The 71864-nt window shown below is 43.7% G+C and overlaps 3 protein-coding genes across 4 annotated transcripts in view; 1 reads left to right on the forward strand and 2 right to left on the reverse strand.

The window, feature by feature from the left end:
- LOC121171490 (antigen-presenting glycoprotein CD1d-like) overlaps positions 1-1480 on the reverse strand; it is a 4899-nt gene extending 3419 nt beyond the window's left edge. The window contains exons 1-3 of one of the 2 annotated variants that reach the window (XM_041003197.1): positions 1420-1480; positions 411-677; positions 1-7 (exon numbers count right to left, since the gene is read on the reverse strand). The exon at positions 1-7 is cut by the window's left edge and continues 272 nt beyond it. In XM_041003197.1, the coding sequence (XP_040859131.1) occupies positions 1-7; positions 411-677; positions 1420-1480 (335 nt within the window). Of the gene's footprint in view, positions 8-410; positions 760-1419 lie in introns of those variants that run through there. The other variant, XM_041003196.1, reaches the window with a different exon arrangement.
- Positions 1481-18265: 16785 nt separating this feature from the next.
- On the forward strand, positions 18266-22245 carry LOC121171491 (antigen-presenting glycoprotein CD1d-like). The gene is made up of 6 exons (XM_041003198.1): positions 18266-18364; positions 19151-19417; positions 20162-20440; positions 20897-21172; positions 21932-22046; positions 22148-22245. The coding sequence occupies exons 1-6, from the start codon at positions 18304-18306 to the stop codon at positions 22167-22169; spliced, it is 1020 nt and encodes a 339-aa protein (XP_040859132.1). The 5' UTR covers positions 18266-18303; the 3' UTR covers positions 22170-22245.
- A 6268-nt stretch (positions 22246-28513) lies between these two features.
- LOC121171608 (antigen-presenting glycoprotein CD1d-like) lies at positions 28514-33148 on the reverse strand. The gene is made up of 6 exons (XM_041003357.1): positions 33042-33148; positions 32068-32334; positions 31326-31604; positions 30095-30370; positions 29221-29335; positions 28514-29119 (listed from the first exon to the last, which is right to left on the reverse strand). Exons 1-6 carry the CDS (start codon positions 33100-33102, stop codon positions 29098-29100), a joined length of 1020 nt encoding a protein of 339 aa, XP_040859291.1. The 5' UTR covers positions 33103-33148; the 3' UTR covers positions 28514-29097.
- Between the last annotated feature and the right edge of the window lie 38716 nt (positions 33149-71864).

The raw sequence follows: 71864 nt of genomic DNA on the forward strand, positions 1-71864 counted from the left end.
ATAGGGTCTGCAGAGAGAAAAGGTCACAGATCAAAGAAAGGTTTAAAAACTGGAAAACTGCTTTTGAATGACTATATCATTGTAATAATTTCTGGGAAAGCAGTATGAGGGATTCCGGACCCTTGAAACTGATCATAAAATTTAAAAATTCATTAATTGTTTAAAATTAATTTTTAAATAAATCTCAAAGTGGTAAAGGAGAAGATATTTACTTGGATTTTTTATTACCTCTCAGAGTTCAAGGTTATGACAATGTGGAGCAAGCAGGACCAAAAAGGACATCAGCTGGCAGAAGCAGCAAGCAGAAGAGGTAGAGTGTCTCTCAACAGGCAGAGCCATAGTCCCTTAACTGGACTAACTCATCCACCCTTCCCCTTGGTGGATACCCAGAATCCCATGCCTCAACTCACAGGTTAACTTGAGCAGTTTGGAAAATTTCTGGACATCATCGAAGACACTGAGTCGATAAACCAAAAACTCCTGTTGCAGCTGCTTCACCTGCTGCTGGCTGAATCTGCCCATTGACCAGGGCTTCAGGAACTGCATAGTGTCCGACTCATTCCTCCAACGGTGTGTCTGCAGCTCCCCCAGCCATGCCAAGAAGTCTGTGCGTGCATAGCTGCTGTTAGGGAAGGACGAGATCTGGAGTATGTGAAAGGGAAAAGCTCTTTGTAGCACTGCAAAGAAAAACGGAAAAAAAATGATTGGATAGTGCTGGTATTGTGGTGCAGGGGTGTGAGCCATGACCTGCTACCCAGGTTCCCCTCTGAGTTCCAGTTGGAGTCCAGGCTGCTCTGCTCAGGATCCAGCTCCCTGATGTGCCTGGGAAAGGGACAGCATGGAGGTCCCCAGAGGAAAACAGGGACCGAGTTCTTGACTTCTGGTTTGGGCAAAGCCCAGACCTGGCCTTACCACAATTGGGTGAGTGCCTCACTTAAGGAATGATTCTCTCTCTCTCTTTCTCTCTTCGTCTGAATGTGAGAGAGAGAGAGACAGAGAATTAGAGAGACAAAGAAAAATAGACACACAGAGAAAAAGAAAAAGACAGAGCAATTACATCTCTAATATGTTAAGTCTGGGAAAAAGAGGATAATAAGGGAAAAAGAAGAAGAGAGGAAGTCAAAGAGAAGGACATTAGGGGAGCACGCCAAAAGCTGAGCACCTGCTGCAGTATAAGGAACGGAAAGCAAACATTGCAGAAGTTTGGGATGCAAGGTTAGGGTTCAGAAACTATAGGCAGCATGGAGCCTCACAGGGAGCCAGGAGCTCTCTACCCTCACCACGCAATGCACTCCCCTATGGCACTCAGACTGTGAGTCCCTTTTGCCCCTTGGTCTCATCCTCACTCAAAACGTGCTCTGTTTCACCCTACTTCCTCCCATCTATCAGTGTGTACCCAAGTGCCCTCCTCTTACTTACCATCAGATCTTCCCCCAACTTTGTGCAGCCCCCAGAGCAGCAAGAACAGCAGGTGGCCCATGCTGCTGAGGAGCTCTGGGCTTGTAGTGGCCTCTGACTTTTATCTACAAACCCCAAACCCACTAGTCCCCAAAGACCTGCCTGCAGGATTCCAATGCCTCCACCCACTTCCTCTGCCCTCCCCCAAAGTGTCTTCTGCTCTCAAGCTGACACAGTCAAACCACTCCCACTCTGGGCTTGTTGCTCTCATCTGGTCTACCTACCTCTAAGCCCTGATTCCAGTCTAAGACAACCTGCTGCCAAGCTTCCTTCCTTGTCACAATCCACTAGTCTTCAACCTGCCTTGTCCCTGTAGAATTTGGGAGCTGCAATAGGGAGATTCGTAACTGCAGTTTCCCTTTGAAAGGAAGACAGGAAGCTGTACCCCTTTTCTGACTCCCATTGGCTTAAGAATGCAAAACATCCATGCAGAAGGAAAACTGCTTGCTTCATCCATGGCTGTCTGCAGATGAAAAACCTGGTTGCTTTCTATTTGCATTACACACTTAGGCTTTCCTGCATTACTTCAAGTGTGAGTATCACTGTTATGACACACCTGACATTTTAAAATGAATTGCTTCAGTCATGTGTTGAGAGGATTGCAACCCCTACAGCTGGGATTCCTCTCCATCAGTGTCCCCTACCTCCCCTTGCATCTCTCAGGGGCCTTTCTTGATGCTCCCTGTCCACTTTCTTCACTAACCCCCGCCCCCCCCTTTCTCTTCTCACCCCTGCTGCCTGGTCTCCTTCCTACTAACTCACTCCCTAAATAGGAACCTGTGTGGTGAAGCATATGCCTGGAGAGCCAGCTCTTCCCTTCCCGTGCTGAAAATGAGAGTGCCAGAAAAGGGAAGGGAACCAGAATGTCGGATGTCATAAAGGTCTGTCCCCTGGCTCACTTCCCAAGTGCCTGAAACAGCTTATACTGGGTAGTATCAAAACAATCTAGTTTTCCAGTTTGGTGACAGGAACCCAATCACTGGAGTCATCATCATTAAGGCTTCCTGAATTAGTAGGAAACTGGAGTCAGGAGGCAGAGCTGAGAAATGAACCCAGGACCTCCATGCCTGCTCTCAAATACATACTTCTAAATCATTTATGACAGAAGAGAGGAGAGGGAAGATTGGGAGGGAAGGGCAGAGTAGAGGAGAAAAGAGAAAGGAGAGAGAGAATGAAGGGGAGAGGGGAAGTGAAAAGAAGGGAGGAGAGGAAAAGAGAGAAGAGAGGATGAGAAGAAAGAAGGGAGCAGAAGGGAGAGGTTCAGAATAGAGGACAGGAGTTCAGAAGAGAAGAAAAAGGGAGGAAAGGCAGGGAGGAAAGGAAAGAGTGAGGAGTATAGAGGATAGAAGAGGTGAAGAGTGGAGAGGAGGGAATGGAGAGGGGGAAAAGAGAGGAAAAGAGAGGACAAAGAAGAAGAGAGAGGAGGGGAGAAGAGAGGAGATGAGAAAAGGGAAAAGAGGGGAGAAGGGAACAGAGGAAGGGAAAAAATGAAGGAAGGAGGAGGAAGGAGATACAAGGAGGAAAGAGGAAGGAATTATTTTTTCTTCTTTGCTATTATTATTATTATCATTTAATAATGCATTTCCATAGTTCCTGGGATTTCCATTACACCTCCCCAATTCTCTCCACCCTCACTGAGTTCCCCTATGTCATTACTACAGTTAAGTGTCTCATAAACTATCTTTATGGACATTGACAATGCAGGGTCCCGCATCCTATGGTCAAGATATGCATATCAGTGTCATTTGGAGTTCATCCTTGATCTGGAAATAGAGATGCAGACTGCATTGTACCCTCACATCTCGATATGATAGACTCCATTATACAGTTACTATACATCCCCTTAAATGAAAATCAACAACAAGAGGAAAAGAAGAAATTAAAAATGCCATGAAGAGAATCAAGTTGGAGGCAAAGGGTACAGACATGTTCGAGATTATGAAGAATTATTAAACAGGGTAAAGAACAGAGAGCAGATTACAGAAAAAGATAGGGGTCAGGTAGTCAACAGGGAAATACCTCAAGAACCCCCGGACACAGGGAAGAGGCAATGACTGTAGAGTTGTGTAACAGAGAAGAGGAACCTTGCCAGCCAGCAGCGAGCTGGATCCAGAATTCTGCAACAACCAGGGATCCAGTGACTGCCACAGATCAGCTCTGGCAGCAGCCAGTGGGAGCTCCCAAGCATGGGGAGCTCAGGAGGTGAAGGCAGGCTGGGATTGGCCAATTCTGCTGAATACTTTGGAGCAGCAATGAACGGAAAGGAAGCTGTGGGCTCCATAGCTCAGATTGGCAGAGGTTCAGAGCTAACAGCAAAGGGATAAAAAGTCAGAGTGAGCACATTTCCACCTAGTCACACCAGACTGATCCCAGGGAGAGACAGCACCAGTTTCAGGTCCTGCAGCATCTTTGTGGCCCACAGATAGGAATGCCAACAGACCAGCTCTCTGGCAGTGCCCTGCAGGATGCCATTTTTCATGTGTGTTTGGACACAATCAGCTTTACCAATAAACCAGCTCTCTGGGATAGTTGGCATCTTCCTAACTCAGGACACTGATTGAACATAAAAATTGACTTGTAGACCTGCAGGTAATACAGCTTAGATATCTGCACTAAGGAGAAAAACCCACCAAATATGATTGCAATGTCAAAACTTAAAAGACAGAGGCACAATGAATGTTACTGGAGACACACCAGGAAAGGAACAAAAGCCCCTACCACCCACACAGTTAAATGAGGAAGACACTGAAAAATAGGGAAAACGGAATTCAGAAACATATTATAAAGCTTCCAAAAAACAATGAAAACCACATAATACTGGAGTTCAAACAACTTAAAGAATTTGTCACACAGGAAAAGCATCAAATGAAAGCTGACATTTTAGAAGTTAAGAATACAGTGGATCGGGTTGCGCCAAGATGGCCAACATAGGAGGAAGGCTGTGAGGTTAGCGCAGTGAGAGAAGGATAAAACGCTACACAAGCAGCAAAGAGGAACAGCAAAGAGCTGCAGGGAGAGATGCGTGAAGTTCCCTGGACATTGTGGAACCAAAAAGATCCACACAACTCGGAAGAACAATGAGAACAAACAAAACAAAAGGCAGAGAAGACGGTGTCCTGCTCCAGACCTGCTGAGTCACCTTTAAGGGCAGCTGACAGGAGATGCAGCCGACCCAGAGACAAGGAAACCTGGAGGTATCACCACTGGCAAAGTTCTTCAACAGCAGCAGAGGCAGACTGCAAGAGCCTGAGGTTTGGGTGAGCTCGGGAGGGACTGCAGTGGGTCAGTTGCTCCTGGAGCTTGCCCTCCAGGGGCAAGCACAAAGCCCGAGCCTCTTTGGTGCTCCACTCCCCACCCCTTCCCACGGAGTTTCCAGCTTCTGAGGACACATGGCAAGTGCCTTGAAATTGCTGAAACTGTGTCTTGGAGGTGGCGCACAGAGGTCCTGTGTGCTGAGGAGGCACAGAGAAAGTGCCCTGAATACTCCCGCGCTGTGTGGACTCATGCATCTCTAGTGCGCAGAAGGTCCCAGAGAGTGTCTGGAACACCGCCCCCCCCCCAAACACCCTGCTATCCTGTGGGTGAGAGACACACCAGGTGGGCTTTGAACACCGCCATGCTGGGCTGTGTAAACCCGCCACGCAGGAGCCACTTCCACAGGGTTCCTGGTTCACTCCTTGCCACACAGTCCTGTGCGCCGGGGGTGGGGGGGGGGGGTGGGGGGGGGGGGGGGGACTCACCCGGAGGGCTCTGAACACCCCGCACCATGCTGTGTGGAGCCGCCACAAAGGAATTGCCCACACAGGGTGCAAGTTTCACTCTTTGCCCCCACCCCACAGTTCGGAGCCTGGGCTCTGAAAACTCCTGTGATGCACTGTGCAGACCTGCCGGGCAGGAGTCACTCTCACAGGGTGCCTGAATGGTTCACTCCTTGCCCCGCAGTCCACTGCGAGGGGGTCACACCAGGAGGGTTCTGAACACCCCCACACCATGCTGTGTGGACCCACTGCACACGAGCCACTCCCAGAAAGTGTCTGGATCAATCCTCACCCACAATCCCATGCATGGGCGACACACCAGGTAGGCTCTGAAAAATCAGGCGCCACGTGCTGCTGTGCGGACCTATGCAGGAGAAGCTCCCAGAGAGCAAGAACCCTCCAGGCCCTGCAGTCCCTGGCACTGAGGATGCACAGGAAAAGCACCTAGAATCTTCCACGTCCTGTGGACCCCCGCGCAGGGTATACACTTAGACAGTGCCTTCATCATCCCACACTCTAGGGCTGTGTAGCTGTAGAGGAGGCGCCGAGAGTGTGCCTGGAATCCATGGGACCTCAGAGGTGGTGCCCTGCAGTCCTGTGCACTGAGGAAACACCAAAAGTGCCTTGAATATTCCTGCACCCTGCTACTCTACACCTGCAGGCTCTGATCTCTGCAGGATAGCGCTTGGAGACCCTTAGTACACGGGTGCCTTGGCCTCTCCAAAAGATACATCAGCGCAATGGGAAGAACTATCAGAAAAAGTAATGATCCAGATGAAAGAGCCAGCACCCCACCAAAAAAGGGCCAAAAGCCAATATCTATTTTGGAGATGTGAGATGAAGACATGGAAGCTTTACCAGACAAGGAATTAAAAAAATTAAAGATAAAATTAGTCAGAGACAATGAGAAGAACTGGGAAGACTTCAAGAACCACATAGTCACAGAAATACAACAAGTCAAAAACAAAATTGTTGACGTGGAATTCAAGGTTGAAAGTATGACCAACAGAATAAATACAGCAGAGGAAAGGATCTCTGAAACAGAAGACACACAAAATGAAGATACCCAGGTCATTAAACAGCTGGAGACAAGCCTCAGCAAAGCTAATAAAATGATACAAGAAATGAAAGATCACCTCAGAAAATTGAATATTCGGATCATGGGCCTTCCCGAAGGAGTGGAAAAAGAGTCAGGAATGCAAATGGTGCTGGATGAAATTATACAGGAAAACTTCCAAAACACTTGGAACATGAACCCAGCCCAAATCCAGGATGGTCAGAGAACTCCCAACAGACATGATCCAAAGAGATCTTCTCCCAGACACATGGTGCTCAAGTTCTACTCCAACGAAGACAAAGAAAGAATCCTGAGACAAGTACAAAGCAAAGAAAAGATCATATATAGGGAAAAACCAATCAGAATCACTGCTGACTTCTCTGGAGAGACTTTACAGGCAAGAAGAGAAAGGACAAAGATTTTCCAAATCCTGAATCAGAACAACTGTCAGCCAAGAATAATGTACCCAGAAAAGATCTCATTTGTATTTGAACACAAAATCAGATACTTCCATAGCAAAGAAAAACTAGAAGACTATGCCAACACAAAACCAGCTCTGCAAAATCTCCTTAGAAATGTGCTAAATCCAGAAAAAAGGAGGCAATCCAAAACAAAGATGGCAAACAGGAAGGTCTCCAAACTAAAGCCCACACAAAGAAGGGCAATTACACAGATTATAACACACACAAAACACACTCGCAAGGCAGGGCAAAATCACAACCTGTCAATTTTAACTCTTAACACAAATGGTCTAAATTCACCAATCAAAAGACAGAGATTAACGGAATGGATCATCAAATAAGACCCAATTATCTGTTGCCTACAAGAAACACATCTAACCAGAAAAGATGCAAAGAAGCTGAAAGTGAAGGGATGGAAAAAGATATTCCATGCCAGTGGATGAGAAAAAAGGCAGGGGTAGCTGTCCTAATTTCAGATGATATAGACTTCAATGTAACTAACATCAAAAGGGACAGGGAAGGCCATTTTATATTGGTGAAAGGAATGATCCATCAAGAAGCAATCACCATCGTTAATGTTTATGCACCAAATTCCAACGCGCCTAGCTACGTGAAGCAATTACTTACAAACTTAAGGGGAGACATAGATATGCACACAATAATTGTGGGTGATCTCAACACCCCATTAGCACTAATAGACAGGTCAACGAAACAAAAATACAACAAAGAAACAACAGAGCTCACATGAACAATAGAACAACTGGACTTGGTAGACATCTATAGAACTTTTTATTCTAAGGCCACAGACTATACATTTTTTTCAGCAATACATGGCACCTTCTCCAGGATCGACCATACGATAGGACACAAAGCAAATCTAAATAACTTCAAAAAGATTAGAATCATACCATGTACCCTCTCAGACCACCATGGAATGAAACTGGAAATCAACAACTCAAAACACCCCAGGAAATATAGACATTCTTGGAAGCTGAACAATATGCTATTAAATGAACAATGAGTCAGAGAAGAAATTAAAAATGAGATCAAAAAAATTATGGAAATGAATGAAAACTCGGATACAACATTCCAAAACATGTGGGAAACCGCCAAAGCAGTGCTAAGGGGTAAACTCATTGCAGTTGGAGCTCATGTCAAGGTCCAAGAAAGGCACCCAATACAGGAATTAAGCACACTCCTCCAAGAACTGGAAAAACAACAGCAGAAGAGCCCCACACACAATAGGAAACAAGAAATCATCAAAACAAAGTAGGAATAAACCAAATAGAAATTAAAAAAAAAAACTGTACACAAAACCAACAAATCAAAAAGCTGTTTTTTTGAGAAGATAAACAAAATAGACACTCCACTGGCCCGACTGACATAGAAAAAACAAGAGAAAGCAAGAATTAACAGCATCAAGAATGAAAAAGGCAACATAACCACAGACACTGCAACCATTAAGAAAATAATTAGAAAATAAATTTGAGGACCACCAAGAAATGGAAAAGTTCTTAGACTCCCACCACCTACCAAAACTTAGTCCAGAGGCAACAGAAGAATTAAATAAACCCATAACTGAGGCAGAGATTGAAGCAATCATCCAGGATCTCCCAACAAAGAAAATCCCAGGCCCAGACAGCTTCACCACAGAATTCTACAAAACATTCTGAACAGAACTAACCCCAATCCTCTACAAACTCTTCAAAACAATAGAAAAGGAAGCAACCCTTCCAAACTCATTCTAGGAAGCCAATATCACCTTAATCCCAAAAACGGATCGAGAACCAGCAGAGAAGGAAAACGATAGACCTATCTCTCTGATGAACATTGACGCTAAAATTTTCAACAAAATCCTAGCCAATAGAATTCAAAAAAACATCAGAAAGATCATTCATCCGGATCAAGTAGGATTCATCCCTGTTATGCAGGGATGGTTCAACATTTGGAAATCCATAAATGTGATACACTACATCCAAAAACTGAAAAACAAGAACCACATAATAGTTTCAATAGATGCAGAAAAAGCTTTCGATAAAATCCAACACCTCTTCATGCTAAAAACTCTAACCAAGGTAGGCACAGATGGAAAAATCCACAACATAATCAAAGCAATTTATGAAAAACCCAACGCCAGTATCATACTGAATGGTGAAAAGCTAGAACCCTTCCCACTGAGATCTGTAACAAGACAAGGATGCCCGCTATCTCCACTGCTATTCAACATAGTCCTAGAGGTACTTGCTGAGGCCGTAAGACAAGAAAAAGAAATCAAAGGCATACGAATGGGAAACGAAGAAGTCAAGCTTTCACTATACTCTGATGACATGATCCTGTACACAGAAAAACCAGGAGCCTCAATACAGAGATTGCTAGAACTTATACGAGAGTTTGGTAGAGTGGCAGGGTACAAAATTAATGAACAAAAATAAACAGCCATAGTGTACACAAACAGCCCCAAGATGGAAGAAGATCTAACCAGCAAGATACCATTCAAAATAACAGAGGCAAGTATGAAGTATTTGGGAAATAAATCTAACCAAAAGTGTAGGAGACCTATTCGAAGAAAACTACAAGCTATTCAAAAAAGAAATTGAACAAGACCTCAAAAGATGGAATAACATCCCATGCTCCTGGGTAGGTAAAATCAATATCATTAAAATGTCTATACTACCAAAAGCAATATATATTTTCAATACAATCCCAATCAAATTGCCCAAAACACTCTTCATGGAACTGGACACAATGATTCAAAAGTTCATCCTAAAGAACAAGAAGTTAGCAGGGGGAATCACAGTTTCAGACCTCTGGACATACTATAGAGCAGTGGTTATCAAAACGGCCTGGTACTGGCACAAAGAGAGGAAGATCAATGCAACACAATAGAAACACCAAAAGGGAACCCACATAGATACAGCCAAATAATCTTTGATGAAAAGACCAACGACAGTCCAAGCAAATGGGAAGGCCTCTTCAGAAAATCTTATTGGGACAACTGGCTGATAGCCTGCAGAAACAAAAAAATAGACCCGCATCTATCACCATACACCAAGATCCAATGTACATGGATAATAGACCTAAACCTACATCCAGAAACCTTCAAACTCTTGCAAGAAAATGTAGGAAATACCCTGCAAGACCTAGGAGTAGGTCCTGACTTTCTAAGCAACACACCAAAAGCAATAGCAGTTGAGAACAGAATAAACAAATGGGACTTCATCAAACTAAGCTTCTGTACAGCAAGGGAAACAATCAACAAAGTAAAAAAGCAACCCACAGAATGGGAGAAGATCTTTGCGCACTACATAGGTGATAGAGGGCTAATCTCCAGAATATACAAAGAACTTCAAAACAACCAAAACAAACAAGTCACTCAAGAAATGGGCATGGGAAATGGGCAAACATTTCACAAAGGAACAAGTCCAAATGGCAAACAAACATATGAAAGAATGCTCCAGCTCCCTGGCAATAAGGGAAATCCAAATTAAAACATCAATGAGGTACCACCTGATGCCAGCAAGTTTAGCCCACATAAAAAAGAACACCAACGATACTTGTTGGAGAAGATGTGGGGAAAAGAGAACCCTACTCCATTGCTGGTGGGGCTGCAGGTTGGTACAGCCTTTATGGAAATCAGTCTGGAGAACACTCAAACAACTCAAAATCTGCATACCATATGATCCAGCAATAGCACTCCTAGGAATATATCCAAAACACCTGTTTCATGACAAACCAACATGCACCCCCATGTTCATAGCAGCACAATCAGTAATTGCAAAAACATGGAAGCAACCGAAATGCCCATCAGCAGAAGATTGGATAAGAAAGCTATTGTTCATCTACTCCATGGAATACTACTCAGCTATTAAAAAAAAAACAAAATGCAGTTCTTTGTGGCCAAATGGGCCCAACTGGACACTATAATGCTAAGGGAAATGAGCACATCCCAAAAGGTTAGATACCACATGTTTGCCTTAATTTAACCTGTAATTTTTTTAAATTTTTTTCAATCCTGTCATTGATACTGTCTCAACCCATGTGTTTTGAAAAATTGAACTTGCATTATTTTTAACATATTGTTTACTCAATACTATGTCAATTAATTCCATAACGTTGTATATTGATGCTGATGTTTTGTTAGGGCTTTTAACTGACTGGGATTTTACTCTGTTAGCTCTGTCTTCAGACCAGAGAAGGTCTCCCCAAGAAGCCGTTAAAGTTATCAGGACAATAAGATGCTGGACTCTATGCTGGGTATGTGCTTGCAATGAAGGAATCTCAACTGAACTTGAACTGTGATTATGCAACAAGGTGGAGGAATCCACCATGGGTGGAGGGTAGTGGGGGGGTGGGGGGCAATCCCAGTGCCTATAAAATTATATCACATAATACAATGTTAATAACAATTTTTTAAAGTAATTTAAAAAAGAAAAAGCAATAAATAAAATAAAATAAAATAAGAATATAGTGGATCGATTCTCGGCCTTCTGGCTAAGAACAAGTGCAGAATACAGTGGGGCAAATTAAAAGTACAATAGTGAATCTCCAAAATAGAATGAATGGAACAGAAGAAACTACTTCAGAATTGAATATATTTCCTGTCACCTTGGGGAAACAAACAAAAAGCTGGAAGCAGAGCTAGGCCAAGCTAAAAAAAAAAGTATCCAAGAATTAAAAGACGCAATTAAAAGAATCATGGGAGTTCTGAAAGGTGAAAAAAGAGAAACTGAGATTAAAAGTTTATTCAATGAAATAATATGAAAACTTCCCTAATCTGGAGAAAGACTTGAGAAATAACATCCAGAAGGGGTACAGAACTCCCAAAAGGATTGACCAAAACCAGCCTTCACAAAGACACATGATAATCAAACTCTCCTCAGTTGAGCATAAGGAAAAAATCTTTAAATGTGCATGTGAGAAAAATCAAGTGCCCTTACCAGAACCTCAATCAAATTCACAGCTGATATCTCAAAGGAAACACTACAGGCCAGGAGACAATGGAGCAACATATGCCGCACTCTAAAAGAGAAAAATTTTCAGCCAAGAATAACATATCCTGCAAAGCTCTCCTGTGTCTTTTTAAAATGAAATAAAATTCTTCCACAATAAAGAAAAATTCGAAGAATTCATGCCCTCCAAACTGGCCCTACAGATAATATTCAAACATGTTCTCATGAAAAAGAAAAGGAATACCAGCTACCAAAACCAAAGGCCAATATAGAGAACATCCCACTAAAAGGCCAACAGAAGATTCAATTATTCTTGCTTTCCACTGACTTCAAGTTTTAATTTTTCAAAAACATTTGGCTTCTCATTTTTGTCTCAATATTATACTCATCTAAATAAAAATGTGTAACTCATCACTTCTTATAGGAAAAAAAAAAAAGAACAACCCATTACTAAGATGACAGGAACAATTGTCACTTATCCATTTTAACATTGAACATAATGGCTTAAACTCATCAATCAATTGCCATAGACCTAGACAACTATACTTAAGCTCAATGGATCAAAGAGTTACTTCTTTGAGAAAATCAACAACATAAACGCCCCTCAAGCACAACTCATCAAAACAAGGAGGGAGAATATATGCATCAACAGCATCAGAGATGAGAAAGGAAACATAACAACAGATACCTCAGAAATACAGAGACTATTACAAGCAACGATATTCCAACAAATCAGAAGACGTGATAGATTTTTTGGACACATGCAATCCAACAAAATTTAATCAGGAAGGAATTAACAATCTAAACAGCCCAATAACATGCACTGAGATTGAATCAGTAATTAAAGCCCTACCAAATCAGGAAAAGTCCCGGGCCACAAGGATTCACTGCTGAATTCTATCAAACGTTTCAAGAGAAACTTACCCCAATCCTACACAAGCTTTTCCAAATAATACAAAGAGTGGCAATTCCTCCAAACGGCTTCTATGAACCCAATATCACCTTAATACCAAAGCCAGATAGAGAAACAACAGGAAAAGAGAACTGCACACCAATATCCTTGATGAACATAGATGCAAAAATCCTCAACAAAATACTAACCAACACAATCCAACAGTGCATCAGGCACGTCATTTCCCAAGACCAGGTGAAATGCATCCCAGGCATGCAGGGATGCTTCAACATTCACAAATCAATAGATGTGACACATCACAGGAATAAAAATGAAAGTAAAAACCATAGGATCATCTCAATAGATCTAGAGAAAGCATTTGATAAAACCCAACACCACTTCATGCTGAAAACCCTAAGTAAGATTGGCATACAAGGAATATTCTACAACACAATCAAAGCAATTTATGAAAAACCCAATGCCAACAACATTCTAAATGGGGAAAGACTAGAAGCCTTTCCACTAAAATCTAGACCTAGACAGGGATGTCCACTGTTAACACCACTCTTCAATATAGTATTGGAAGACCTTGCCAGAGCTATTAGGCAAGAAAAAGAGTTAAAAGAATCCAAATAGGAAATGAGGAACTGAAATTATCTCTATTTGCAGATGACATCATTCTCTACATAAAAGAACCAAGAAACTCAGTCAAGACACTGCTGGAACTCTTAAGAGACATTGTCAGGATAGCGGGATACAAAATTAATTAACACAAATCAATCGCATTGGAGTACACAAATAATTCCATGGCTGAGAAATAAATTGTAAGTACAGTCCCTTTAAAAATAATGGAAAGGAATCTTAAATACCTAAGAATCAAGCTAACTAAATGTGTAAAAGACCTCTGTGATGAAAACTACAAAACATTACAAAAGGAAACAGAAGAAGATGTTGAAAAAATGGAGAAACTTACCATCTTCCTAGATTGACAGGATCAACATCATCAAAATGTCCATATTTCCAAAAGTAATATACAGGTTCAATGCAATCCCAATCAAAATCCCAACAACATTCTTCTCGGAAATAGAAAAGAAGATACAAAAGTTCATCTGGAAATACAAGAGACCACAGATAACTAAGATAACACTCAAGAATTAAAAAAAACTAAAGGAATCACAATTTCAGAACTCAAGACATACTACACACCAGTGGTCATTAAAACCGTCTGGTACCAGTACAGAAACAGAGAAGAAGATCAATGGAACAGAATACATATGCCAGAAGGGAGCCCACACATGTATACACAACTAATTCTCAACAAGAAAACTGAAAACAATCCAGCCAAAAAGCCTGGTCTATTCAACCAATGCTGTTAGAACAACTGGATAGCAGCTTGCAGAATCAAGAAGCAAAACCTGCACCTGTCACAGTATACAAAAAACAGCTCTAAATGGATCAAGGGCCCAAATCTTCACCCAGAAACCATCAAACTGTTACAGAAAAACATAGGAAGCACTCTCCAAGAAATAGGAAAGGGGGAAGATTTCTTAGAAAAGACACCAAAAGCACAGGCAGTCAAAGCCAACATGAACAAATGGTATTACATCAAACTAAAAAGCTTCTTTACAACAAAGGAAACAATTAACAAAGGGAAGAAGCAATCAACAGTGGGAGAAAATTTTTGCATACTTCACAAAGGATAGGACAAGATTTGCAAAGAGCTTCAGAAACCCAGGGACAGGAAAAAAAAGAAAGAAAGAAAGAAAGAAAGGAAGGAAAGAAAGAAAGAAAGGAAGGAAGGAAGGAAAGAAAGAAAGAAAGAAAGAAAGAAAGAAAGAAAGAAAGAAAGAAAGAAAGAAAGAAAGAAAGAAAGAAAGAAAGAAAGAAAGAAAGAAAGAAAGAAAGAAAGAAAGAAAGAAAGAAAGAAAGAAAGAAAGAAAGAAAGAAAGAAAGAAAGAAAGAAAGAAAGAAAGAAAAAGAAAGGAAGAAAGAAAGAAAGAAAGAAAGGAAGGAAGAAAGAAAGAAAGAAAGAACCCTGTAAAAACAAAATGGAGAACAGAAATGAACAGACAGTTTTCAAAAGAACAGATTCAGATGGCTAGCAAACGAATGAGAAGATGCTCAGGCTCCCCAACCATCAGAGGGATACAAATGGAAACCAATTGAGATACCACAGAACTCCAGTCAGATTAGCCTACATTCAGAACTCAACTAACAACACCTGCTGCTGTGGAGGTGGATGAAAGGTACCTTCCCTTCCTTCACTGCTGGTGGGAGTGCAGGATAGTACAACCAATATGGAAATCAGTATGGAGAGTGCTTACAGAATTGCAAATAACTCTGCCATATGAGCCAGTTATCCCGCTGTTAGGAATATACCCAAAAGAATTAAAACTACATGTGAGAAAGGGATCTGTAATCCCGTCATTACAGCAGCACAAAAACAATAGCAAAGACATGGAAACAACCCAGATGCCCATCCAAAGAGAAGTTACTGAAGAAACTGTGGTACATCTAGTCCATGGAATATTATTCAGCCATTAAAAAGAATGAAATTATACAATCTGTGGGCCCTATGCGGGGCTAGCAGCTAAAATCCTCACCTTGAATGTGCCGGGATCCCATATGGGTGCTGGTTCTAATCACTGCAGTCCTGCTTCCCATCCAGCTTCCTGCTTGTGGCCTGGGAAAGCAGTCGAGGACAGCCCAAAATTTAGGACCCTGTGCCTGTGTTGAAGACACAGAGGAGCTCCAGGCTCCTGGCCTTGAATCAGCTCAGCACCAGCCATTGCAGTCACTAGGGGAGTGAATCATCGGATGGAAGATCTTCCTCTCTGTCTCTCCTCTCTATATATACCTGACTTTGCAATAAAAAATTTTTTAAATCTTTAAGAAAAAGGAATTATACAATTTGCAACTAGATGGTCCCAACTAGAGACCATTATACTCAGTGATATAATTCAATCACAAAAAGAGAAATACCATCTGGCCTTTCCAATAGAAGGAATCCATCATTCAACTTGGAACGTATAGTGGTGGAGTAATAGACAGTAGCACATCCAGATGAGCAGACACAATACAACATGCATCTCTCCTTCCAAACAAAAGATAGACTCCCAATGAAAGTGTTGGGTATATCTAGACAAGAGGGTGATGGACTGTCTTAAATTGTACCAGCAATGTTGGGGCACACTTAAGCAGTAGATGGATGCAATTGTAACTCCTTATGAAGCGTTGTAACATTATGGGTAAAATCAATTGGGGGGAGTGGAAACTGGGGGAGGTGTGTCCCAGACTATACAGAATTGTATAATAAATTTCAAAAATAAGAAAAAACTTTATAAACAACAACAACAAAAATACCTCCTGGCTTATCCTATGTGACCTGCAGTCTACAAAAGCCTGATGCCACTAATACAATTCAGATATTGATCATCACCATAAAAAACAAAAAAAAAGGGAAACCATGAAGTTAAATAACATGCTATTCAATGACTACTGTTTTGCTGAAGAAATGAAAAAAAAAAGGAAGAAATCGAGAACCTTCTTGAACAAAATGATGCTGCACTATGATTTATGAGTCAATGAACAATTTAAGGAGAAAGCATTTTGGAGAGATGAAACTAAATAAAAGATCAAAACCAATGAGATATACTTAACACTTATCTTTGTTGGTGAATGTTTCCTGTAGGCAACAAAGAAATGGGCATTGGTTTTTAATCCAACTACTAAACTATGATGTTTGATTGATGAGTTTAATCCATTTATATTCAGGGCTAATATGAATGCGTGGTAATTTGGTCCCGTCATTTTAGCAGTGTGTTGTTCACTGGCTTAGTCTTCTGTTGTTATTTTACCAGGATGTTCTTCACAGTTGCCTTGGGATTTGGTGGGTGCGATTTCTTTCCTTTCCCAAAAGAATATCTTTAGGCATCGTTTATAGAGCAGGTCTGGGAGAGGCATATTCTTTGAACTTTTGTTTACTGTGGAAGAATTTTATTTCATTTTCAAAAAAAAAAAAAACTTTTCTGGGTACGTTACCCTGGGCTGACAATTTTTTTTTTTTTTTTGCTTCCAGAGTCCAGAATATGTCACTCCATTCTCTTCCTCCCTAGAGTCTCTTTTGAGATGTCTCCTGTAAATTTAATTGGTATTCCTTTGTATGTCAACTGAATGTTTTTCAAGTGCACATTTAAGGATTTTTTCCTTATGTTCATTTGAACAGAGCTTGATGATCATGTTTCATAGTGAAGATCATTTTGATCAACCCTGTTGGGAGTTCTGTGCCCCTCCTGGATGTTGTTTCCCAATTCTTTCTCTAATTAAGGAAATTTTACCTTATTATCTCATTAAACACATTTGTAAACCTAGCTTCTCTTCCGGCATCTTCTTGGACTCCCAGAACTCTTATATTTGGCCTTTTAATAGTGTCTTTCAGTTCTTGACTACTTTTTAGCTTGGTCCAGCTCTGCTTCCAGCTTTTGTGTGTGTCCTGCTGGTGACAGGAAATATCTTGCAATTCTGAGATCCTTTAATCTGCCCCCTTCTTTCTATTTTGGAGACTCTCCACTGTACTTTCAATCTGCTCCACTATATTCTTAATTTCTGATATATCAGCTTTCATTTGATTCTTTTCTGCTGTGGCATGCTCATTAACTTCTTGAAGTCCTAAAATACATGCTTCTCATTACTGATTTTTTTTTAGGAGTTTTCTGATTGTATCTCCCACATTTCCTCAATGTACTCCTCAATTAACTCTGAGGTTGGCAAAGGTTTTTGTTCCTTTGCAGGAGAGTCTTCATTAACATTCATTGTACCTTTGTCTCTTCTTTTGGTCATGATCATTGTACTTCTGGTTATTAGATTCATCTCCTTAGGACACATTTCTAAACTCTGTCACCCACAGGTCTATAATTCAATTTTACTTAATGTGATTGGCACATGGCTCTTCGTTCACAGTCACTTGTGCCACTTCAACCAGTCAGTTCCAGTTCTGGGTTCTTATGTTAGACTTTCGGCATGGTATCCATAGTCCCAGCTCCTGGCTTATCACTCCTGGGATACCATGCTGAGGCTGCACCATTGTCTGTACAATCTTTTCCCACTTCCTGATAAGGCAGTTCCCAGGATTAAGGAAACATCAGATGTCCTATATAACTAGATTGTTGGTGGTGAAGATCTTACCAGAACCATTTGGTTCTTAGGTCTGAGGGCCACAGGAATGTATTTCGACCCTTATAATGCCAAAGTTGATATTATTTGCCATATGGGACCAAGGCAATGCACTGACCTCACTGAGTTCACTCCCAGCTCAGAGTATGCACAGCTCATTCTTCTTCTTGAAGTCTTAAAGACTTTGACACACTGTACAAGGGTTTGCTTCCCTTTCAAAGGGAAACTGCAGTTACGAATCTCCCTATTGCAGCTCCCAAATTCTACAGGGACAAGGCAGGTTGAAGACTAGTGGATTGTGACAAGGAAGGAAGCTTGGCAGCAGGTTGTCTTAGCTGGAATCAGGGCTCAGAGGTAGGGAGACCAGATGAGAGCAACAAGCCCAGAATGGGAGTGGTTTGACTGTGTCAGCTTGAGAGCAGAAGACACTTTGGGGGAGGGCAGAGGAAGTGGGTGGAGGCATTGGAATCCTGCAGGCAGGCCCTTGGGGACTAGTGGGTTTGGGGTTTGCAGATAAAAATCAGAGGCCACTACAAGCCCAGAGCTCCCCAGCAGCATGGGCCACCTGCTGTTCCTGCTGCTCTGGGGGCTGCACAAAGTTGGGGGAAGATCTGATGGTAAGTAAGAGGAGGGCACTTGGGTACACACTGATAGATGGGAGGAAGTAGGGTGAAACAGAGCACGTTTTGAGTGAGGATGAGACCAAGGGGCAAAAGGGACTCACAGTCTGAGTGCCATAGGGGAGTGCATTGCGTGGTGAGGGTAGAGAGCTCCTGGCTCGTTGTGAGGCTCCATGCTGCCTATAGTTTCTGAACCCTAACCTTGCATCCCAAACTTCTGCAATGTTTGCTTTCTGTTCCTTATACTGCAGGAGGTGCTCAGCTTTTGGCGTGCTCCCCTAATATCCTTCTCTTTCACTTTCTTCCTTTTCTCTCCCTCATTATCTTTTTCCCAGACTTCATTTGAGATGTAATTGCTTCCTCTCTCTCTCTCTCTCTCTCTCTCTCTCTCTCTCTCTCTCTCTCAGCCTCTCTTTCTCTCTCTCTCTATTTCTGTCTCTCTCTCCCCCACACCCCACACACACATGCATAAACACACACAACTGAGAAAGAGAGAGAGAGAATTAATCCTTAAGTGAGGCACACACCCAATTGTGGTAAGGCCAGGTCTGGGCTTTGCCCAAACCAGAAGTCAAGAACTTGGTCCCTGTTTTCCTCTGGGGACCTCCATGCTGTCCCTTTCCCAGGCACATCAGGGAGCTGGATCCTGAGCAGAGCAGCCTGGACTCCAACTGGAACTCATAGGGGAACCTGGGTAGCAGGTCATGGCTCACACCCCTGCACCACAATACCAACACTATCCAATCATTTTTGTTTTGTTTTGTTTTGTGTTTTTCTTTGCAGTGCTACAAAGAGCTTTTCCCTTTCACATACTCCAGATCTCGTCCTTCCCTAACAGCAGCCATGCACGCACAGACTTCTTGGCATGGCTGGGGGAGCTGCAGACACACCGTTGGAGGAATGAGTCGGACACTGTGCAGTTCCTGAAGCCCTGGTCAATGGGCAGATTCAGCCAGCAGCAGGTGAAGCAGCTGCAACAGGAGTTTTTGGTTTATCGATTCAGTGTCTTCAATGATGTCCAGAAATTTTCCAAACTGCTCAAGTTAACCTGTGAGTTGAGGCATGGGATCCTGGGTATCTACCAAGGGGAAGGGTGGATGGGTTAGACCAGTTAAGGGACTATGGCTCTTCCTGTTGAGAGACACTCTACCTCTTCTGCTTGCTGCTTCTGCCAGCTGATGTCCTCTTTGGTCCTGCCTGCTCCACACTGTCATTACTTTGAACTCTGAGAGGTAATAAAACATCCAAGTAAATATCTTCTCTTTAACCACTTTGAGATTTATTTAAAAATTAATTTAAAAAATTAATGAATTTTTAAATTTTATGATCAGTTTCAAGGGTCCCGAATCCCTCATCTGCTTTCCCAGAAATTAGTACAATGATATAGTCATTCAAAAACAGTCTTCCCAGGCCCGGCGGCGTGGCCTAGCAGCTAAAGCCTTGCCTTGAACGTACCGGGGTCCCATGTGGCCTCCGGTTCTATTCCCAGCAGTTCCACTTCCCATCCAGCTCCCTGCTGGTACCTGAGAAAGTAGTTGAGGACAGCCCACAGCTTTGTTATCCTGCACCCATGTGGGATACCCGGAAGAAGTTCCTCAATACTGGCTTTGGATCAGGAAAGCACTGGCTGTTGTGCTCACTTAGTGAGTGAATTATTGGATGGAAGATCTTCTTCTCTGTCTCTCCTCCTCTCTGTATATCTGATTTTCCAAGAAATAAATAAATAAACCTTAAAAAAAACAGTCTTCCCATTAGTGGAATGCTTCTTTGATCTGTGACCTTTTCTCTCTGCAGACCCTATTGATATCCAGGTGTTTGGTGGCTGTGAGTTGCATCCTGGCAATGTCTCTGAAAGCTACTTCCACGTGGCTTTTCAAGGATCACTTATCCTGAGTTTCCAAGGAAGTTCTTATAAGGCAGCTCCAGATGTTTCTCCAAAGGTAGATGTGGTTGTCCAAGAGCTCAACAAGGACCCAGGCACAAGCGCAGTGATGCAAGTGCTCATGAATTACACCTGTCCTCAGTTTCTCCATGGCCTTATTGAGGCAGGGAAATCAGACCTGGAGAAGCAAGGTCAGCCTGTCTTCCTCAACCTCACATTCATTGGGAGTTTCCTCAGGACTTTTCCTTCCCGGACTTCTCTTCTGTTTGGGCATGGAGACAGAGAAGTGTCCATGCGGGCATGTTAAAACATGAGTGTGTTTCTTCATGCCACAGATGCTAACTGCACGCCTCGTGGAGGCGGTCAATTGCACTAAATTAACAGTGAGGGTCAGAATTGGGATGTGGCAGGCAGGGTTCCTGCTGTAGGAGCAGAAGACATATGAACAAAGAAGGGGTTTTGGGGGAGCATTTATCGGACATGGGAAACAGGGTAGGATACGCCGGTGGGTTGTCATGAAAACTGTGATAAAGGGTTGAAGGTTTGAGAGGCCTTGTATCCAAAGGCGGGACTGGGATAGCAGGTGTCTCAGAGGCAGAGTCCTCATTGTCACACACCCTGTCTCTTATTCTTTTTGTTGGATACAGTGAAGCCTGAGGCCTGGCTGTCCAGTGGCCCCAGCCCTGGGCCTGGCCGTCTGCTGCTCGTGTGCCGTGTGTCTGGCTTCTACCCGAAGCCCGTGTGGGTGAAGTGGATGCGAGGTGAGCAGGAGCAGCCTGCACAGCAGGGTGACATCCTTCCCAATGCTGATGAGACATGGCATCTCCGAGTGACCATGGATGTGGAGAGCAGAGAAGCAGCCGGCCTGTCTTGTCGGGTGAAGCACAGCAGTCTAGGAGGCCAGGACATCATCCTGTACTGGGGTGAGGAAGCCCTGGAGCTCTGTCTGGAAATGGGAGGAGGAGGTCCTCATGCAGAGAGGGAGGCAGTGGGGAAGGGCTGGGCTTGATACTGCTGGGATTGAAGAGTTTCAGAGAGGAGCACGTGGGACGACGGGGATGCGAGGAGGGCATTCCAGATAGAGACAGAAAAATAAAGACTTGGAATTCAGAAAGTGATGAGATAAGTGTTGCACATTCAAGAGGAAACAAAGCCCCAAACTGAGAGTTCCTGAAGTAGGTGGCAGATGAAGAATCCCAAGAGGATTCATTCCTCAGTTGAGAGGGGGCCAGGGAGTTTGACAGGCAGCTTGACTAACACTTAGCCTTGCTGAGTGTTTCCAGGGTGATGGTCAATGCCCTGCACACCAAATTCGTTCTAGTCATCATTGGTCTCCATTGAAGATCATGTGTCTTATTTTACATAGGCAGAGACTGAGGTTCAGATGGGTCAATGTCCAGAGTCACAAAGAGAGTGAGCAGTAGAGTTAGGCTGAGGTGAGCCTACCTGCAGAGCTGGTGCTCAACCCCTCTAAGCCATTACCATCCTTTGGTGGAAGGAACTGAATTAGGGATGGCCATGCCCTGAGGAGAGTTGGGGGAGCTAATGTTATGAGGATTAGATGTTGGAGCTTTCAGTGGAAGAAATAGGAAGCACCTAGTATCTGGAGAGTTGCTCAGAGCAGAGGTGTTGCTGTAGGGAGGGACCTGTGCACAGAGCCAGCTTGTTTCCTCCTCTCACAGGTGGAAGCCGCATATCCTGGATGTGGATCTGGGCACTGGTGGTACTGGGCTGTGTGCTCATTGTGGGAATAGCATGTTTTAGGAGACCCATATGGATGTGGCTTAAGAGGCACTGGTAAGTGTCATTTTCCCATCTCCTCCTTGCCTTAGCCTCTGTGCCCTTCATTGTTTGCTCTCCTTGTCTTTAATGACCCCTCTGACTCTGTCCTCTAACAGCTCCTATGAAGACATCCCGTGACACTGCTTGCCACACCTGCCTCTCTGGAACTCAGGACCTCAACTTCCCAGGATATCAGTCCTGAGCTGTTTGGGAATTGAGAGTGAAAAGAGAGGTCCCTCAAAAAGAGAAGACCACAAGGCAGCTGTGGGCACATCCTCTCAAGAGTTGCCTAGAGTAACTTCAGTGTTCATTATACTGCAACTGGATTCTGTGGTGAAGAGTGCAAACTCTGATGTGCTGCAGGATAGCGGAAAGGGACCGGGGTGTCAGTGTGTGTGTGTGTGTGTGTGTGTGTGTGTGTGTGTGTGTGTGTGTGTGTGTGTGTGTATTGAGTATGTCTCAGAACTGTTGTGGAGATTGAATGTATAAACCTGAATAAACCTGTGAGAGCCCACACTGTTTTTGGTGCCACACTGCCCTCAAATGACATTATTGGCTTTGCTTGCTAAAGCAGGGTCATTTGTGAAGCAACCGAATGACCTTCTGCTTTCTTAGGCCGTGTGTGTGTTTAAGCTCCTCCTGAAGCCCTTTTGGAATTTCTGTAACTTGGAATTGCAGTAGTTCTGATGCTTGTATGAACAACCTGGTTTTGGAAATGAAGAGTTATCTCTCCAGGGAACCTTGCTTTCTTCCTCCAAACGTCAAGTTTAAAACATTTCAGGAAATCCTGGAATTCATTTTGCCTCATGTAAATACTCTGTGTGGTTTGAGTGTGAGTCAATGTTCAGTTTGTTGTTGTGCAGCTCTTAAGGCTTTATCTTTTGGTTTCTGTTTAGTGATCGTGATCAGAATTCCTTTAATTGCTTCTTACAGAACAAACAATGGGAAGTGTTTCCAGGGAGAGGAAGGGTTGAAGTTTCTAGCTATTGTACAGTGGGGTCTGCAGTAGAGTAGGAGTGAGGGTGCGTGGGACTGTCCCAGGCACTTGCCCAGAGTTAATGCCTACTTGGTGACCTTACAGCCTCATCCTAGCAATAAGCTTGTCCTGTCCCTGTCAATGTGGTGGACAGGCCCCAGAAGGTTCTGCTCCTGCCTGTGTCCTCTGCAGAGCCTTGCATAATCTGTGTTAATGTATTTGCTTTGTGACAATTCTACTGAACTGCATGCCTCTGGTCAAGCCCCGTGGGTTGTTTCTAATTTCTTAAACAAGTGTAGACTGGTGAAATAAACTGTTACTCAGTTTATTTCATATTTACATATTGAAATTGCACAAGTTAGACAGAGAATTCCATTCTGCCTTGTTCACTTCCTTGGATTCAACATCCAACACCCTTTAGCACCCTCTAAGCTGCTGTGAATACATTTGTGAATCACCTAGGACTAGTGTGTTATTTAGGATTCTGGTATAAAGTTTTACCAGATTTGTTTTAACTAAAAGAAAATCACCTTCAATGAGGTGATGCTAGTGTATTATTTATGATTCAGTGAACAATTTAATCAGAACAGTATTTTGAAGAGATGAAACTAAATTTAAAAATTAAAATCCATGAGATATAGTTTCCATTAATATTTTTGGTGAATGGGTCCTCTGTAGGCAACAAAGAGATGTACAAACCTGTGATTTTTGATTGATGAGTTTAATCCATTTACATTCAGGGTTAATATGAATGCGTGGTAATTTAGTCCTGTCATTTTAGCAATGGATTGTTCATTGGTTTAGTTTTCTGTGGGTTTACTTGGATGTTCTTCCCATTTTCCTTTCGTTACTGTGAGTATAATTCCTTTTCTCTGTCAAGAGTTCATCTCTAAGTATCTTTATAGGGCAGGTTGGAAGAGGCAGATTCCTTTAAATTTTCTTTACTGTGGAAGAATTTTATTTCATTTTCAAAAAAAAACCACTTTGCTGAGTATGTTACACTGGGCTGACAATTTTTTGCTTTTAGAATCTGGAATATGATGCTCTAGGAAGAAGAGAATGGAATATACAGAGTCTCTTTTGAGATGTCTCCTGTAAATTTAATTAGCATTCCTTTGTATGTCAACTGAATGTTTTTCAAGTGCACATTTAAGAATCTTTTCCTTATGTTCAATTGAACAGAGCTTGATTATCATATCTTGTGGTGAAAATCACTTTTGATCAACCTGTTGGGAGTTCTGTGCCCCTCCTGGATGTTGTTTCCCAATTCTTTCTCTAGATTATGGAAAATTCTACCTTATTGTTTCATTGAATATATCTTTAATCCCAGCTTCTCTTTCTGCATCTTCTTGGATTCCCATAACGTTTATATTTGGCCTTTTAATAGTGTCTTTTAATGCTTGACTACTTTTTAGCTTGGTCCAGCTCTGCTTCCAGCTTTTGTGTGTGTCCTGCTGGTGACAGGAAATATCTTGCAATTCTGAGATCCTTTCTTCTGCCCCCCTCCCACTTCTATTTTGGAGACTTTCCACTGAACTTTTAATTCTTAATTTCTGACATATCAGCTTTCATTTGATGCATTTCCTCTGTGACATGTTGCTTAAATTTTTTGAACTCCTGCATTATGTGCTTCTCATTGTTGATAAGAAGCTTTATAAGGCATTTTCTGAATTTTGTATCACCCATTTTCTCAATGTATTCCTCAGTGAACCCTGAGGTTGGCAAAGGCTTTTGCTCCTTTGTCGGAGAGGCTTCAGTAATATTCATTGTGCCTTTGCCTCTTATTTTGCTCTTGGTCATTATACTTCTGTTTATCTGATTCTTCTGCTTGGAACAGTTTTCTAAGTTCTGTCACCTACAGGTCTACAGTCCAATTTTCTTAGTGTGGTTGGCACATGGCTCTTTGCTTGCAGTCACTTGTGCTACTTCCTCCAGTGAGTTCCAAGTCTGAGTTCTTATGTTAGACTTTCACCATGATTTCTGTAACCCCAGCTCCTGGCTCACCAGTCTCCACCTCCTGTGATCACATGCTGAGGCTGCACCACTGTCTGTACAAACTTTCTCCCACTTCCTGTTAAGGCAACTCCCAGGATTAGGGAGGCACCAGGTGCCCCGTATAACTAGATTGTTGGTGGTTCTGATATTGCCAGAACTTGTTGGCTATTAGGTCTGAGGGTCACATAGACCTATTTTGACCCTTACATTGCCAAAGTTGATATGATTTTCCCTGTGGGACCAGGGCAATGTACTGACCTCAATGAGTTCACTCCCAGCTCAGAGCATGCACAGCTCACCATTGTCCCTGAAGTCTTTTAATTCTATTTTATCTTATTTTTACTACTTTTGAAATTATTACCATCATTTTATGATGCAGTTCCATAGGCCTTGGGATTTTCCCTGTCCCTTTCCCAAATCCTCTTCTCCCTGCCCCACCAAATGTCCTTATATTATTACTATAGCATAGCTCTTCGTATACAGTCACATGTTCATCATTGCCATCATGGACATGGCAGAGAGTCCAGCATCCTGTGTCAAGGTACAGTAAACAGTTTCATTACTAGTCCATTTTTGATCTGGTGCTAGAGATGCACACTGCACTGCATCCTCACATCTGGATATGATAGTCTCCATTATACAATCACCATACATCCCTCTTAAATGAAAAGCCACAATACAAAATCAATAACATGAAGGAAAATGGAAATTTACAACCATGGATTTCTCAAGAGGTTTTAATAGTTCAACCATCGTAGATTGCTGGTGACACCACCCGTCCAATCGCAATGAAATCTCACTGGCTGTTATAGTCCAATTTAGTAGTATCTCCATCTGCCCAGATCTTCACTGCCAATGCTTGGCTGGAGTAATTGATCAATTGTTTCTGTCCTCCATCCCCTGCCATGGTATTAGGTGTCCTCCAGAGGCTCAAATATACTGCCATATTGTCCATGTATATTTGGGAATGCTGTCCACTCCTCAAACCAGGCTTGGCTAGTCTGAGCAACTGAGGAGGCCCAGCTCTGATACATGAACTCCATGATCAGATCATGGAATCTGCAATTCTCTCCATGGTTAGGGTTCTGAGTCCAGTGGTTCAGTTAATAGGGAATCACCAAGGAAACTTCATCTGAGGCCATCCCAGACCTGATTCTTGTGTGTGTTTGCCAATACAGGTTCCAACGCAGTTTGCCATCCAGATCAGCCTACGCACACACTGGTAGTTGCAATTGCTGGGTCAATGTGTCTCCAACCCTGCCAGCACCCAGTTGCATTCCTCATATGGACTGGCTGGAATGCACCCTGACCCAGCCTGACCCAGACTCCATTCTAGCACTCAGATTTGCCAGCAGTTGTTATATGGACCCAGCCTGACCTGCCCCTGACCTATGCCAAATGCATGCTAGCAGGAACCATATTTTCGCCTGCTCTGAGCTGCTCCCCTTAAGGGTTCCTGCACTCACCTGCAGGAAGCAAGTCCCAACAGAGGAGTACCCCTGGCTCCTCCATCAGGATCTCTCCCAATGCCAGATCTCGAGCACACTGGTGAGTCCACGGGCCAGTTCTACTTAGTCCACCTCCTGTCCTAGCAAGAGAAGTAGACTTTCCTCACTGGCCCTTATCCATTCCGGTTCTTGTTGTTGGGCGCTACAGCCTAGCCAAGCCTGTTCTGTCCACAGACACAACTCACGCATGGCTCAGCAGGGGCAGAGAGCTGGGCTAGCCCCTTCTATACCTACCCTTGTTCTCACAAGCACCAGTGGGGGTTGGATTCTAGCCCAGTCTGGCTCAACCCAGACCCAACCCACACACATGCTGAGGGATTCTGCAGGTATATCCAGACCAGACCACAGCCCACACCCTGGCCCTCACGTACTCCAATGGGGATCACAACATGCCCAGGGCACCCCTTTTGCTCCCCAACCAGGCCAGTTCCCAGCCACAGATCTCATACATGCCACTGATTGCTCTGAACTGACCTGGCATAGCCCCTCATCTGTCTTAGCCTTTGCCTTTGGATGCTGCAAGATAACCCAACCTAGCCAGCCCCCAGTCCCAACTCTAACTGGTGGGTGTTGCAACCTGGCCCTGCTAAGTCTGCTCCCATCCCCAACTATGTGAACCAGTAGGTGTGATATCTTAGCCCGGCATGACCTGCACTCCAGCCTGCATTCTGCACTCCCACAGCCTGGTCAACTCCCATCCAAAAACAACCCACATACTTGTCAGCGAGTGGGCCATCAATGCCAAGCTTGCCTTGTGCTCGCCATTTGGAGCTATGGCCATGCAGGGTAGTCTCCCAGTTTTCCCCACCCAGCCCACTCCCAGACCCAGAACTCACATGCTCCAATAGCTGTTAGACCCTTACCCGACATAGCCTGCCCCTCCATCTTGACCTTTATATGAGCTGGTGGATGTTGCAGAGCAGTCCACCTCACCCTGTTTTAGGATGCACATGCAGGTGCTGCAGGTTGGACCCCACTACACGTGAGCATTAGCCAGTTCCACGGTCATACCTATTTCAGCCAGTCATGCTGACATCTGGCACCACAGACAACTATAAAAACATGTTTACTGGAAGAAGGCAAAGGGTCAGAACTAGATGTGGGAGTTGATTGGTCAGTCAAGGAAGGAGAGTCCTTGAACTTCCTTGACAGGCACAGGGTAGCACATGCATTTCAATACATCACATGTTCAAATGACGGTGGCCTTGGCAGGGCCAGTTGGTACGGGTTGTGACTCAAACACTGACAAATTCACCTAGCAGTCAGAACTGTGCATGAGCCCTGGGACATCTGGTGATTCTGACAAATTTCAGCTGGCCCAGGGAGTTTTAAAGTGTTTCTCACAGTTCACAAGGTAAATTTAAAAGTGTCAGCTAATTTCTGCTTTATAGTTGTTCAGGCTGATTTCAGAATTAGGAAGGTTTGAGCAATTGATATGTCTTGGGAAATGATAAGGCAGCTAAAAGGATTTGTATACATATATATGTTTGTGAGTGTGTGTATATATGCACACAGGTATGCAGTTCAGTAGAATTGTCACAAAGCAAATACATTAACACAGATTATGCAAGGCTCTGCAAAGGACACAGGCAGGAGCAGAACCTTCTGGGGCCTGTCCACCACACTGACAGGGACAGGACAAGCTTATTGCTAGGATGAGGCTGTAAGGTCACCAAGTAGGCATTAACTCCGGGCAAGTGCCTGGGACAGTCCCACGCACCCTCACTCCTACTCTACTGCAGACCCCACTGTACAATAGCTAGAAACTTCAACCCTTCCTCTCCCTGGAAACACTTCCCATTGTTTGTTCTGTAAGAAGCAATTAAAGGAATTCTGATCACGATCACTAAACAGAAACCAAAAGATAAAGCCTTAAGAGCTGCACAACAACAAACTGAACATTGACTCACACTCAAACCACACAGAGTATTTACATGAGGCAAAATGAATTCCAGGATTTCCTGAAATGTTTTAAACTTGACGTTTGGAGGAAGAAAGCAAGGTTCCCTGGAGAGATAACTCTTCATTTCCAAAACCAGGTTGTTCATACAAGCATCAGAACTACTGCAATTCCAAGTTACAGAAATTCCAAAAGGGCTTCAGGAGGAGCTTAAACACACACACGGCCTAAGAAAGCAGAAGGTCATTCGGTTGCTTCACAAATGACCCTGCTCTAGCAAGCAAAGCCAATAATGTCATTTGAGGGCAGTGTGGCACCAAAAACAGTGTGGGCTCTCACAGGTTTATTCAGGTTTATACATTCAATCTCCACAACAGTTCTGAGACATACTCAATACACACACACACACACACACACACACACACACACACACTGACACCCCAGTCCCTTTCTGCTATCCTGCAGCACATCAGAGTTTGCACTCTTCACCACAGAATCCAGTTGCAGTATAATGAACACTGAAGTTACTCTAGGCAACTCTTGAGAGGATGTGCCCACAGCTGCCTTGTGGTCTTCTCCTCTTTTTGAGGGACCTCTCTTCTCACTCTCAATTCCCAAACAGCTCAGGACTGATATCCTGGGAAGTTGAGGTCCTGAGTTCCAGAGAGGCAGGTGTGGCAAGCAGTGTCACGGGATGTCTTCATAGGAGCTGTTAGAGGACAGAGTCAGAGGGGTCATTAAAGACAAGGTGAGCAAACAATGAAGGGCACAGAGGCTAAGGCAAGGAGGAGATGGGAAAATGACACTTACCAGTGCCTCTTAAGCCACATCCATATGGGTCTCCTAAAACATGCTATTCCCACAATGAGCACACAGCCCAGTACCACCAGTGCCCAGATCCACATCCAGGATATGCGGCTTCCACCTGTGAGAGGAGGAAACAAGCTGGCTCTGTGCACAGGTCCCTCCCTACAGCAACACCTCTGCTCTGAGCAACTCTCCAGATACTAGGTGCTTTCTATTTCTTCCACTGAAAGCTCCAACATCTAATCCTCATAACATTAGCTCCCCCAACTGTCCTCACGGCATGGCCATCCCTAATTCAGTTCCCTCCACCAAAGGATGGTAATGGCTTAGAGGGGTTGAGCACCAGCTCTGCAGGTAGGCTCACCTCAGCCTAACTCTACTGCTCACTCTCTTTGTGACTCTGGACATTGACCCATCTGAACCTCAGTCTCTGCCTATGTAAAATAAGACACATGATCTTCAATGGAGACCAATGATGACTAGAACGAATTTGGTGTGCAGGGCATTGACCATCACCCTGGAAACACTCAGCAAGGCTAAGTGTTAGTCAAGCTGCCTGTCAAACTCCCTGGCCCCCTCTCAACTGAGGAATGAATCCTCTTGGGATTCTTCATCTGCCACCTACTTCAGGAACTCTCAGTTTGGGGCTTTGTTTCCTCTTGAATGTGCAACACTTATCTCATCACTTTCTGAATTCCAAGTCTTTATTTTTCTGTCTCTATCTGGAATGCCCTCCTCGCATCCCCGTCGTCCCACGTGCTCCTCTCTGAAACTCTTCAATCCCAGCAGTATCAAGCCCAGCCCTTCCCCACTGCCTCCCTCTACGCATGAGGACCTCCTCCTCCCATTTCCAGACAGAGCTCCAGGGCTTCCTCACCCCAGTACAGGATGATGTCCTGGCCTCCTAGACTGCTGTGCTTCACCCGACAAGACAGGCCGGCTGCCTCTCTGCTCTCCACATCCATGGTCACTCGGAGATGCCACGTCTCATCAGCATTGGGAAGGATGTCACCCTGCTGTGCAGGCTGCTCCTGCTCACCTCGCATCCACTTCACCCACACGGGCTTCGGGTAGAAGCCAGACACACGGCACACGAGCAGCAGACGGCCAGGCCCAGGGCTGGGGCCACTGGACAGCCAGGCCTCAGGCTTCACTGTATCCACAAAAAGAATAGGGGCAGAGTGTTGTTGAAGAACCTCAATATCAAAATCCCAACAATTTGCTATGACTCATCAGTACTAAAAAACTATGTGAACAGCCTATTGACCTTTAGTGGTCTATGTGATCTTCAGCACTAATGGGTCCCAATTATGATTAATCAAGTACCACCTATGTCTGGTTATCTCACAGGTGGCTCCAAGTAATTAAGTGAGTGCTTACCTTAGTTGCTGGAGGCATTGGTTGTCTGGCATAGACACCCACGGAATGTGTGGTATTACCCTCACCTTGCAGACTATTGTGAATTGCCCCTTTTCTAGCTTTTTTGGTCTGACCATAATAAAAACCCTATGAATGTGCTTTCGGTGCCATATTCCATTAAGGGGTGTTAGTACAGCCGGCTGACCAGTCAGCCAGTTGCTTGCGCTCCAACCAAGAACCCAAGCTCCGATATGCTGGGCTTGAATAAACCATCCTTGTACACTTGGATTGACTTCAGACTCCTGGTGATTCTGGGGATCTCAAAATCTGGACAAAATAGTGTGACAGTTAGGACTTTGCCTCTGAAACTCCTGCTATCCCAGGCCCAGCTTTGGAGACCTTCGACCATTTGTTACTTGAACCAGGACAGCCTTTCCTCATACTCTGCTCTGATCCACTTGTCCTACAAATGCTCCCCCCAAAACTGCTCCTTTGTTCATCTGTCTTCTGCCCCTACAGCAGGCACCTTGTGTGCCAAACTCCCATTCTGACCCTCACTGTTAATTTAGTGCAATTCATGGTTCCCGCGAGGTGTGCAGTTAGCATCTGTGGCATGAATAAACACCCTCATGCTTTAACATGCCCTCATGGATCCTTCTCTATCCCATTGCCAAAACAGAAGAGAAGCCTGGGATGGAAAAATCCAGAGAAACTCCCAATGAATGTGAGGTTGAGGAAGACAGGCTGACCTTGCTTCTCCAGGTCTGATTTCCCTGCCTCAATAATGCCATGGAGAAGCTGAGGACAGGTGTAATTCATGAGCACTTGCATCATTGCCCTCGTGCCTTGGTCCTTGTTGAACTCTTGGACAACCACATCTACTGATGGAGAAACATCTGGCACTGGCTTCCAAGAGGTTCCTCGGAAGCTCAGGATATATATTCCCTGGAGTGCCACATTGAAGAAGCTTTCAGTGTCTTTGCCAGGCTGCACCTCACAGCCTATAAACACCTGGAGATCAATAGGATCTGTGGAGAGAAATTGACACAGATCAAACAAGTGTTCCAAAGACTGGAAAGCTGCTTTTGAATGACTACACCATTGTAATAAAATATGGGATAGCAGTGGGTAGAGATGGACAATCTAGAGCATTTGGATCTGTATAATAAAATGAACTAATTGATGAAAATTAATTAAACATGTTTAATTAAATTATGATTGACAGAATAAATTAGTTGATTGAGAATGGCAATTGGTTTTCAAAGGCTTCAAGAAGTATAGAAGAAATTGGCTTGGAGATTATTATTACCTCTCAGAGTTCAGGGTAATGACAGTGTGGAGCAGGCAGGACCAAAGAGGACATCAGCTGGCAGAAGCAGCAAGCAGAAGAGGTAGAGTGTCTCTCAACAGGCAGAGCCATAGTCCCTTAACTGGTCTAACCCATCCACCCTTCCCCTTGGTGGATACCCAGGATCCCATGCCTCAACTCACAGGTTAACTTGAACAGTTTGGAAAATTTCTGGACATCATTGAAGACACTGAATCGATAAATCAAAAACTCCTGTTGCAGCTGCTTCACCTGCTGCTGGCTGAATCTGCCCATTGACCAGGGCTTCAGGAACTGCACAGTGTCCGACTCATTCCTCCAACGGTGTGTCTGCAGCTCCCCCAGCCATGCCAAGAAGTCTGTGCGTGCATGGCTGCTGTTAGGGAAGGACGAGATCTGGAGTATGTGAAAGGGAAAAGCTCTTTGTAGCACTGCAAAGAAAAACACAAAACAAAACAGAAAACAAAAATGATTGGATAGTGCTGGCATTATGGTGCAGGGGTGTGAGCCATGACCTGCTACCCAGGTTCCCCTATGAGTTCCAGTTGGAGTCCAGGCTGCTCTGCTCAGGATCCAGCTCCCTGATGTGCCTGGGAAAGGGACAGCATGGAGGTCCCCAGAGGAAAACAGGGACCGAGTTCTTGACTTCTGGTTTGGGCAAAGTCCAGACCTGGCCTTACCAGCAATTGGGTGTGCTTCAGGTAATGAAGGGGGGAGAGAGAGAGAGAGAAAATGAGGGAGAGATGGCGGTAGAGAAAGAGTGTGTGTGTGTGTGTAATTACCTTTTAAATAAGTAGATCTGTGTAGATCTGTGAGAGGAAGAAGTTAATGGAGGGAGTAGGAAGGGGGAGAAAGAGAAAGACCCTGGGGAACATTGCAAATGCTCCAATGCTCCCTAACTCAGAATACTGGATGATTTTTGGAAGCAAGGGCAGGATCTAGGAGCTCTAAGCTGCACTGTCTCTGCTAGAGCCTGGAGCTCTCTGCCCTAATCACACAATGCACTCCCCTATGGCACTCTATGCGTCCATTTGCCTCTTGGTCTCATACAGTGTGCTCTGTCTGAGCCTGCTTTGCTTTCTCCACCCCAGCTTCCTCCCTGCACCTGTGGGTACCCATGTGCCCTGGTCCTACTTACCATCAGAACTACCCCAAACCTTTTGCAGCCCCCAGAGCAGCAAGAACAGCAGGTGGCCCATACTGCTGGAGAACTCAGAATGAGCTTCCAACCACAGCTCTGAGTCTGTGTGCTCCCCTAACTCCCACCCACAACCAGTTCTCAGGCTCCAAGCCAGTGGGGCTCCAATACCTCCCCGCCCCCTGCTGGGTGTGTTCTGCTTCTCAAGCTGACACAGTCAAACCACTCCCACTCTGGGTTTGTTGCTCCCATCTGGTCTCCCTACCTCTGAGCCCTGATTCCAGTCTAAGACGGCCTGCTGTCAGCTCCCTGCCTTGTCACAATCCACTAGTCTTCAACCTGCCTTGTCCCTGTAGAATTTGGGAGCTGCAATGGGGACATTCATAATTGCAGTTTCCCTTTGAAAGGAAGACAGGAAGCTGTACCCCTTTTCTGACTCCCATTGGCTTAAGAATGCAAAACATCCATGCAGAAGGAAAACTGCTTGCTTCATCCATGGCTGTCTGCAGATGAAAAACCTGGTTGCTTTCTATTTGCATTACACACTTAGGCTTTCCCTGTATTTCTTCAAGTGCAAGTATCACACCAGACATTTTAAAATGAATTGCTTCAGTCATGTGTTGAGAAGATTGCAACCCCTATAGCTGGGATTCCTCCATCAGTGTCCCCTACCTCCCCTCCTCTCTCAGGGGCCATTTTTGCCTCTCCCTGTCCACTTTCTTCTTTATCTCTCCTTCCTTTTCTTACCCCTGCCTGGTCTTCTTCCTACTCACTCACTCACTAACTCATTCACTCCCTCCCCAAATAAGAGCCTGTGTGGTAAAGCATATGCCTGGAGAGCCAGCTCTTCACTTCCTGTGCTGAAAACAAGAGTGACAGAAATGACTGGGGCTTGAGGGGGCTAGAACCTCAGACATCACAGAGACCCCCTCTTTGTTAATTCTGAGCCTTGGAGGCACTCTGCTTGTCTCTACTTCTTTGTTCCATTGCCAAGCCTCCTCTGATTTACTTCCTTTTATTTTTCTCCTGGATAGGCTCCCTTCTCTCCATTTCCATTTTCACCAACCTAACCTGGGACCCGATCTCCTGAAACAGAGAACACAGTGGTTAGTATGACCTCAAGATAGCCCTGCCTTTGAACGTCGTCTCACCTGACTGCTCTGTCACCTCCCCAACATGACTGTTCCCATGAAACAGTTTCACTTCCTTCTGTTCAAGATTTCTACACAAACACTTCCCTGCATTGTGAAAGTTCATGACCATTCCCTCTCCGCTTCTCCCCTCCCCACCTCTCCATGCCTAGTTACTTCCCCATAGAGCTCAGGTTATAATGCTACTTTCTCAGGCTAGACAAGACAACTGGTGAGCCCTAACTTCCAGTCCTTGTATGCTGGCTCACTTTGTGAACTCTTCTTCCCAGCACTTGTAGAGCTCATAATTAGAGAATGATAACACTCTACCTCTGCGTCCTCTCCTCAGTCAGCTGGAGCTGTCAGAATGCAAGGACTCTGCCGCCTATCCTCGTCCCCTCATCTGCCAGAACTAATGTCCTCCACCTCAAGTGTAGTGGCGGCAGAGTCCAGAGAAGGGATTTATGCTCTCACCCTACGCTGGCATCTTAGAAAACAGCTCAATCCAGCCTACCTTTTTATTTTTAATGTTTTAATGTTAATTTTTAATGTTGACCTTTTTATTATTTAATGTTTTCCCAAAAACAGTATGGAATACTATGGAAAATTTGTTTCATTACAAATAAGGGGGCTAAACTATTATTAAGATAGAAATAATCCAAACAGTAGATAGAGGAAAGTCATCAGAATAGAAATAAAAAGAAAAATGATTGTATGAATAATGGTAGACTAACTAGCATTCTTCAAAATTCCAAGCTCCCTTGAAAATCTTGAACAACTCAGTTTAGTTAGGTGTATCTTATATTTTCCAAGTGCTAACTTTCTTGTGGGTGTAACGACAAGAAGGACGAGCATTGTGTCACAGTTGGTTAAACTGCTTCCTGAAACAGCCTCTTCCCATAACAATGTCAGTTAGGTTCAAGCCCAACCTCTGCCTCCAATCCAGCTGCCTGATAATGCACTCCCTCGGGAGACAGCAATGATTATTCAACTATTTGGATTCCTGTCATTCATGTGGTAGAACTGGGTGGAGTTCCTGGCTCTTTCTCAGTCTGAGCATTTCGGAGGGGAATTAGTGGATGCGAACATATTCTTTCACGTTCTCTCTCTCTCTGTGTCTTCTTCTCTCCAGCTTCCAAATAAATAAACATCAAAAAATAAAGACAAGAAATTGTTTCTGGCCTGTTCCCTAATTAATGAATGAAAACCAGGGTGGAAAAATCAAGGTGGTGGAATAGGGTAAGGAAACGTTTAAACAGACAGAAAAGCATTAGCCAGAGTGAAGCAGAGAGGGAACAAACCAGAAAATTAGAGAGGATAGACCGAAGGCAGAGGGGCACATGGATACCTGGACATGAGAAAGCAGTGGAGACAACGGTGTGCTGTATTACAGTGATCAGATAACCCAGTGGCAGTCAGTGAGTGGCAATCTGAACGTCACCAGTGGCTGGAACTCCACCAGCAATAAGGTGGGAAGGGGCATTCACCAAAAGATCAGGAAGTGAACCTAGACAAAAAATTGCCCATCCTACTTGTTTGATTCAACAAGGAGCAGAGACAGAGCACCAGACCCCAAACAGGACAGGGCGAGCAGGACAAGGTGGATTTTCAATCCAGACCCTGAGTAGAGCTGAACTGGGTGCCATTTTGTATAGGGAAGCAAAGGCTATGGGACAGCACTGCGTATGCACTAAGCTGGGAGAGAACTTATTTCTGGTTCAGTGCATTGCAACAACATAGCATCCTACAGGTTCTACCCAAAATAGGTCCAAGTAGTCTCCACACCTAATGGCCAGCAGATCCAGAATGCCATGAGTGACACATGAGTCGCCAGTTCGTATAGTGTGGCGACTGCAGGGACAATAATGAGCTAAACATGTGTTGAGCTGGAAACGAACTCACTGAGCTTAGTGGATTGATCCCACATCGAAAATAATACCGAGTTTGGTATCTTATGACTCAAAATAGGTCTGTGTGGCCCTCACACATAACACACAGGAGGGTCTGGCAAGATCAGTACCACCAGTAACCTAGGTATTTAGGACACCTGGTGTTTCCCTAATCCTGGGAACTGCCCTAACAGGAAGTGGGAGAAAGATTGTACAAACAATGGTGCAGTATCACAAAGATGGAGAGTAGTGAGCCAGGAGCCGGGGCTACAGAGATCATGGTGGAAATCTAGCATAAGAATCAAGATCTGTTCCCCACAGGAGGGAGTGGAAAAAGTCACTGCAAATGAAGAACCAGATACCAACAGCAATTGGTAAAATCAAACTGTAGATTTGTGGGCAACACAAATTAGAAATGTGCCCCAATGAGAAGAATCTGATAAGCAGAAGTACAATGACCACAACCAAAAGAAAGACAGAGGCACAATGAATACTACTGAAGACTGCCCTGTGAAAGAGCAAAAGCCTTTGCCAACCTCAGAGTTCAATGAAGAATACATTGAGAAAATGTGAGATACAGAATTCAGAAAATGCATTATAAAGCTTCTTATCAACAATGAGAAGCACATAGAGTCATTCAAGGACTTTAAGGAGTATGTCACACAGGAAATAGCAACACTGAAACAAAATCAAGCCAAATTTTTGAAAATGAAGGATGCAGGGCCCACGGCAATGGCATAGTGGTTAAGGTCCTCACATTGCACGCCCAGGATCCCATATGGGCGCCGGTTCTAATCCCGGCAGCCCTGCTTCCCATCCAGCTCCCTGCCTGTGGCCCAGGAAAGCAGTCGAGGACGGCCCAAAGCTTTGGGACCCTGAGGCTCCTGGCTTTGGATTGGCTCAGCTCCAGCCATTGCGGCCACTTGGGGAGTGAATCATGGGACAGAAGATCTTCCTCTCTGTCTCTCCTCTCTGTATATCTGCCTTTCCAATCAAAATAAAATAAATCTTTAAAAAAAAAAAAAAGAAATGGTGACATTAAAAAAAAAAAGAAAATGAAGGATGCAATACAGCAAATTAAAAATTCAGTGAAAACTCTCAATATGGAGGAGGCAGAAGAAAAAATATCAAATATCAGAATTGGAAGATATTTCTTATCACAATGGGGAAACATGCAAAATGCTGGAAGCAGAGCTGAATCAAGCTAAAAGTATTTGAGAATTAAGAAACGCTATTAAAAGGCCAAATGTAAGAGTTATGGGAAACCAGAAGGTCAAAAAGGAGAAGATGGCTTTAAGAAGTATTCAATGAAATAATAGTTGAAAACATCCCTAATCTGGAGAAATAAATAGGCAAAACATCCAGGAGGGACACAGAACTCCCAACAGAGCTGACCAAAAACAATCTTCACCACAACACATGATAACCAAGCTCTCTTCAATCGAACATAAGATCATTAAATGTGCACTTGAGAAAAATCACTTAACATATAGAGGAATGGCAATTAGATTCACAGGAGGGGCTCAGCACAGTGGCCTAGCAGCTAAAGTCCTCACCTTGAACACGTTGGGATCCCATATGGGCGCTGGTTCTAACTCTGATAGTCCTGCTTCCCATCCAGCTCCCTGCTTGTGGCCTGGGAAAGCAGTCGAGGGAGCCCAAAGCCTTGGGATCCTGCACCCAAGAGGGAGAGCTGAAGGAAGTTCCTGGCTCCTGGCTTCAGTTTGGCACAGCACTGGCTGTAGTGGTCACTTGGGGAGTGAATCATCGGACAGAAGATCTTCCGCTTTGTCTCTCCTCCCCTATATATATCTGACCTTGCAATAAAAAACAGATTAAAAAAAATAAAGATTCACACGAGACCTCTCACAGGAAACTCTACAGGTAAGAAGAGAATGGAACAACGTATTCCTGATTCTAAAAGAAAAAAAAAACAAAGTCAGTCCAGGGTAATGTACCAAGCAAAGTTTTCCTTTGTTTTTGAAAATGAAATATAATTCTTTCACAATAAAGTTAAAAGAATTTGCCTATTCCAAACTTGCCCTACAAATGATACTTAAAGATGGTCTGTTGACAGAAAAGAATAGCACCCACTAAAAGCAATGGCAAATATGAAGAACATCCCAGTAAATTAACAATAGATTAAATCAATGAACAAACTCATTGCTAAAATGACAGAACCAAATTAGTACCCGTTCATGTAAATGACTTAAACTCATCAATTGAACATCATAGATTAGTATTCCTGATTAATAAAACAAAACCCATCTTTTATTTGCCTACAGGAGACACATCTCACCAGTAAAGATCAGTGAAAACTATGTCTCATGGATTTTGACGTTTTGGTTTTTAGGTTCATTTTTTCAAAGCACTTTTCTCATTAAATTCTTCACTGACTCATAGTTCATAAGGTAGCATCATTTCCTTCAAGAAGGTTCTTGATTTTCTTTTTCATTTCTTCAGCAACACATTTGTCATTCAGTAACATATTATTTAACTTCATAGCATTATAAATTTCTATTTTTTTTCTTGTTGTTGCTTTTGCTTTTTAGCTTTTCATTTGAGGGGATTGTAGTAACTGTGTAATGGAGATTATCATATCCGGATTTGAGAATACAAGGCAGTATGTATCTCTACTTCCAGGTCAAAGATGGACTCTCCATGAAGCTGTTCAGTATATCTTGACAATAAGATGCTGGACTCTCTGCCTTCATCTCTACCTGCAATGATAGACTTAAGACTGTCTATGGAGAACTATACTATAATAAAACTGTAGGACAATTCAGTGGGAGATATGGAGTAAGGGAAGTCCCAGGGCATATGAACCTGTATCATATAATAATAATAATAATAAAAGAAAAGAAAAGAATATCAGGTAGTATAATCTGCAGTTAAGATTATCTGCAGTTAGAATCATTTTTTTCCTAAAGGTCAATTGAGCCAGACATTATTTGGTTATACAACTTCAACTGCTTTCTTCTGAGAACTACTAAATCCTGGATATGTTGCAAACTATACCTTGACATTATCTTTCAAAGCAAGCCAAACTCAAAATATCAACACATGGTGATTTTCCTGGTTTCAAAATAAATCTACAGTGGGTACTGCATGATCTCACTTAAATGTACAGCAGAAAACAGTCAAGTTCATGGGAACAGAGAATAAAACAGTGGTTGCAAGATGCTGAAAAAAGGCAAAAACAGGATAATGGCAGTCAGACAGTGCAAAGTTTCAATTACACACCACCTATAAGATGTATGATGAGTGGATAACACGATGAAGACAGTTCATATTGTATTATAAGCTCATGAATTTCTAAAAGGATAGAATTAGGATAAAATCCTAAACCCCCCATCTCACTCTCTTTCTCTGTAGCGCACACACACACACACACACACACTGCAATACAGTATCCAAGTAGATGCAAAGGACATGTTGTTAACTAGCTTGCCTGTGATGATCACTACAAATGTGTGTGTGTATAATATATGTATTTATATACAAATAAATATAAGAAATATATACAAATATCAAACAGCATGCCTCAAATAAATTCAGATTTAATGTGTCAATGATATCCACATAAGACTGTTTAAAAATATTTGCATGATGGGGGAAAAAATCAGCTTATAGTGCTTTCTACTTTTCCCAGAAACCAACTATAGTCCATGTCCCTAGACTAGTAGTTTCTTGTGCTTTGAGAGTATTTTTCAATCTCCAACAACCTGTCAAATGTACCCTTCATTAATTCGCACAATTATGTGACATAGGGACTAGGATCTTCACATTGTAAACAAGGAAAACAAATGAGAGGACAGGCCAAGTGAATGACACGGGATGTAGCTGGAATTTGAATCTTCTACCAGCTTTGTCTTGCACACTTATTTTCTCCCAGGTCCTACTCTGAGGAGGTGGTTAAATTATATAACTATCATGGTTTCTTTCATTGTTGGGAGTCTATAGTTCATCCCAGTAAAGTGGGAATTTCTGGAACAGGAAACGTGTAGGACTAGCATGAAAGAATTACAAATGATTTAACTAAAAATAGTCACAAATGCAATTTATCAAGGAATATTTAAGAATGATCATCATCACAGCAGTGAATTTTTTCCCTCTTAGTGAAGGAAAGAATAATGGGTGCACCTGCTTGCTGCTGCTGATAGCCATCTGGATTCAAAGTCTCCTTCCTCTCTGGATTGTTTTTCTAATTGGTTCTGGTAGCCATATGTTTGCTTTCTTCTCTTTTTACTCCTGAAATGACCTTTTATAAATGTTTATTTAGCTATTTTTATTTATGTGAGAGGCAGAGAAATAGAAAAAGACATAGAAAGAAAGAGATTGCCTATCGGCTGATTCAAATGCCTACAATAGGCAAGGTTGGTCAGATCAAAGCCGGACAAGCAGCAAGATCTCCATCCAGAGCTTCCACATGAGTGGCAAGTACTCCAATACTAGAACCATCACCTGTTGCCCCCCAGATTATGCATCAGCAGGAAGCTGGACCTTAACCAAATCTGGATTCCAACCCAAATGGAAGTAGCACTCAATTCCAGGCACTCTGACTTAGGAAGCAAGCTCTCCAAGTGATGGCTTAATCCACTGTTTCCACAACTGCCCTCTGGCTTTACTTTTTGATTATCTTTTTACCACCATTGCTACTGTTCTGTTGGGCGGCTTGCTTTAAGCATCTGAAGGAAACATTACATTCCAAAATACTTCTGTTTGCTCTTATGTGTGTAAACCATATAGCATCTCACTGTCTGATTTAACTAATTCATTTTGCTTGCTAATCTTCTGAATCCTCATGCTTACAACACATACTAGAACATTATAATCAGGAAACACTTGTTAAATACATTTCCAAGCACCTTTACTATGTATACAACTCTTATGATATAAATATTGTTAAATTTAATCCAGCAGGCAATCCAAAATTCCTTCCTGATTTCATTCACTGTTGGATCCAGTACATGTTAACCCCTGGTACAATTTAGGCACACAAATGTTTTCCAGAGGATTCTTCAATAGGAATGTAGAATAGGTAATGTTAATCTGCATTTTACTGCTGGAAAAAAATTAGTGTAGAAATTTTTAATGACTTCCCACCAGCCAATAAATACTGATCCTAAAATTAAAACTTCAATTCCCTAAAACATCATGTTTTTTGCTTAGTATGGTGGGCCTTCCTTCATATTATCCCCAAGAAATACCTGAACACACCGATGGAGTGGGGATCCCTTAAGTGGGGAAAACAGTATAAAGTGAAGAAAGACAGAAATTTCAGCCTTAAACACACTTGGGAAACCTTATCTTCTCAGAGTGCCAAATGTAATACATATAATGAGTATGGGTCCTAAGCAACAATAGAGAATGCTGTAAGGGAGAATGGAAGAGCAATTAAAAATAAAATTGCATGATTTGGGTAATAAGGCAACATCAGGAGCATAGCAGGCATTGATGGGGAAAATAGAAGGCTAGTGGATATGAACACTGGTGGATATACCCATTATACAAAAGACCTACAGTTAAACACATTATACTAAGGCCCTATAGTAGAATCAGAGAATCTAAAGACTGGATCCAAAGATCCCCACATCACTCTGTAGGTAGACCTACAGCAGGTGAATACCTGCTGTACATGATAAATTGAAATAGGTGCATATCATGTACAGCAATGCAGTATAGATCCTGACCTAACAAATGAACTGCCTACTACATGCACAAATGCATGTCTTTGTGCACCAAGACATGCGTATTATAGCCATATTCACAACAGCACAATGTGTGATAACCCCAAACTAAAGCATTTATTTTTGCTTCTTTAAATGAGACCTTTATATTTTTTGTTAGTTTGAGGGTGTTCTTTGTGTGTGTGTGTGTGTGTATATATGTGTGTGTGTGTGTGTGTATATATTATGGAAAAGCACATTTACAGAGGGGAGAGACAGAGAAAGACCCTCCAGCCACTGGATCACTAAGAAATGGTGGCCACAGCTGGAGCTAAGTGAATCCAAAGTCAGGAGCCAGGAGCTTCTTCTGAGTCTCCCACGCAGGTGCAGTGTCCCAAGGTTTTTAGCCACCCTTGACTGCTTTCCCAGGACACAAGCAGGGAACTGGATGGGAAGTGGAGCATCCTGGACACCAACTGGTACCCACATGGGAACCTGGTGTGTGCAAGGTGAAAATTTAGCCACTAAACCATCGCACTGCACACAGAATGTTTGTCTTTGTTTTTGTTTTTGTTTTTGATGGTCCTGGAAGACAAGAAAATTTGCTAAGGTCTTGATTTAAATGGGAGAGAGAAATCAATAGCTAGACAAGAGCCCCTGAGCAACAAAAGCACCAGGATTTTAATATTCACTGTTTTGGTTTCTCCATATTTTGTTCCCTCCATGCAGTGTGAACCACGAGATATCTGGGTTACTGACATTTGTACGACCCAGGCATAAACAATTGCATAATATTCTCATACAGACTTCTCCCACAAACTAGGGTGGATAGGATTCCCATAGGCCTTAGCAAGTTTTCTGATTTTTTTCGTAGGGCCAACCGATAGAAGTTTTCTTATCCCTTTGTTATTATTGTCTTTCTCTTTTACTACTCTTTTCCTCTCCTCCTACTCTTTCTAACCGTCCTTCATCTATTTATATTCGCATTCAGCCAAAGAATTCATTCCTCCTGCCATCTCCCACATTATCTTCTCTTCTTCCCCACTTCATCGTTTCATCACTCCTTGCTACTCCAGCTCCTGACTAGAACACTTACCCCATCCCAAAGGAAAACGTGCCTATTATTAGTCTAGGATTTAAAAGCCACATCCAGTACCTTCAAATGTAAGTGCTTAGCCTGGCTTCTCTGCAAGAGCCCTGGGTATGACCTTAGTTCCTGATTCATCCATAGCCTACACCCAAAGAGCAGGTTCCAGGAAAAGAAACTTGTGTTTGAGGAAGTTAGTTTGATTCTTAGCATGATGTTTTAATTGCTAAGATTTGGTTATCAGTTTCTATGAGCCAGCACAACACTAAGTACTTTACATGGCCTTTTCTGTTTTGATTCCCACAATAGCTCATGAAAGACCATTTTCAACTACATTTTATAGACAAGGAAACCAAATTTTGGAAAGGTAAAGCAACCTCCCAGTGAAATGAAATGCTATTTCAAAGGTCTTTTTGAAAGTGGAACTAAAAGTTAAGTTTATCTTTTTTTGAAAAAAAAAAAATCACATGAAATCCAGGCAGTGGGCCCGGCACAGTGGCGCAAGTGGTTAAGGTCCTCGCCTTGCACGCCCAGGATCCCATGTGGGCGCCAGTTCTAATCCCGGCAGCCCCGCTTCCCTTCCAGCTCCCTGCCTGTGGCCCAGGAAAGCAGTCGAGGACGGCCCAAAGCTTTGGGACCCTGCACCCGCGTGGGAGACCCGGAGGAGTCTCCTGGCTTTGGATCGACATAGCATCGGCCGTTGCGCTCACTTGGGGAGTGAATCATTGGAGGGAAGATCTTCCTCTCTGTCTCTCCTCTCTATATATCTGCCTTTCCAATAAAAATAATAATAATAATAAAAATAAATATTAAAAAAAAAGAAACCCAGGCAGTTCACCCATGAACTTTTTGAAGTGCCCCTCAGACAACTGGAGGGTAACAGGAATGAACTTGAGCCTGCAGCCGATTTCTTGCATAGCCTTCCAGCAAGAGGGGAAATATGGTATAGGAGTCTCAACATTCCTGTCCCAACTAGTGGCTTGTTTGAAGCAGGGATGGTCCACAATACCCAGCATGAGGCTTAATACTCTGCAAAAAAAAAAAAAAAAAAAAAAACACAGAATATTTAACTTCTTTCTTTCTTCCATTGTAACAATAAGCAAGATCTTACTAGCTTTCTCTACATCACTTTTCAAAAATGTAGACACTGAGCCTAAGAAGAGCAATTTTGAAAAGCTTTCCCATCTTATTGGCAAGATATTCAGTCTCTCTGATCCCTGGTTCTGATTTATGAATTGAGTATGTTGTATGAGGTTATACACAAGATGAGGTAATATTGAGGTTGGGGTTGGCCAGGCCAGAATAGGCTGAGCAGCTGTTGCCACACATGAGAGACAGGAACATTAGGGTCCTTAGGAGTCTTAAGAATCCCTAGGTGTCTCCCCAGCCAGGTTGCAGCACCCACTGGTATAAGCAGGAGCTGAGATTGGGAGTGGGCCAGGTTACTGCACCTTTCAGTACACACACAGAGCCAGAACTGGGTGCTGGAATGACACGAGTCCTTAGGGATATTCCTAGCTAAGTCACTACACCCACTGATGCACGCATGGCCTGGGGTTGGGGTGGGCCATTCCCCGCTAGACTGCTTCATCTGATCCCCAGCCCCTGGGAATCACATAGACACATCGACATAAGGTCAACATAGACATATAGCCCAGCCTCAAAGCATCCCCATTGCTGACTCCATGCAAGGACAGACAGCACACCCAGATACAAACAAAAGGCAGGAATAGGGGACCTGGCGCGGTGGCGCAGTGGTTAAGGTACTCGCCTTGCACGCCCGGGATCCCATATGGGCGCCGGTTCTATCTGTGGCCCAGGAAAGCAGTCAAGGATGGCCCAAAGCTTTGGGACCCTGTACCCGCGTGGGAGACCCGGAAGAGGCTCCTGGCTTCGGATTGGCATAGCATCGGCCGTTGTGCTCGCTTGGGGAGTGAATCATCGGATGGAAGATCTTCCTCTCTGTCTCTCCTCTCTGTATATCCGCCTTCCCAATAAATAAATAATAAAAATAAATTTTTTTTAAAAAGGCAGGAATCTGGCCTCTCTGATTTAACAGAGAACCTCGAGTGCCACATCAAAGGAAGTGGAAAGAAAAGTAGTTTGAAAACAGCACAGGCCAAGTTCTGGCCATGGACATACTGAAATGGACATGGCAGCCAACGGGCACTGGAAGCAATTTCTCACCTTTGGCACAATGATGCCAGCAATATCTCAGACCAATCAAGACTACTCAAGGATCTCTAGGACGATATTGGGGGACCCTCTCCGTTCCCTGGCACTGATGTGATCTGGAAGCAAAGAGCAGCATAACATCTTCCCATGCTGTGGTCGCAGGAGGCTTTTCCTTCCCCCAGCCTTCCTCTACCACCTTACCCCTCTCCATCCTACTAAGAGGCCTGCATCCCTCTGCAATCTATGTGGCAAACATTTAAAAATTAAATAAATATATTACCTTAAAAGAAAAATAATAAAGATAATATATATATAAATCATCTGAACAAAGCAGATACTTGTGGGTGTTTTAACAAAGATTTCTTTATTTTACTTGAAAGTGTTACAGAGAGAAGGAGAGACAGAGAGATATCTTTCATCCACTGATTGACTCCCCAACGGTGGCAATGGCCAGACTGGACCAGTCAGAAGCCAGGAGCCAGAAGCTTCATCCTGGTCTCCCTCATTGATACAAAGGCCCAAGCACTGGATTATCCTCTGCTAATTTTCCAAGCCATTATCAGGAAGCTGGATTAGAAGTGAGGCAGCCAGTGGGTCTCAGGACGGGGCGTCTCATGCCTGGATCCCGGACAGCCGCCATGTGCACAACCACCATGTGCTGAGCTGTTTCCCGGGCCTGTTGGGTTCTGGGGGCTGCTTCCTTCGGGGTGAGTAGACTGAGGGGGGAGGTCTCCGGGACTGGGCAGGTCCGGGACCCACCCGCCACCTTCATGGGGCGGTGAATGGGATTTGGGAGGGGCGCGACCTTGGGCCTGGGTTATTTAAACCTCCAGCAGCCTTCCAGCAGCTGGTGGGTCTCAGGACGGGGCGTCTCATGCCTGGATCCCAGACAGCTGCCATGTGCATAGCCGCCATGTACTGAGCTGTTTCCCGGGCAGCCAGTGCGCCATTTGGTGCCAGGCTCCACCTGCTGGCCCCCCCTCTGGGGAGCTCTGGGGATTTGGTTCTTTGAGTTGCTGCTTAATTAGCTCCAGGTTGAACCCATTGTGCTTCTTGGACCTGAAACAGGCAGTAACTCTTCCTTAGCAAAACTTTTAATCACTAATAATGCTGACCACCAAATACCAGTCATGCAGAAGCTAAGGCTTGGGGCTTGTCCTGCAAAGGTAACTCCAACAGCTGGCCAATGTGTCAACTAGTAATGGAACAGAGTAGATCAGGCCCGACTGAGCAAACCTTAGCCCACAAGTAAAACTAGAAACCAGGAGGGAGCAGAGGTCATGCCAAGCTAGGCTCTTGTACCTGCTGGTCCGCGGGAGCCAGGGACACTAAGCCACAGTGTCTAAGGCAACGTTCGGGACAGGGGAGGGGCTGTGCCAAGCTGAGTCAGAGCATCCATTGGCAGGCAAGTGATCTGTGGCTGGGAACAGACCCGTTTGGGGAGCAAAGGGGACAACCCTAGCTGTGCTGAGGTTCCCACCAAGAGGTGCGTGGCCTGGAAGGGGGGCTGCATTCTGATTTGGAAACAGTTGTAGTCTCCCTTGGCACAAGTGTGGACTGGGATTGGATGCACCGAACCGGGCCAGACCCCAACACTCCCTGGTGTCCTGGAGGACCAGGGCAGATGTGCGATGGACTAGGCAGGGTCTCAACCCCCTACTGAGCCATGTGCGAGCCATACGTGGGTATGGACAAACCATGGCTGGGCTGGAACATCCAACAGCAAGAACCAGATTGAGTTGAAGGCCAGTCAGGAAAAGCCACAGTTCCTGCTATGACAGGAGGTGGACTGAGTAGGGTTGGCTCATGGACCCACTGGTAAGCGTGAAACCTGGCATTGGGAGAGGTTCTGATGGAGGAGCCTGGGCAACTCCTCTGGCAGGACACAGACCCGGCAGCTAAGCGCAAGAAACATGATAGGAAACAGCCCAGAAGAGGTCATGGAAAACTACACACTGGCATACAATTGGCAGACGTGGGGGCAAGATCAGGCTGAAGCTGTCCACATCATCCACTGGCAAATCCAGGCACCAGTGTGGGTCGAACCAGGTTCGGTCGCAACAAAGACTAGTGCGCACAATACGGAATGCCGAGGTGAGGTTGCCTGTGCCGGAAGGGACTACAGCGCCCAACCAGCCTGAGAACAAGAAAGGAAGTGGGCAGAGCTAGCAGGGGAATAAGGGAGGGTTCCTTTGCTGGACAGCTACTTCCACAGGAGAGCATGGGCTGGGATGGGGGCAGACCAGACTAGGCAGAGCTAACACACCTGCGTGCCCCATGTGGACTAGATCAGGGAAAAGCCAGGCTGGGCTGATTATTCCTACTGGTGCAAACAAAATTAAAGTGGGCGAGGGTTGTTTGGGCTTAGCCACAGCATCAGCTGGAATCTGGGAGTGGGAGAGGCCTGGGAGGGAAATAGTGGGCTCATCCCTCTTGGGTTACCACTTCCACAGGAGGACATAAAACTAAGCGGCTGGGGTGGAATGAGTTGTGGGACAGACTGGATTACTGCTACACTTACTGGCAAACCAGGGTAGGGGGTAGGACTGGTGGGGGTTATTGTGGGTTGCTCTAACTAGGCTGCAGCTCCCACTGGTTTATGGGAGGGCCAAGTACGTGCTGGGCAGAACCAGGCTGGATTGCAACACCCAATGGTTCCCGTAGAAGTCGGGAGTGAACACAGAACCAACCCAGCAATTGCAACCACCAGCTGATTGGAGCGATGGACGGTGCCAGGCCCTGTACTTGTTAGCACATACAAGAAGTTTCTTTGGAGATCTTCCAAATCTAAATGCTGGACTCAGAACCCTAACGAAGAAAAGAGAGAAGACAGAACAGGTCAACCAACCATCTCAGCTATGATGGACTATGTCAATCAGTGGATTTTTCAAAGCCCTCATAGTGCTTGGAGTGGCAAGATTGACAGTGATTCATAACTGTTGCAATATCAAAACCACTTGAGCAAGAACCTCAGAGCATGCCCTACATCCGGGACCTGGGGAGGGTGGGAAATTGGGTGGGCCTTCTCCCTTAATACCCCCCTTTAAACATGAAGGTAACAATATGGAAAACATACTAGTATTATCCACTTTCCTGTAGCCCTTGAACCCTCTTACCCTAATTAACTATGTAAAGAATGTCAAACTAAAATTTAAAAAAAAAAAAAAAGAAGCAAGGCAGCCAGACACAAACTGGGGCCCATATGGGATGCTGGCACCACAGCTACAGGATTAGCCTGCTAGGCCACTGCACTGTTTCCAATACTTGCAATCTTTTGTCTAAAGAGAGTTCTCTTAGTAACACATGTTCAGCTTCTCCAACCTACTAATTTGTCTCCAGACTAACTTCAAGTCATCATGACTATTTCTGATGTCACTCTTACCACCACTTACCAGCCATTGTGACAGCTAAGGGACAGCTGCATGGTCATGGATGTTGGAGTCCACCCCAGCTGTAGTTGTAAATCACATTGCCACACTTTACTGAGTAATATCTCCAACCAGTCTGTGAGTTCCTGGAAACATGGTTCTCTGCCTTTATCTCAATATTTCCGGTGCCAAATAAAGAATCAGGCACTGTGTAAGTACCTAGGAAGCATTTCAGATTAAGGTCCTGTTTCTAAAATATATGAACTGTGCTCAGAGCTTGTACTGATAGTCCTTGGTGAGGATCTAGGAGTCTTCAGGGTTGGAATACAAGCCTCCTCCTGTCTGCCTGCTCCACTCTGGGGTCCCCCCCTGCTCTGTGCATATGACCTCCTGTTAAGAGGTTGCTGGGATTGCTCCTGATTCCCTCCATATGACTTCGTAGTTTTGCTATTGTCTAATGCTGATTTGAGTCTGTTGTCTATGAGTTACCAGTTATGATCCTGATAGGTTATACTTCCCGTCTTCCTCACACCTTCTTGGGTGATGTAAAATTTCTCTGCTCTCCCTCCCCCTTTCTCTGGTTCTTGCCTGGTTCCGACTTTGGGTCCCCACTCTCTCTCATAATGACCATCAGAAACCCCTCAAAACAAACTAACAAATAAACAAATAAACAAACAAATAAAACCCAGAATAGATGGAGAACAGCAAGGAAAGCTTAGAAACAGGAAATGGGCAGTGAGGATGCACTTATAACTCACTGGGTGGGACACGAAGATTAGTTACTCCTCACTAGGGTATTGAAGATTTCTCTGCACACCCCTCCTAAAACCGTTCACCTAAACTGTTGACATATGTCTTGTTACAGTTACAGAGTTAGACTACCCAAAAAACAGCCAGGTCCTGCAAAATCATGCTTCAATGCTATGAACTGCTAAATACTAAAATTAAAATAGACATGAGACAGCTGAATAGTAATCTATAGCCATTTTAAGGTGTAAGGAACCCAGCTGTATATAAACTAATAATTGTAATGTCAATGTAGAAGTCATAGGATGTGGTTCAGAACTTGCACTCTTTTTTGTTGTTGTTTTTTCACTCTCTCTTTGAACATGCTGGTTACACAATACCACGTCAACTAATTCCATTATGTTATAAATTGTTACTGATGTAATGTCGGGGCTTTCAATTGATTGGGATGATACTCTTTCGCCTGTACCTTCAGACCAGAGACTGTCTCCCCATGAAACTGTTGAACTTATCTGCTCAATAAGATGCTGGACTCTATGCTTTGTAGATGCTTGCAAGGAAAAAAATCGCAACTGAATTTGACCTGTGGTAATGCAACAAGATGGAAGAATCCACCATGGGGGGAGGAGCGGGTTTGGGGGAGTGGAGGGGGGAATCCCAGTGCCTGTAAAACTGTGTCGCATGATGCAATGTAATAAAAAAATATATATATGAACTGTGAAATTCACAGAGTACACTTTATCAAGGGGTTGCTCAGAGAAGTCCATGGCTACCACAGGCTGGGAATCTACCCTCATGGCTCTCACCCAGCCTAAAAATCCCCAGGACACAAGTTTTTGTTTCATATGCATGGATTTTCTCTACAGGTCTGTATTTCAAACTATATGGGATGGTCCACTTAAAAGCAATGAAATAGGAGCCATCGTTGTGGTGCAGTGGGTTAAGCTAATGGATTTGGAAAAGCAGTAAAGGATGGCCCAAATACTTTGGCCTCTATCATCTATGTGGGAGACCAAGTGCCTGGGTTCCTTCTGTCTAGATAAATGAGAGACCTGAATGAAGTTTCTAGTTTCCGGCTTTAGCTTACTGCTGATGGTCTGGGGTAAGCAGAGAAAGATGATCCCAGTGTTTGGGTCCTGCTCTCAGCTTGGCCAAGTCCTGGCCATTGTAGCCATCTGGGGAGTAAACAAGCTGAGGAAATATCTCTATCTCTCTCACTTTTTCTTTTCAAAAATAAATAAATCAATCAATCTTTTTATTTAAAATATAGGTATTCTTTTTTTTTTGTAACTTGCATTTGGTGTCTCTAAACAGACCCCTCAACTATATCCTAACCACCCTCCAACATTTCTATGATTCATGCTTTCAACGAACTTTAAGGGAAAATTTTTTGTTCACATGCTTACAAAACAAATGTCAGTATAAAATAAAAGAGGAAGCACATGCACTGAGTGGAACTCAAGATCTACTTAACCCTAAGCCATCTTCTCAGGCCAAGAAGTGCTTCTCTCCTACCGAGGGCAGTCAGCTTTTCTCCAGCTCAAAACTGTACCTCACCACACAGCTCTCGTTTTACTATCTTCCCTGTCCCTCATCATATCTTTAAACATGCCACCACAGAATTGCAACTACAGTATTTTATCCTTGAACTTTCCTGCTCTTGGTTGTAAACTTTCACTGGACATACCTCTCCTCATTAGACACGATGATCAGTTTTACTTACTGCTGCCTCTCTCAACACTGAGAAGTCTCCACAGCATTGCTGAAAGCAAGGCGGAATGCAATTACTGCTCAGCGTTGAAAGCCAAGTGTACTCCATTAGCAGAAAAGTCTATTTGCAGAAAGCTTAGTGAAAACCAACTTAAGAAGTTTCAAAGTTGGCTTCACACTGACTCAAAATGCTATTTCAGGATGTTTTGGCTTGCTTTTCAGGCTGAACTTAAATTGAGAAATTTCACTTTCTCTTTGGGTTATTTTGCCTAATAGATTCTCTGCTCAGATGTTAATGATCTGCTATATCAAACATTTATATGTAGAACAAAATTCATATCAAAAAACCTTGATCCATATTTTTCTATACTCGAGAATTCTCACCTAATATAATTGTTGACTGCCTACTTTTTCAAGCTTTATAATCTCAGGTTAAACCCTGGAGAAGTTAAAATTCTCTTCCTGATAGAAAGCCTTCCCATCTGAAATACAAACCCTCCAAAATGGCTAAATGAATAAAAATATCTATGCAAATGTCTTCCTTTTTCCTTTTCCCAAGACCATGTAGAAATATAAAAGCTCAAATTTGTATTATACTTGCAAAGTGCCAAAGTGGAAACATATGTTCCATATTAAGCCTATAATTTAAAATTTTCAGGTGTTGATCAAGAAGCTGTGGAGAACTCCCAATAAGCACAGGAAGCAGATTTTTCAGGTTGGAATGAAGATGCCTGCATCCCACACCAGAGTCCTTGGATTCAATGCCAAGTTCTGGCTTCAGACTCCAGCTACCTGCCCATACAACCCTAGGAGATAGCGGTGATAGTCCAAGTGACTGGGCTCTTGCCATGTGTGAGGCTTAGATTGAACTCCTGGTTCCTGGCTCTGGCTTGGCTCAACTCCACCTGTATAAGCATTTGGGAAGTGAATTATAAGCATTTGGGGGACCCAGTGTGGTAGCCTAGTAGTGGCTAAAGTCCTCACCTTGCATGAGCCAGGATCCCATACGGGCTCCGGTGCGTGTCCTGGCAGCCCCATTTCCCATTGAGCTTCCTGCCTGTGGCCTGGGAAAGCAGCAGAGATGGCCCAAAGCCTTGAGACCCTGTACCAGTGTGGAAAGGATGGAAGAAGCTCCTGGCTCCTGACTTCAGATTGCCTCAGCTCTGGCCTTTGCACTCACTTGGAGAGTGAATCAGTGGCTGGAAGATCTTTCTCCCTGTCTCTCCTCCTCTCTGTAAATCTGGCTTTCCAATAAAAATAAATAAAATTTTTTTTAAAAAAAAAAAAAAGTAGTGCCTAGAACCATATGTGAAATGATAAACAGAGACTATGGATACAAGGCTAAAAAAAAGAGAGAGAGAAATAGAGAAATTCAAGCAAATTAGGTAGAAGAATGGGAGGGGTGTCACACTGCAGGGTCAAACTCTGAGAGGGCTTGTGCATAATGTTCACTAACTCCAAAGAAATTACTCATTCATTTGGGAGAGATCCATAATGGCCAGTTCATAAGTAATTCATCTCATCTAGACACACTTAAATAGCAATCAGTGAAAAGCAAGCAACACTCATTTGTGGCCAAGTCAGTGGCCGAGGAGAGCTTGTACCCCTCATGTTTTACAAAGCCATCAGCTCAAAAAGCAGCTGCTCTAATCAGGTTAAATTCTTTTGCCTGTCCAGATTCCTTAAAATGTTTGGGGAGCAGGGTCATACCCAAGGCCATCGCCAGGCAATGAATGGATGCTACTTATTTCTTTTTTCTTTTTTTTTTTTTTTTAGATTTTTTTGGGGGCCCGATTCGATAGCGTAGTGATTAAAGTCCTCACCTTGCACGCCTGGGATCCCATGTGGGTGCCGGTTCTAATCCCAGCAGCTCCACTTCCCATCCTGCTCCCTGCTTGTGGCCTGGGAAAGCAGTTGAGGATGGCCCAAAGCCTTGGGACCCTGTACCCATGTAGGAGACCCAGAAGAGCTCCTGGCTCCTGACTTTGGATTGGCTCAGCTCCAATCGTTGTGGTCACTTAGGGAGTGAATTATTGGATGGAAGATCTTCCTCTCTGTCTCTCCTCCTCTCTGTATATCTGCCTTTCCAATAAAAAAATAATAAATCATATATATATGTATATATGTATGTATACTTATCCTTACAGCAACATTATAAGCCTTACCCACATGAGGGCGTAAGCAACATGGAGACTATAGAAATCTGTTTGTTTCTCTCTATTATGATGTTACAGTCAGTGAGATGCTGAGTAGACCTGGCAAGATTAAGAGACAAAAAATCCTTAACACAAAATTGGAATGAGACATGTCAACTTGAACAAGACAGTTAATTTCCTCGAATAAGGATTTTCCCATCTGGAAAACAATCAATGAATGCCCCCCAAGTCCAAAGTGGTGATGCTTGAGTCAATAATGATGCCCACATGAGGAGGCGTCAAGAACTGCATGCACCGCTCACATTAATTTTAATATACATATATACTCAATAAATTTAAAAACATGCTTTTTACAGGAATTCTTTGTGTCGCAGCAATGAGGAAATACGGTGCAGACAGTAAAGGGAAGGGGGTGGTCAGTAGAGCAGGTGAGAGCGATTTTAACGAGAAACAGAGGCTCTTGCTTGAAAGGAGAAGCTCCTGGACGGGAGGCCATGACAGCCCTGGTACATCAATTAATCCATTCTTCTATAGTTTCACTACATCAGTAATCTAGTTTTTTTGGTTTTTTTTTTTCCTATGTCTCTTGTGTACAGCCATGGTTCCTGGCCAGTTAACAAACCACCACATCAACCACTTGGGAGATGTGACTGCCGAGAAATATTGCTAACATGACCAGTTAGGTCCATTAACTGGTTGGTTACCAAACATTGCAACGTGTGGTTTGTAATGTGTTCTGGTTGGATTCCAGAGCCTATTGTCCCACTTAGTTGCCTATGGTTATGGCACCCGTTGTGTTCTCTAACAGTCTTTTCATTTCTCGAGGCAGTGTTTTTCGTCAAATCAGCTGATGTCAGGTTTCTTTATTTGCACAGGAGCCTTTCCCAGCTGACTATTAACCTTTCTAACTCCTCACGTCAGCCCTCTCCCGGCTGATGAGGCGCCTAGGTCTGGATTGGCAGCAAAGCATTTCTCTGAGGGTTGGCCTAGAAGGTCCTTGGTAGAACAAGGATTCCACCCAGGGCTCCATCTGTAGTGTTGTCTGCCTCTTAAGCAGCACAGACAAATTTTACAAGAAGGTTAATGCACAAAGTTTTAAAGCCAAGACTTAGAGAAGTGACATGTTACAGTATGAGGGAGGCAAGTAAGCCAGATTGAAACATGAAGACACCACGCAGTACTTAGCCACGCCGAATTGGGCAGTTGTGAGAAAACCATGTATTCCTCCACTACCTCTCAGAACAAATGGTCCTGAAGTAACTGTGCCTGGCATCTATTGTTAAACTTTATCCACTCTGCAGTCATAAATCAGCATCTCCAATTATCAGAGCAGCGTTCTTTTGCTGGGAATGTACAAGCACATTAGGCACCAACTTATGCCAGTGCTGTCAATTCTATCCTCTTTTGACAGGCAGATCCTTACTGAACTCATGTAAACAACCATATTGCCACATAAAAGCAAAAAGTCTCAGGAAGTCTTGAATTGTAAAAAATAATTAGGCAAAGAAAAAGGCAAATATTTTTATCTGTTTATAAAGCTGTTCCAAGATACTGCCTACAACAGAATTCACATGAAAAACAAGGAATCTAAAAGAGGAAACATTTAAACCCAGAACCAACACTGTAATCAACAAAAGACATGGAAGTGCGCAATTTTGTTAATTTATCCAGTCTTTTTAAAAAAAAAATAGTTTATTTGTTTTAGATGATGTTTACAAAGTAGATCAGGGTGGGAAGAATGTAGGATTAGGGAAAAGTGGGTGTGATCGTTGTTTCCGAATTTTCTATTTTTTCTTCCTGTTTCTGGAAGGAGTGGGGAGATAAGGAAAGAAGCCATACCCAGCCTCCCAACTAGGCTAGTACTCAGTGATGGGGAACAGCCACCCAATATCAACCCATGGTCCCGATGTGGTGCATGACCTGAGGGTTCTGTCCATGTGGTTGCAATAGTTCTGAAATTTTGTCAATCTAGCTGATCCATGGATAAGGAAATCCTTCCAACGTCAATTGGTTGATACGGCTGGCCTCAGAGTCTCCATTCACCCAGATACCTGCAGTCATCCTTTGGCTGGGGTAGTTGTCCATGTTCTGTTCACCTTCATCTGCTACGGCACCAGGTGTTTTCTGTGGGTACCAATAGGCTGCCATATCCTCCGTGTGCACCTGGGCCGAACATCCACTGCTCCTTCTTTTCCACTGAGGAGAACCAGCTGTCAAGGGTGGTCCCAAGGACTACCCAGTCATTTTTTGAAATTAAAACATGTATTTATTCTGTTGAATAAATTACGTTTATGAGGAATCTTAAAATTGTGGAAAATGTGTATCATTAGAAACTATACACGGGGCCCAGCACAATAACCTAGTAGCTAAAGTTCTCTCCTTACATGTGCCAAGATCCCGTCTGGGCACCAGCATTAATCCTAGTGGCCCCGCATCCCAACGAGCTCCCTGCTTGTGACCTGGGAAAGCAGTAGAAGATAGCCCAAAATCTTGGGACCCTATACCCTTGTGGGAGACCCAGAAGAAGCTCTGGGCTCCTGGCTTCAGATAGGCTCAGCTCTGGCCAGTGCGGCCACTTAGGGAGTGAATCAGTGGATAGAAGATCTTTCTCCACAGAGTCCTCTCTGTGTAATCTAACTTTCCAATAAAAATAAATAAATCTTTAAAAAAAAGAAACTATACATGAAATTCAAAAATTGTTAATGCTAAAAATAAATTTATCTTTTGTTTTCATTATCTTTTTCATGATATTGTGCCATAGGCTCAGGATTTATCCAGTCTTATATAACTAACTTCTCATTAATTTCCACAAGCAGGTTTTGTTTTTTGTTTTTTTGTTTGGTTGGTTGGTTGGTTTTTTGGGTTTTTTTTTTTTTTTTAAGATTTTTACAGAGATCTGGGACTTCTTTGTTTATGTATTTATTTTATTGAAAAGTCAGATATATAAAGAGGAGGAGAGACAGAGAGAGATCTTCCGCCCAATTGTTCACTCCCCAAGTGACAGCAGCGGCTGGAGCTGCACCGACCTGAAGCCAGGAGCCAATAGCTTCTTGGTTTCCCACATGAGTGCAGGGTCCCAAGGCTTTGGGCTGTGCTCTACTGCTTTCCCAGGCCACAAGCAGGGAGCTGGATGGAAAGCATGGACGCTGGGATTAGAACCGGCAGCCATATGGGATCCTGGCGCATGCAGGGCAAGGACTTTAGCCACTAGGCTACTGCTCTGGCCCGTGTTCTGGGACTTCTTACCTAGCTCATTGATCTCCAATCATCAGAATACATTTATTTAAGAATATTTGTTACAGCCTTTCTCCACAAATGTGATTGTAAATGTTTTTTGGAGAATGCAAAACTGCCGATGGCAAAAATACTTTAGATAGTCACGGTCAAGATTATAAAAACGCATTCATTGACGAGAGGAGGCATTTGTGTTTACTCCACACAACACTTTAAAAGATACCTGTTCCTTCCAGGCCTTTCGGCCCTTTTAATCATTGCTACTGGTTCCAGTAGAAGATCCTAAGATCATTAGACTTTAATAACCCTTTGAACATTTGTATCAAAAAAGTCTGTATTAGCATCACATGAGGTTAGCATTATTTTACATCTGGACAGTGCTGTTAATATAATTTAGCTATTATCTCTACAAGATGAGTGATACAACCCTTGATATTTCCAGAGACACATATGGAAATACCAAAGTCCAGAGAACTTAGAATCTTGATTTTTGGAAAGTGTATCAAACTTGCCAAGAGGACGTAAGACCTCTGGTCACAATAGGATTCCTTACCATGTGAAACAATATCCACCTTCCGGGATGACCAGCACGTGAAACCAGCCTGTAACTTGGAATAATCTAACAACCCCGGATCCAAAAAACAAAAAGCTTACAATAAAGCCTCCTTGTTTTGGTAGATGATTAAATTTTAATCTTTATCAATGTACCCTTGATATTAATGTTAACTCCTTTGAGAATCTTGCAAAAAAAGTTTCAAAGTTGTAGTCAGTTTTAGTATACCTAAGTTTTCCACCTCAGATTTCCTTTTCTCGGCCTTCTGTGACTTATTCACAAGTTTTACAACTTATTTAACCCTTTGGTTACTTTTAAGAAAGTATTTATTTGTGACACATGGACAGTTTATAAAAATACACTTATTATTAAGTTCAAATAGTCCTTTCTCCATAGAATTGAAGAAGCTAAACTACAAACGGATGACTTAGAGATTGAGATATTAGATGAGTATAACTGTTACTTTAAATGCCAATAGGCATCTGGATCAATATATTTTTTAAAAGATTTATTTGTTTGTTTAATTGGAAAGTCAGCTATACAAAGAGGAGAGACAGGGAGAAAGATCTTCTGTCTGATGATTTAGTCCCCAAGTGACCACAATGGCTAGTGCTATGCCGATCCAAAACTAAGAGCCTGGAGTCTCTTCCAGGTCTCTCACATGGATTCAGGGTCCCAAGGCTTTGGGCTGCCCTCGACTGCTTTCCCAGGCCACAAGCAGAGAGCTAGATGGAAACTGGAGCAGCCAGGATTAGAACCGGCGCCCCTATGTGGTCTTGGTGCATACAAGACAAAGACTTTAGCCACTAGGCTAGCATGCCGGGCCTGGGTCAACAGTTTTTTTTAACCACTTTGTATTAGTCCATTTTTGTGCGCAATGTAAACTTGTATATACATGAACCTACTCACTTTTTTTTTTCATAAAACAACTCTAAGCTAAAAAAACAGTAACATAATCCAGAAATGTATTAATTGGCTATCTCACATTTAACCTCAGGGAGTACAGAGGCCAAGCAATGGTACATTAAAACACCATCATTTTCTTTCATAAAGTTTTCAACTTTGCAAAATACAGCCAAAAAGTTATAAAAAAAAAAAATAAGGTTCTGATCATTCATCCTTATTTTGGCCAGATCTGTCTAACTGGATTATAAAACAAGTTTGGCAAGTTACAAAGCAATATTTTATGCAGGATTTTTGGATTTGGCTTTTTGTTTTGTTTTCTTTCACAGGGAACAATCCCTTTGACATCAATGGCAACCCAATTAACAGGAGACATATTACTCCGACATCATTATGCATGAGATTATTAAAACCAGCCACAGAGGTTCCACCCAGGAGGTGGGAATGAGTGGTACTTAACCCTTTATATTCTGTACAAGCACAACAGAGGTTCAGATCCACAATCTGATCATGAAACTTTAAGTTATTCTGTGAGAAATGGTCAGAAATTGGATCATAACAAAAAGTGGAGATATATAAGTTCCTGAGGAGGCCAACTCTTGCCATCCTCTAGTTTATAACTGGATTAGGAACAGATGCAGAAAAATAAGAGAGACTTTTTTTTCTTCCTTTAGGCTCTGGGTGTATCCCATTTAAGGCTTAGTGGGGTCCTGTGCACACTAAGTGCCACCAAAAGGGAGGAAGCAGCTAGAAGGACTAGGTGTACATACCCGTGCCCAGCCTATTTAAGAATGCTGGGCAGTATCTGCACTCAGTGACTTGTTTAAAGTTTTGTGGGGTCCAGGACACTAAGCCCACAAAGTAGGAGGAAGCATCAGGAAGGACTAAGTGTCCACACCCAGGCCTGCTCTTCCCTACCAGGCTCTGACATTACTCTGGAGGTAGGGACAGGACTAGGCACCTGCACCTTACAACTGTGCTGCCACTCCCATTCAGTGATTGAACACAGTTGCCCTGCAGCCCTTATCTTTGAGCCATGTTTTTTTTTTTTTTTTGGTACCTGAATTTGGAAGTGAACTCATCAACTAACACTGTCACAAGGCTAGAGTTTGGAGAGAGGAAGGGCACTAACCCTTGCCACCAAGACTGCCGAATAAGCAAACGAGGAGGTAAACATTCATGGGAGGATAGAAATTTTCCTCACTGAGAGCCACACTGATTGCTTTTAACTTATAGAGACCCCATGTTTTTATTAAAGAGACATGATGGGGCAGGTGCCATGGCATACTAAGCTAAGCCTCCACCAGCCGCACTAACATCCCACATAGGCACTGGTTCATATCCCAGTTGCTCCACTTCTGATTCAGTTCCCTGTTTATGATCTGGGAACGCAGTGAAGGATGGCCCAAGTCATTGGACCCCTGCATCTGCTTGGAAAACCCAGAAGAAGCTTCTAGCTTCTTGCTTCAGGCTTCAGATCAGCTCAGTTTCTGCTAAGCTGAACATCTGGGGAGTAGCCAGCAGAGGCAAGATATCTTTCTATCTCTCCTCTCTGAAACAGCCTTTCAAATAAAAATGAAAGAAATCTTTAAAGAGAGAGAGGAAAAATATCATGGAGGAAAGGTTTCCCAAAAACTAGAGGCAGAATCAGCCTGCTTCCCCACGCTTCTATGATGACCCTAGTAACAGGATTCTTGTCAAGGCACCGAAGATGTTACAGGAGCTTGGAGTGAGTTATTTGCTTCACAACCATAAAAAATTACAGCACACACAATAAAGGAGAGTGAAAGATGTGAAAGTAGACGTTATTGAGAAACAGGGACTCCTGATTGGGAGGAGAAGCTTTCAAGAGAGGAGCCCATCAAGGTCTGAATATGGGAGCTTATATAGGAACTACATATCAGTTGGTCAATTCATCCACATATTTTAACACATCAAGGGATCTACTTTGGTTTTTTTTTTTCTTATGTTTCTTCTGAACAGTTATGGTTCCTGGCCAGTCAACAAACCTTACCATGATAACCACTTGGGAGAGGTGACAGTTGAGAAATACGGCCGACATGATCAAGGGAGCATAATGATGGCATAATGTAGCATAATGTTACCTGATAAGTTACTAAGCATTGAGATATGTGCTTTGTGGCATGTTCTGGTTTGATGCCAGAGCCTATTGTCTAATATGGTTACCTATGTGTCACTACCAATTTTCTCCTTTTCTTAGCGCGGTGTCTTTTGTCTAATCAGTTGATCTCAGATTTCATACGAATACCTATTTTCTTATTCCCACAGATGCCTTTCCTTACTGCCTATTAAGCCTTCTAATGCCTGACATTTGTACCAACACAACTGATGTTTAAATTCCATTTTCACTCATACTTGCTACATGATGATGTACTGAATAGTAGTACACTATGTCTATGCTGATTGCTACCCCAAGATTTGGATCTATCTTATACCAGTTTGCTCCTCTTAGTCACTGGTATTTTTGTTTCTATACTTGTTCAGGTACAATCACTAGAACCAAACTTTACTCTTTTCTTTCCTCCAGCCCTTATTCCTATCCATCAGGAAATCCAGAAACCCCACTCTTAAATATATCCAACATCTCGCTGCTACTCACCACCTCCACAACTGCTAGTCTACAGAATGCCAAGCTAAACGGCAGGTACTTACAGTTTGAAGGTATCTATGTAAGCTGTCAATGGCACAAATGTTGATCATTTGGGTGAATGTAAACAAGTCAACTTCCTCCTAGTTGGTCATTGCTTTTTTATGTTGGCAGAAACACACAGTGCTAATTACATAACTTAGAATGTTCAGTTAACTGATTCGTCTGTTTCCTCACTTGTAAAGTAAAAATATTGATTACATAGGATTTGATAAATATTTTAAAAGTTGATGTACAAGACAGCTTCAACAAGTTCATGAGAAATAGTGCGTGAGGGAACACAGGAATAGAAGCCGGCCAGACTAACTCCATCCCACAGTCTCTTACCAGCTCGTTAAACAAATTAGGAGCTCTTTTTCTCTCTGCCACAAGCAGGCATGCATCTCTTTTCCCACTAACTGGACAGGAAATTGTACTGTAGATATCCACATTTCACATTGTCCTATACTCTACACCAAACTGTTTCTCTATCCATCTAACCCACCTCTCAAGGGATTTGGGAATTCTATCTCTTTTTAGGTGAAGAGTGCTATTTTTAACACCAATAAAGTCGAGTGTGGTAAGAGATTAAACTCATAAAAAAAGAACAAGCTATTAAAATGTATTCCCAAAATAACTCCATCTCCTTCTGGCCATCTTTCCATGCTGGAAACCATGACATCCATGGGAATGAGTGGTGATGCAATGCACCTCCTTATTCAAGTCTGTTCTTTAATTTTCAATGAGGCATTGTTTGGTTTGCATTTCAGCTGATGACCACACATAGATTACACTGTTGGGACAGAGCTTCACGGCGCAGCAGGGTAAGCAATCCATGCCTGTGATGCCAGCATCACATATGAGTTTCAGCCGAGTCCCAGATGTTTCACTTCCAGTCCAGGCATGTGCAAATGTGCCTGGGAAAGCAGCAGAAGTTGCCCCAAGTGCTAAGACTCCTGCATCCATATGAAAAACCTGAAATAAATGTTTGAGTCCTGAATTTGGATCAGCCTAGGTTCAGTTATTGCAGCTGCTTGGGGAGTGAACCACTGGGCAGAAGATCTCTCTGTGTTTCTCTTCAAAAACAGTAATTATCCTGATTCTTTGTACTTTATAACGTGACCATTGGGAAATTTTCAGTTAATAATATCATGTATGCATCATATTCTACCAGATAGTGCTATTCTAGACCCATTCTAACCTCTTTTTTAATAATGAATCAAGTCTGAATTCTGACCACTCATGTGGGAAACTCAGAATGGAGTTCTAGGCTCCTAGCTTGAGACTGGCCCCATCCAAGTCCTTGTAAGCATTTAAAGAGTTAACTAGGGCCCAGCGCGGTGGCACAGTGGTTAAGGTCCTAGCCTTGCATGCCCGGAATCCCATATGGGTGCCGGTTCTAATCCCGGCAGCTCCACTTCCCATCCAGCTCCCTGCCTGTGGCCTGGGAAGGCAGTTGAGGATGGCCCAAAGCTTTGGGACCCTGCACCCGTGTGGGAGACCCGGAAGAGGTTCCTGGTGTGGGATCGGCATGGCATCGGCCATTGTGCTCACTTGGGGAGTGAATCATCGGACGGACGATCTTCCTCTCTGTCTCAAGATATGGTCAGAATCCAGGATCCCATGTGGGTAGCAGGAGCCAAAGGATTTCAGCCATCATCTGCTACCTTCCCCGGAGCACTAACAATAAGCTGGATTGCAATTAAGGCTGCTAGAACTCAAATCAGTACTTTGATATAGGATGTCAGTGTTGCAAGCAGTGGCTTAACCTACTGCACAACATTGTGCAATAATTAAAGCAGCAGACAGCGGCCAGCTTTGTGGTGTGATGGGCTTAGCCACTGCCTCCAACGTTGGCACCCCCACATGTGTGTATATTTAAATCCTGGCTGCTCTACATCCAACCCAACTTCCGCTAATGCACCTGGAAAATAAGTCAAAAATAACTCAAGTATTTGGACCCCTGTCACTCCCGTGGGAACCCAGAAAAAGCTCCTGGCTCTTGCCTTGGCCTCACACACCTTCCCCCTCCTCTCTCTTCCTTCTATAACTCTGTCTTCCAAGTAAATACGCAAATATATATTTTTTTTTAAAAAATAACAAGCATCTTAATATTTTAAGAAAAAATATTTTATTGGGCAGAGCTGTATATGATATCTTTACAATTTTAAATATGTACAGATCAAAATATTAGAAGAGAGGCCTCTAAAATGTTTGCAGTTTTTTCTATGGGTAAAAATATAAACAAGACAGTTTTGTTGTTTCATCATTTTATGCTTTCCACAATGTCTGTAATTTACATATACTTTTTTTTATAATCAAATTGGGGGAAAAGGCAGCTTCAATTTATCACCAAACCTGTTAAAGTAAAACAAAGAAAGTTGGTTTCCTACAACTACGAAGAGGAGAAAGAATGAGGTTCCACAATCAGATGCAACAAGTCAAAATGTTTGCTAAGGGATAGGATTCAGCAAATGGTTAAGATGATGCTAGACTCGCCTCAGGTATGAACAGCCAAGCACACTGGCTTCCTTGGGGGAGAGAGGCTCGGCAGGCCTTCAGGACCACCCCATCCTGGATGTCAGGTGTTTGGGGCTTTTTTTTTTTTTTGGCCCACTAGGGTAACTGTAGCAAGGTTGCATGCTGCCCTGGGGGAGGAGTTCACATGGCAGGCCTTCGAGACCCCCCCAACTTGGAGGCTCTCCTACCTTGCTACAGGTACTAACAACCGAGCACACTGGCTTCCTTGGCGGAGGGAGGTACAGCAGGCCTTCGGGACCACCCCATCCTGGAGGTCAGGTTTTTTGGCCCATAGGGATGACTGTAGCCTGGCAGCCTGGGCAACAAAGGTGTGGGATAAAGCCCCTCGAGCTGCCCCCACTGGTCTTCCTGAAAGCCAGTTTGGGTGTAGAACAGGCCAGACTAGGTCTTGACTCCCACTGAACTACGTAAAAGCTGTGTCCAGGCACAGACCAGGTAGTGCTGGACTGCAACACCCAACAAGAAGAACCAGAATGGGTGTAGCTAGTTGAGCAAGACCACTGTTCTCGTCAGGACAGGAGGGGACAAAGTCAACCTGGGCCAGTGACCCACTGGTGTGCGCAAGAACTGCCCCGGGAGGAGACTCGATGGAGGAGCTTGGGAAACTCCTTCATTGGGATGCAGCCCCTGCAGGTGAGCACAAGAAGCAAAGCAAGAAGCAGCCCACACCATGCCAGGTTACAGTACCTGCCAGCATACACGTGGGTCAGGTCTGGGGACAGACCAGTCTGGGCCAGCACATAACACCCACTGGGAGATCTAAGAACCAGTCCTGGGGGCAGGAAGAGCCAGACTGGGCTGCAACACCATCCAGTTCACATTAGTACCAGGACAGCAATCAGACTGGGCTGTGATAGGCTGTAGCACCCACCAAAAGGAGGGTGAATAGGGGGCAGACTAAAAAATAGGAAAACCACAGGACAGGAAAATAAACAAACAAAAAAGTCGATGCTAGAGAAACATCTCATATCAAAGTGCCTGAGTTTAAATCTCATCCCCATTTCTCTTTTTTTTCCCCCTCAAGATTTATGTTATTTATTTGAAAGAGCCACAGAAAGAGAAAGAATGAGAGACAGAGAGAGAGAGAACTTCTGTCTGCTAGTTCACTTCCCAAATCGCCACAACAGCAGGGGCTGAGCCATGCTAAAGAACAGAGCCAAGATGCTGAAGAACAGAACCAGGTGCTTCCTCTAAGTCTCCCACACAGGTGCCAAGGCCCAAACACTTGGGTCAGTCTCTGCTGTCCTTCCAGGTACACTAGCAGGATGGGAAGCAGAGCAACTAAGACTTGAACCATCACCCAGGTAAGACACTGGCACCATAGGAACGCACTGCACAACACCAACTCTCTCAACCCCATTTCTTCCTTTTTTTTTCACTCTATTCCACAGTGTCTCTGTGTCCTTGTTTTATTAGTATTATTATTATTTTATTTTGTTAGTACTTCATACATTCCATGATAATTTCAGGAGATTTAGGAGCTAATGATACTTTCTTCCTTAACCTCCTTCCTAACCTCCCTCCTCTTCCTTTCCTTTTTTTTTTTTTACAGTGACATAATTTCAGTTCACAATCATAAGCTTAACCTATGATTAGGTAAAGAATTAACCTCTATGAAGTATATATTCAACAAGTGGCAAGAAGAAGAAAATCACTGTTCCCAGCACTGTTGCCCACAGCGGTATGAACAGGGTTGCAAAGGGAGGAGTTGTGCAACTGAGAAAATAGGAAGTGAAACAGACATGTCTATAAAAGTTAGTGGGTGGCTAGCGGGAAACTCCCTTCTCTAAGAAAGGTTGACCTAGCAGTTTCACTGCCTCAGCCTTCTATTGAATTACTTGGAAGTCAAAATTACAAGAATTGATGTGATACAGACATTGATAGTGATGCCCTGTTTGATGTGAACCAGTCAATGTTTGGCGCTCAGGAAGCAGCAGTGCAACCCAAGTAGTGACATCAGCACATGACTGTGTCGGGGATTTCTTAAAGTACACGGTTCTGTGACCTTGGACCACTGCCCAGCTGTGCACCTAACCCACAAGCCTCAACCATGGTCTTGGACTTTTGACCACTCACTGACCATTGCCCACAGAAACTGTTAACCTTGGTCTCTGAAACCAGCAGTCTTTGAACTCAAAATCCCAGGCAGTCATCTCTGTTCGTTACTGTTTACAAATTGCCTACAGCGCCCAAGAGTATAAATAAAGGCAATATACAATAATCATATTTCAAAATGTCAACGTCACTCATTTAGGTTACATTTTTTTTCTATGTAAGCTACTTACCACAAATCAGGGAAAACATGATATTTGTCATTTGGGGACTGGCTAATTACACCAAGCATAATTGTTTCCAATTGTATCCATTTTGCTGCAAAAGACACGATTTTCCTTTAAATGGCTGAGTAGCAGTCCATAATGATGCACATTTTCTTTTTTTTTTTTAAACACATTGGTTACTCGATGCACATTGTCTTTATCTAGTCATCAGCTGATGGGTGTCTTGGTTGATTCCTTACTTTTTCTATGTGAATTAAATTTCTATAAACAGGGAGTATAGACAACTCTTTCATATCTGATTTATTTTCATTTGCAAAAATTCCCAGGAGTGGGATGGGTCCTCCAATCCTATTTCTAATCTAGTTTCCTAATAATGTGTACCCGGGAGACAGAAGGATTTTTGTCTCTACCACCCACATGACAGACCTGGATTAAATTCTAGCCCAGCCTTGGCTATTGCAAACATTTAGGAAATCTATCAATGGATAAAAGATCTCTCTCTCCAAACTCTGTCACTTCTGTCATTTTGCCATAAATAAATAAATAATAAATGTTTAAAATTTTTAAAACTGATGGGTAATTCCTTTTGACCATCTCCAGGAGACCATCCACAATTGCATCTTGGCAAGGAGAGAAGGAAATGGCCACAAACTTCTGATGGTGGAAATGCAGAGTCAACACATGGAGTGAAGCAAGGTTTCCTGGAAGACTTGATAGGATCCCAGATCCCAAGGCCTGCCATAGTCACACCTTCATTCCAACAGCCCTTCCTTTTTAAAGAAGGATTCAAAGAATACGCCAAAAGTTCCAATGGCTCCAACACCACCATCAAATTGCCTTAGCTGACACTGTGTAAGGAAAAGAGTTGGAACTTTTTAGTCAAATAGACTTGGTGCTTTAATCTGCAGTGATATTTTCCCCCATAGTCCTTCTCTAGCAGTGCTGTTCCAAGATAAATTATTTGTCTTGTAAAGCTATGGCCCAACTTAAGTGTATGCAAACCACTCAGAACCACCTTCCTGAAACACAATTTTGCACATTGCAGGAATGCTCCCTGAGAACGAGAAGTCTGCCACCGAGGGAAAGTGGACCTTTTGGGGCCTCTTCTACCTCCTCTTTACATTTTCTCATCTTTCTGGATCCCTGTTGACTAAACACTCCCCCTAATTTAATTGAACCAAAGAGGGGCCGAACTTATGGTAATCACTCTCCTAACCTTACAAATCTTCCCCTGCCCTCTACATCCCTCCTGCTGTGACTTGCTCATGGCAATCCTTATCATGTTCTTACACTTTGTCAGAGTTTTTGCATTTTCCTATGTTGAAAATGGATATATCACCCAGGAAAAGCTTGCAGAGGTGCCGGAGCTCGAGAAGGGTGTATGCACTCAGCATAAAGAGCAAAGATGGACCACTACAATTTCAAGACCATAATGGACAATGCAAGAAAGCTGTCTCCTTTATTTCTACAGAAGCAGTCACAAACTCTCACACAGACTTCTTATGTCATGGTCAAGCGGGTGTTTACAAAGATAATTCTGCCATTTGTTTCACGTTAAAGCAGGACATTATCCATTTTGACTCTGCAGTTAGGAAGTTTGCAATAGAGACGTATATCAATCAATAACACATTGCTACTACCTTCTTCATTTTACAACTTTATCTTATCAATTAAAGGAGAAAACACATCACAGAAGGACAAAAATATCAAGATCACAGACAAAAAGCCTTAAGCATAGATTCCCACTACAACCATGGGCTTACCAACCCTTGATTAATCTAAAAGCATGTTTTACAACATTAATGCAGACATTCTTGAGCTCTTCCAGCCATATGGTCAACAGCAGCAGCTGAGAGAGTATGAATTGTTTTTTTTTTTTTAAAGATTTATTTTTATTGGAAAGGCGGGTATACAGAGAGGAGAGACAGAGAGGAAGATCTTCCGTCCAATGATTCACTCCCCAAGTGAGTGCAACGGCCGATGCTATGCCGATCCGAAGCCAGGTGCAGGGTCCCAAAGCTTTGGGCCGTCCTCGACTGCTTTCCCAGCTGGATGGGAAGCGGGGCTGCCGGGATTAGAACTGGCGCCCATATGGGATCCCGGGTGTGCAAGGCGAGGACCTTAACCACTTGCACCACCACGCCAGGCCCGAGAGTATGAATTGTTAAAGGCCCTTTTGCCAAGACGTTACCAGCAACATCAACTCCCAAGCTCACACTGGTTGTAAAAACCAACTCCGCAGGGTCATACAACAATGCCTCAGTAGATTACAAAATTCTCAGGTGTCCATGCAAAGAGAGGTAAAACTGCCTTGAGGTGGTTGGAGAGACATCCACCAGGCCTTGCCTTGCAGCAGGAAGCTCCTCCTGGCATTGTCAGCAGGGGAGCGGTTCTCTTCACATCTCGTCTCATCCGCACCCACTGAACAGACCCCAGCACAGAGGGGCTTAGAAAGAATCCTTGGACCTAAAAGAAAAGCCTGTGAAGTAAGTCTACAATCTGAAAAAGCAAGATTCAAGCCACATTTCATAGGATCTCTGGAAAAAAAAAAAAAAAAACTAAGCCAGAGATAGCATTGTGGTATATCAGGTTAAGCAGCACAGGCGTCCCATTGGAGAGCTAGTTTGAGTTCCAGCTGTTCTATTTCCAATGCAGCTCCCTGCTAATACACCTATGAAAGCAGCAGACAATGGCCCACGTACTGGGCCCTCTGTGCCCATGTGGGAGACTGGGATGGAGGTTAGCATTCACATTTCTGTCTGGTCTTCCCTGGCTGTTGCAGTCAATTTCAGACGTGAACCAATAGATTGAAGATTTCTCTCTCCCCAAGTGTATGTCTCCTTTCCCTGTAACTCTGCCTTTCAAATAAATCTTTTTTTAAAAGAAGAAAAGAAGATTAACCCAGAAAGCTCCATCTTGTGTAGAACTGATGGGTTTGGGTAATTTTTTTCTTGCTTGCTTCTCCTCCCATGATCCAGTCTCCTTTTCTAGCATCTCTTTCCTCCGATGCTGTTCTATGACTCACTAGGGATGAATCAAATGAAGATGCAGGGCCAAAATCTCTGGGAAGTTCCAGTACAAGGGTCAAGCAAGAATTAGTTGCAATTACAAAACAGAGCTGGGGGATATGCCAACAGTCAATTAAGTTCGGTCCTTTCGTTTTACAAGTGAAAATGAAACGCATTGTGGGTAACTAATGATCATCTCAGTTCCAGCTCCTGAACCTCAGAGATGCTTTTCTGACATGAGAGTTAAAAGGGAAAAGAAGTGTCACCAAGACTTGAAGCCCAACTGAGAAAAGTTGATGTGGCAAAAAATTAGACAAGTAGATGAAAAATGTGTGCTTCTATCAGGGAAGATGTGTCAGAATCAAGTGCTGAGGGGATGGCAGAGACTGAGCGTGACACACAGCGTTTCCTAAATTGGGACTTCACACCGATGTGTCATGATATGCTGGGAAACTACATGACTTTCCAAAACTAAAACCATTCAAATGAGAACACAGTTCCCAAACTAAGGACCTAAGAGTCTGTTCTTCACCCCTTCATCCTCACTCAAGAGTTGATGTCTTTACAAAAACTGCTTACATTTTAATGACAGCAGCAAGCAAAAAAAAAAAAAAAAAAAGAAAGAAAGAAAAAAAGAAACAATTTCATCAGGGAAATTCTGTCAATGAATAGGAAAATGAAAGGTCTTCACATTTAATTTCATAAGATAAACTTAAGGCTCATAGAAAAATGTACAGGTATTTCTGCAGATCTTAGTACAAAAAGCAATCATTTCTATCTAATCCCTTTCCATGTAGCCAGTGACAAAATGGCTAGATTGAATTCAATGATCCCATGCAGGTGCAGGGTCCCAAGACTTTGGGCCATCCTCCACTGCTTTCCCAGGCCACAAGTAGGGAGCTGGATGGGATGTGGAGCTGCCGGGACACAAACGGTGCCTGTTTGGGACCCCAGTGCACCCAAGATGAGGACTTTAGCCACCAGGCTATCATGCTGGGCCCAACTGTGTGGTTTTAATGCTCTGACAACTGTTCTAGTAATTCTCCAGATGGAATTCTCATAAAAATATAATGTTTATGCCATCTATTTTGCCCAAAAAATGTGGCTTTATTAACTCAGCCATATGCCAAGGGTATCCTCAGATCAAATGCATTCTTCAGCAACATGCCCCAAGCAGTGAGCAGAGACGTGAGTGATGAGGGATGCCATCTCTGTTGCTGCCAACTCTTGAGACGTGCAACACACAGTGGTGCATTCATGGCACAACCTCTGGCCTGGGAGTTTATCCACTGATGATGATGAACAAGGTGGTGACTCTAGATTCTACACGTACTGCAAAAAAAAGTCTGACCTTTGCACATATACAAGTCCGTCAGTCAAGTGGGCGTGGAAGATTCCAAAGTTTTTAACATCAATGAGACTCTAGTTGTTCATTCACTGACTGATGGCGATAGAACTGCAAATGGTTCTGAATCAAGGTCATATTAGTAATACTGACCACGAAAATGATGTTGGCAAAACTGCAAACAAGTTTCTGTAGACCACATGATCAGATCTCTAATGGGGCTTATTGAAGAACCAGCTGCGTGCATTTGTGACAGAGGCTGCAGGGCTAGAGCAAGAGGGGCGGGGTTAGGAGGAGTAGAGAGGATGGAGTGATGGAGACAGAGGGGCGGAGTTAGGAGGAGTGGAGAGGCTGCAGGGCTAGAGCCAGACTGTCAGTGGAGAAGTGGAGAGGATGGAGAGATATAGCCAGAGGTGCGAGATTAGCAGGAGTGGAGAGGATGGAGGCATAGAGAAAGAGGGGTCGGTGGAGTATTGGAAAGGATGGAGGAATAGACAAAGAGGGAATGCAGAGGGGTGGAAAGGATGGAGTGATACTGAAAGAGGTGCGGAGAAGTGGAGAGGATGGATGGATAGAGAAAAAGGGGCAGAGGAGGAGAGGAGAGGATGGATGGATGGATAGAGAAAGAGGGAAGAGGTGTGGAGAGGATGGATAGATAGAGAGGGGAGGAGAAAGGAGTGTGGAGAGGATGGATGGATGGATGGATGGATGGATAGTGAGAGGTCGGAGGAAAAGGAGTGGAGAGGATGGATGGATAAAGAGAGAGAGTAGGAGGAGGAGTGGAGAGGATGGATGAATGGAGAGAGAGGCCGTAGGAGAAGGAGTGGATGGATAGATGGAAGGATGTATGGATCTAGAGAGAGGGACATGGGAGGAGTGGAGAGGATGAATGGATGAATAGAGAGGCTCAGAGGAGGAGTGGAGAGGATGGATAGATGGATGGATGGATGGATGGATGGATGGATGGATGGATGGATGGATAGAGAGAGAGTGGGTCGGAGGAGGAATGGAGAGGATGAATGGATGGATTTAGAGGGGTGGAGGAGAGGAGAGGATGGATGTATCAATAGAGAAGGTAAAAGGAGGATGAGTGGAAAGGATGGATGGATGGAGAGAGAGTGGGTCGGAGGAGGAGTGGAGAGGATGGATGGATGGATAGAGAGAGAGGGGCTGAGGAGGAGTGGAGAGCATAGATGGGTAGATAAAGAGAGTGTCGGAGGAGTGGAGAGGATGGATGGATGGATGGATGGATGGATGGAGACAGGAGAGGAGGAGGAATGGGGAGGATGGATGGATGAATTTAGAGAGAGGCAGATGAGAGGAGAGGATGTATGTATGAATAGAGAGAGGTTGGAGGAGGAGGAGAGGAGAGGATGGATGGATGGATCTAGAGAGAGGGTCGGAGGAGGAGAGGAGAGGATGGATGGATAGAGATAGTAGGAGAAAGAGTGGAGAGGATGGATGGATGGATGGATGGATGGATGGATGGATGGAGATTATGGTGTAGGTGTGGAGAGGATGGATGGATAGAGAGAGGTTCAGAGGAGGAATGGAGTGGATGGATGGATGGATTGAGTGCGGGTGTAAGAGGTGGACAGGATGGATGGATGAATACAGATGGGAAAGGAGGAGTGGAGAGGATGGGTGGATGGATAGAGGGAGTGGGAAGAGGAGTGAAGAGGATGGATGATAGAGAGGGGAGGAGAAGGGAAAGTGGAGAGGATGGATAGAGAGGTCAGAGGAGGAGGAGAGGATGGATGGATGGATGGATAGAGAGAGAGGGGAGAAGGACGAGTGGAGAGAATGGATGGACAAATAGATAGGATAAGAGGAGGAGTGGAGAGGGTGTCAATTCTAATCCCAGCCGCCTTGCATCCCATCCAGCACCCCGCTTGTGGCCTTGGAAAGCAGGTGAGAACGGCCCGAGGCTTTGAGACCCTGCACTCGCATGGGAGACCCGGAAGAGCCAGCCTAGCTCCTGGCTTCGGATTGGCTCAGTTCCAGCCATTGTGGTCACTTTGGGGTAGTAAATCAGCGGATCAAGATCCTTTCTATCTCTCCTCCTCTCTTTATAGCTGACTTTCCAATAGAATGAAATAAGGTTAATACATGGGATAACTCAGTGATTTACAGAGCTGGAAAAGACTGAGAATAGACTAGGGGAAAACCGATGCAAGGGGACCGAGGAGGAATAAGAATCGTGGCCAGAGGACAAGCGAGCAGGTGTGGTACCACTAGAGCAGAGGGGAAGAAACATCCACGGGAGAAGTTCATTGGTTCTGATGCTTCAAGAGAAAATGTGGAAGCTATTCCACTATTTGGGAGGAAAAAGTTGCTTCTGGTCGTGGAGAAAACGGATTGAGTGATAGGATGGAAATGAAA

Source organism: Ochotona curzoniae, unplaced genomic scaffold (genome assembly GCF_017591425.1).
Source record: "Ochotona curzoniae isolate NIBS_2020 unplaced genomic scaffold, NIBS_Ocur_1.0 scaffold_2683, whole genome shotgun sequence".
Taxonomy (NCBI): domain Eukaryota; kingdom Metazoa; phylum Chordata; class Mammalia; order Lagomorpha; family Ochotonidae; genus Ochotona; species Ochotona curzoniae.

Bases quoted from the DNA above. Each gene is read 5' to 3' on its own strand.
- LOC121171491 (XM_041003198.1), top strand. From the start codon at position 18,304: ATGGGCCACCTGCTGTTCCTGCTGCTCTGGGGGCTGCACAAAGTTGGG. The intron at 20,441-20,896 runs GTCAGCCTGTCT...TGTTGGATACAG, and splicing joins ATCAGACCTGGAGAAGCAAG to TGAAGCCTGAGGCCTGGCTG. The intron at 21,173-21,931 runs GTGAGGAAGCCC...CTCCTCTCACAG, and splicing joins GGACATCATCCTGTACTGGG to GTGGAAGCCGCATATCCTGG.
- LOC121171608 (XM_041003357.1), bottom strand. From the start codon at position 33,102: ATGGGCCACCTGCTGTTCTTGCTGCTCTGGGGGCTGCAAAAGGTTTGG. The intron at 32,335-33,041 runs GTAAGTAGGACC...TTTTCTTTGCAG, and splicing joins GGTTTGGGGTAGTTCTGATG to TGCTACAAAGAGCTTTTCCC. The intron at 29,336-30,094 runs GTGAGGAAGCCC...CTCCTCTCACAG, and splicing joins GGACATCATCCTGTACTGGG to GTGGAAGCCGCATATCCTGG.